The sequence below is a fragment of the Schistocerca serialis genome, chromosome 3 (genome assembly GCF_023864345.2).
Source record: "Schistocerca serialis cubense isolate TAMUIC-IGC-003099 chromosome 3, iqSchSeri2.2, whole genome shotgun sequence".
NCBI lineage: Eukaryota > Metazoa > Arthropoda > Insecta > Orthoptera > Acrididae > Schistocerca > Schistocerca serialis.
Genome location: NC_064640.1, coordinates 914,856,092 through 914,928,180, shown reverse-complemented (window position 1 = coordinate 914,928,180; position 72,089 = coordinate 914,856,092). Strand labels below are relative to the sequence as shown.

Here is a 72,089-nt window from a genome sequence, read left to right as displayed (position 1 = left end):
ACGTTGGACAGGTTTTCAGATGAATCACCCGAGTACAAATGACAGCTCCGCCAATGCAGTACCCTTTTATACCCTGTGTATGTGATATTACTGCCATGTGCATATCACTATCCCTTGACTTTTGTCACCTCAATGTAGTAACCTAATAGTAATACAGTTTCCTTATGGAAAAGTTACTGAATAAGTCTAATAATAAACTATGCCTGCTCAAATTCTCAGTTCATTCATCATGCATATTCTACCAGATAGTAGCATTTCTGTCACAAAATGTCCTACATCATTATTTTTAGAGACTCTGATTTCATATTGAGTATATTTTTGCTTGTCAATTTATTATATATTTTCATCCCCAAGCACGTATCAACTTCAGTTGGTGTATGAGAAGCGTAGTATCCACCACTTTTATTAACACAATGTTTTACAAAGATATACAGATAGTCAAGTCTAATATAAACTGAATAGAAAGTCCAAAAACATGGAATTTCAGGTACAACAAATGGGCGGGTCAAACTTGTAGACTCACTCAGAGTTGAAAGAGAACAACTCTGCTGATCCCTATGAAGGCTCGCATGATACAAGTAATGGATCTTGACTATTGAGGGTGAGGGCTGCAGGTAATGATGGCAACACTTACGAGACATATCCACTGTGGAGGGCATCAGGAATGAATTCAGCTGCTGTGTGGTGTGGCAGATGTGTTGGGCCACACCATCCTTCCTCCTGTCAGGGAATAGGTTCTGCTGTCTTATTGTTATTTGTGGTTGGATTATCCTGTTAATGTGGTGGCAGCTGGGAAGCAAAGCTGTGTAGGAACAGCTGTGTGCCACCAGTGGCATAATGGCCCTTTGGGTTAGCTTGTGCCTATGCTTCAGTTAATGTACTCCTTGTATGAGGCTCATCTACATTGGATTGTTGGGACTGTTTGAAGAATCACCATCTAATGAGCTGTTGATGAACTCCATATCTCCCATCATTGGTGGATGAGGTTGGAAATTGCCCACATTGTAGTGGGCCCAATGCAGGAGCAACACAATGATCACCAGCAGTGGGTGAAATCTACTGCCAATCGTTTTGGGGGCCTATAGCATGTTGTCCTTATGTGCTGGTAGTTGCCTTGTTAACCTGAAGAAGTCAGGGCAAGTGTTGATAGGCAATGGTTCCCAGTTGCATTTCTATGTCTTAAGAGCCCAAAAGCTCCTTGAGGACTGGTACCATGATGACTTATGGATGCTGCAGCAGAGTTGGGATACCCACTGGCATTATGGAGTAGTGGCTCCTTGGTAGCGGTTGCAGGGTGTACCACTGCTGTGGGCACACATATATCTTCTGCATGCTCCACCAAGGGCACAGCTATATCAGTACTGTTTCCTTGGAAGTTTGATATAAGCTCTCTCTCATTTCTGATTTGAATGTGCACACTATATGCTTTGCTTCCCTGTTTAATTGTGGGTGGAAAGGTGTTGATATGATGTGGGAAGCATGGGCACAGAATCCTGTAGGTATTATGAAAGTGAACTCTGGCCCATACTAGGTGACTACTGTCTGGGGCAAATCCTCAGTTCTTAGGATTTTTGTGATGGCCTATACTTTCCCTTCCATTGTGGATTACATATTCAAAATGTAAGGATAATTAGAAAGTGCACCAACCACTTCTAAGGGATCAGCAACGGCCTACATAGTCACCTCTGTTGTGGTGCATCACATGTTCAAAACATAAAGGTAATTAGGAAGTGCATTGATCACATTCAATGAACCAATGAAATCTACTTTAATGCAATACTGTTGTGGTGCTGACTATGCATCAAAAGTGTGAAGTTAGACTAGCTGCTGCTTGATACTGTGTTCTTGGATGAAGACCATATGTCTTCAATCTTTGAGCCTATTCCTGGTCAGTATACAATACACTGAAATGCCAGAGAAACTGCTATAGGCATGCATATTCAAATACAGAGATATGTAAACAGGCAGAATATGGCACTGAGGTCGGCAATGCCTGTTTAAGACAACAAGTGTCTGGTGCAGTTGTTAGATCCGTTACTGCTGCTACAATGGAAAGATATCAAGATTTAAGTGAAATTGAATGTTGTGTTATAGTCAGAGCACGAGCAATGGGACACAGCATCTCCGAGGTGGCAATGAAGTGGAGACTTTCCTGTACAACCATTCCACCAGTGTACTGTGAATAGCAGGAATCAGGTAAAACATCAAGTCGCTGTGGCTAGAAAAAGATCCTGCAAGAATGGGACCAATGATGACTGAAGCGAATCCTTCAACGTGACAGAAGTGCAACTCTTCCACAAATGGTTGCAGATTTCAATGCCGAGCCATCAACAAGTGTCAGCATGCAAACCATTCAATGAAACATCACAGATATGGGCTTTTGGAGCCAAAGACCCTGTTGTGTACCCTTGATGACTGCATGACAGAAAGCTTTACACGTTGCATGGGCCTGTCAAAACCGACATTGGACTGTTGCTTGGTAAGATGAATCTCATTTCAAATCGTATCAAGTGGATGGATATGTATAGGTATGGAGCCAGCCTCTTGAATCCATAGATCCTGCATGTCAGCAGGGAACTGTTGAAGCTGGTGGAGGGTCTGTAATGGTGTGGTGCATGTGCAGTTGGAGTGATATGGGACCCTTGATACACCTAGATATGACTCTGACAGGTGACACATATGTAAGCATCCTGCCTGATCACCTGCATCCATTCATATCCATTTTGCTTTCCTACGGACTTCGGCAATTCCAGCAGGACAATGCAAAATCCCACTCGTCCAGAATAGCTACAGAGTGGCTCCGGGAACACTCTTCTGAGTTTAAACACTTCTACTGGCCACCAAACTCCTCAGACATGAACATTACTAGGCATGTCTGGGATTCCTTGTAACGTGCTGTGCAGAAGAGCTCTCTACTCCCTCATACTCTTACGGATTTATGGACGGCCCTGCAGGATTCATAGTGTCAGTTCCCTTCAGCACTACTTCAGAAATTAGTTGAGTCCATACCACATTGTGCTATGGCACTTCTGCACACTCGCGGGGGCCCTACATGACATTAGGCAGGCGTACCAGTTTCTTTGCCTCTTCAGTGTATGGCGTGTGAGGAGTCCATGCCCCAGTGGATCCAGCATAGCATAGCATCTTGGTCGTTAGGGCAGGGGGAATGACTATCCAGCAGTCAATTAAATAACAGTGTTTTGTGGATTACTACTGACCAGTGGCAAGGAGGCCAGTAGGTGCTTGGGCCAACCATTTTGTACCAATTGGTCACCTGCTGGAGTATATTATCTTGCTGGGTGGAATATGGTACACGAAGTGCCATCAGTTGAAGCCTATCAAAAACATGTTGCATTTACATGTCCACCTGGAAACAGAAAACTATGTTTTTAGTAAATGCTGGGTCTGGGTGCACAAGGAGCTGCAATAATACACTACTGGCCATTAAAACTGCTACACCAAGAAGAAATGCAGATGATAAACAGGTATTCATTGGACAAACATATTATACGAGAACTGACATGTGATTACATTTTCACGCAATTTGGGTGCATAGATCCTGAGAAATCAGTACCCACAACAACCACCTCTGGCCGTAATAACGGCCTTGATACGCCTGGACATTGAGTCAAACAGAGCTTGGATGGCGTGCACAGGTACAGCTGCCCCATGCAGCTTAAACACGATACCACAGTTCATCAAGAGTAGTAACTGGCGCATTATGACGAGCCAGTTTCTCGGCCACCATTGATCAGACGCTTTCAATTGGTGAGAGATCTGGAGAATGTGCTGGCCAGGGCAGCAGTCGAACATTTTCTGTATCCAGAAAGGCCCGTACAGGACCTGCAACAAGCGGTCGTACATTTTCCTGCTGAAATATAGGTTTTCACAGGGATCAAATGAAAGGTAGAGCCACGGGTTGTAACACATCTGAAATGTAACGTCCACTGGTCAAAGTTCAGTCAATGCGAACAAGAGGTGACCGAGACGTAACCAATGGCACCCCATAACATCATGCTGGGTGATACGCCAGTATGGCGATGACGAATACACGCTTCCAATGTGCGTTCACCGCGATGACGCCAAACACGGATGCGACCATCATGATGCTGTAAACAGAACCTGGATTCATCCCAAAAAATGACGTTTTGCCATTCGTGCACCCAGGTTCGTCGATGAGTACACCATCGCATGCACTCCTGTCTGTGATGCAGCGTCAAGGGTTACCGCAGCCACGGTCTTCGGGCTGATAGTCCATGCTGCTGCAAACGTCATCGAACTGTTCGTGCAGATGGTTGTTGTCTTGCAAACTTCCTCATCCGTTGAGTCAGGGATCGAGACGTAGCTGCACGATCCGTTACAGCCATGTGGATAAGATGCCTGTCATCTCGACTGCTAGTGATATGAGGCCGTTGGGATGCAGCACGGCGTTCCGTATTACCCTCCTGAACCCACCGATTCCATATTCTGCCAACAGTCATTGGACCTCGACCAACGCGAGCAGCAATGTCGCGATACGATAAACCGCAATCGTGATAGGCTGCAATCCGACCTTTATCAAAGTCGGAAATGTGGTGGTACGCATTTCTCCTCCTTACATGAGGCATCGCAAGATGGAATTTGTTTCCATACAGAAACACATGGAATTTCTTTATGGCATACACAATAGCTCAGTTATACTTTTGTGTTTGGAAATAATTATTTTGTAGCAGTGTTAGCATCTGAAGGTGAATGCAACAGGTTGTTCAGACCAGTCAGGATCTCTGTGAGTTAATACAGCTCAACACCACATTTTGTGGCATCAGTCACCAGTATGTGCTGTTACCCAGGTGTAGAAGTAGCTAGGTATGGCAACAATTTTAATAGGATTTTTAGTTACTTCATCACTGTTGCAGAAACAACGAAACAAACATGCCAAATTTAAACAGATACAAAATCCCCAAGATTGACGATCCTTTACAGAAGCTCGAAATTTAGAGCGGAGTTCAATGCAAGACGCCTATGACAGTTTCCACCACGAATCTTTGTCTCTAAACCTGGCAGAAAATCCAAAGTGATTCTGGTCGTATGTGAAGTATGTTACCGGCAAGAAACAATCAATGCGTTCTCTGTGCGAGAACAATGGAGATACTATCGAAGACAGTGCTGGCAAAGGAGATTTAATAAACGCAGCCTTCCGAAATGCCTTCACAAAAGAAGACGAAGTAAATATTCCAGAATTGGAATCGAGAACAGCTGCCGACATGAGTTACGCAGAAGTAAATATCCTCGGAGTAGTGAAGCAACTCAAATCACTTAATAAAAGCAAGTCTTCTGGTCCAGACTGTATACCAATTAGATTCGTTTCGGAGTATGCTGATGCATTAGCTCCATACTTAATAATCATATACAACCGTTCGCTCGACGAAAGATCCGTACCCAAAGACCGGAAAGTTGCACAGGTCACACTAATATTCATGAAAGGTAGTAGAAGTAATCCACTAAACTACAGGCCCATATCGTTAACGTCGATATGCATCAGGATTTTAGAACATATATTGTGTTCGAACATTATGAATTACCCCGAAGGAAATGGTCTATTGACACATAGTCAACATGGGTTTAGAAAACATCGTTCCTGTGAAACACAACTAACGTCGATATGCATCAGGATTTTAGAACATATATTGTGTTCGAACATTATGAATTACCCCGAAGGAAATGGTCTATTGACACATAGTCAACATGGGTTTAGAAAACATCGTTCCTGTGAAACACAACTAGGTCTTTATTCACATTAACTGCTGAGTGCTATTGACAAGGGATATCAGATTCCGTATTCCTGGGTTTCCGGAAGGCTTTTGACACTGTACCACACAAGCGGTTCACAGTGAAATTGCATGCTTATGGAATATCGTCTCAGTTATGTGAGTGGATTTGCGATTTCCTGTCAGAGAGGTCACAGTTCGTAGTAATTGACCGAAAGTCATCGAGTAAAACAGAAGTGATTTCAGGCGTTCCCCAAGGTAGTGTTATAGGCCCTTTGCTCTTCCTTATCTATATAAACGATTTGGGAGACAATCTGAGCAGCTGTCTTCGGTTGTTTGCAGATGACTCTGTCGTTTATCGACAAATACAGCCATCAGAAGATCAAAACAAACTGCAAAAAGATTTAGAAAAAATATCTGAATGGTGGCAGTTGACGCTAAATAACGAAAAGTGTGAGGTCATTCACATGAGTGCTAAAAGGAACCTCTAAACTTGTTTGCCTACCATGCAGCAGTCCTGGGTTCGATTCCTGGCTGGGTTGGACATTTTCTCCGCTCATGGACCAGATGTTGTATTGGCTTCATCATCCTTTCATCATCATCACCAACACTCTAGTCACCCAATGTGGCGTCACCCGAAATAAGACTTGCAACCCGGTAGCTGAACTTCCGCAGATGGGGCCCCCCAGCCAACAATGCCATACAATCATTTCATTTTCTTTCTACTTCTGTCTGGAAGAAATGTGATTTTTGCAAACTGCATTTGAGACCTTGAAAGCTTCATCCATTTTTATTCAAATTGAATTGACTATTGAATAAATAAATTAATAAAACGCTGGGAGATTGGGCAAAAATGTGACTCTAAGTACTAATGTGGCTCACTTTCTTTCTTAATGGTTGGTCATAGTCGACTATCATTCACACCCCACAATATTTCCAAGTGCAACACACAAATATGCAAGTGACATCTAAGTGTGGAAGAACTGCAAACTTGTATAAATGAAATCATTATAAAAGAATGAAAGATACATATAAATCCCAGAGGATTAAGAAAGTAGGCCAAACCAAAATTTTAAGTTTTAAATGAAATCAAGTTTATTGACACCAAGCCAAAAACGCTATGAATGGTGATATACACTGAAGTGCAGTAAATGAAGACCTTAAGTGCAGTTAAAGTTATATTAAATGTGTAAACTGTACAAGCAGATTCTCAAAACTTTGTAGACTGTGACAAACGTGTCCAAAATCTAAGTCCTGATCATTAGTCTTAAAAGTTCCATTTTCTACAGTCCTCTAAAATCAGTTGCTTCAAACTGCTGGAAAACTTGTAAGTTCAAAGCTCCTGTAGTGAAACAGAGAGACTAACAAAGGACTAACTAAAAGACAGTGTGAAATAGCTGTCACTGAAGTGCTTTGGATTACTCTAGATTGACGCAGTTCTCGAGGTGTCCATATATTGTTTTGTTCTGAGATATAGTTTTGTTATTAAAGGTTATAGCATGCAAAACTGTGTCTTCCATTGGATTACCTATGCTACTAGTGACATCCTTATAGTAATGACCTACTCAGAACACATCATGATGAATGTGTCGAATGGAGATGGCTTTAAAAAAGATGATGGCAACAGCAGCACTTCACAACCAACCAGCAGCAATGCGACACATACTCTGCAGGAGCAACAGCCTCAGCAAATGGCTCCACAAGTTAAGGATGTGCAAAACCTCAAGGCCAGAATTCTGGTTCCTGCATGTGGAAAGCATTTTCTGCCAACACAAGATACAGGATGAAATGTTACAAATTCCATTGTGTCATCACACACTTAAATGAAGCGTAGACAATAACTGCAGAGGACACTTTACATTCACATAGCTATGCAGTGCTTAAAACCTGACTAATCAAACGCTTTGCACAGGCACTGCAAATTAATGGTGGACGATGGATTAGGAAACATTTTCGTCACCCAACTCCTGCATGATCTGCACTCACTAGTGGGACCAGACCTACTTTCTGCACAGTTCCTCCACATAATGTGGTTCAACAGGCTTCCAGAGAACATCATACTTATCCTCACAGTGGATAAAAATGTTTCACAACAAGTGCTGGCAGACAAAGCTGAAAAATTGGTGGCTAGCATAAAAGTATAGTGTAGTAGTATTCTTCTGTCTTTAGCCCCAGCCTAAGCATTCTGTCAGCTGACACAAACACTGGCCTTGACACAAGTGCGCTGGTGGAAGCACCAGCCTCCATACCCAATCATCTGGCCCCAGAAGTTAATGTACTTGAAGCACAGGTAGCAGCGCCACACAGAGCATGGCAGTAAGGAGAGCTAAGCGAAGTCAGACAGTGGGACAATGATAAACTAGTTAGCAGAGAGTGCCAGAACAGTGCGGGAGATTGGTACTTCTATCATTGCAGATTTGACAACAGAGCTTGCACCTGCTCAGCCCTGTGCTAGTATCCAAATCCCGCCGACAACCACTAAAGGGTACAGCTAGATGTTGGACTCAACTTTCAAGCAGCCCTTCTTGTGACACGACTACCATGCTGGGTTTTAAGGAGATGCCCATTCACATTTTTGTCTGCAGTGCATGTGCAGGCATGCAGCATGTGAATATATCCATATTAACCTTCACATTGCCGTTTCAGCCCACTGGCATGGCAGTTTCTCCACATACAATGGGATTCCAGAATCATAATGGACTGGAGCAGCAAGTTGACACACATGCATACAAGAAAATCTTCATTTTTCAGCCAGTCCCAGGCACAGGGATGGTATACATGTGTCACAATTACATGACCACCCCACTTGACTACAAAACCTTCAGCTTTGAAGAAATGGGATTTTACAGTGGCCCCTACCAAAGAAGTGGTTTCTCTGAATGCATAGGTTCCTCTGAATGGAATAAGACAGTGCCAAATTTTTTGGGTTTAAAGACCTTAACTAATAGTACCCTGGTAAGAGTAATTAACATTTAAAATAATAGGGTATCTAATCCTAGTTTATTATTTCAATTTCACAGATTCATAAAAAGAGCTATAAATAAATTTTAACATTTCACCTTACAAATTTATATTTTAACCTAAATAGTATAAATAACTGTTTTAACCAATAATATTCACTTGTATCAATCATATGACTGTGGTTGCTGGCACGTATTACGCTGATACCAAATCAGTTGCTAAGTCCAAGATCACTTGATAATTAAATCAAATTACTGCAAAAAGGACATTTAGTTTAATAAAACTTGCATACATTACAAAGAAAAAGTTAATAAACAAGCAAGAATAAAACTTTTGGGAAAAATAATAAAGTGTAAAAAATTAAATATCATACGACATTTCTAGAAATATTCCAGGAAAACCAGTGGCTTCAAGAGTCCACCCCAACACACCTGGGAAGATGACTGCAGCCAAAGCAAACACTGACAGACAAATTAGGTACAGAATCATATGCCCCTTGGACAGCCAATGGGCCTCCCCCTCCATATGGAGCTCAAATAGGATGGTTCGTGGAGATCATTTGGTGATTGCTGGATACCAAATGAGAGAACCATTCCTGACAGGCACCCCATTCTCCATATCATGGACATGAAAAATGAACTGGCTGGAGTGACAGTTTTCAGTGTAATTGACTGTGCATGGAGAGACATATAAATCCCCATGGTCACAGAGGTATACCAAAGATTGCAATAACGATCCCTTTCGGTTTATATGAGTCCTTGTACATGCCACATGGACTAAAAAATGGTGCCAAGATGTGGCAATGTTTCATACATCAAGTCCTCTGAGGTCTAGAGGACGCATATAGTTATATGGACGATATCCTCGTTCTCTCTTATTCCCTGGCACAGCATGCTAAGCACCTAAGACTGCTTTTCAAACAGGCAGGCGTCGAGGTGAACACAGCTAATGAGTTATTGGCGAGGACAGAGACTAGCTGCTAGGATTTGAGTGTTGACAGCAGGCGTCTTGCTCCTAGCTGAATGTGTCAGAGAAATTCTGGAAGTGTCATGACTAAGATCGTTCAAGGATCTTAGACAGTTTTTAGGTATACTCAACAACCACTATCGCCAACCACCCCATAGAGCATCGTTGGTGGCACCACCGACATGACTCCTTAGGCGAAAATACACAGCAGGCACTAGGAACATGCCTTGGAGCGAGGAAGCTATAGCTTCATTTGAGTTGATGAAAGGTTATGCTGCACAAGCCATACTTTGAATCATCTGCACAAAAGAGCGCCAACAGCTATCATGGTGGATGCAACCCAGACGGCAGTGGTGCTGCCCTCCAACATCACACTGATGGAGCATAGCAGCACCTGGTATTCTTTTCCTTGCTGCTAACAGAGAACTAAAGAAACTGGGACGCCATAGATCGCGAGCTATATGCCATCTGTGCGGTGGTGAAGCACTTCCATGAGTATGTGGAAGGCAAATGGACCATTCTCCCATCACCCTATTGTTTAAAAAGGGTCACATAATGGTTCACCTCAACAGATTAGACAAGTGGAGTTCACTTCCTAGTTTACAACTCTCAACAGATTAGACAAGTGGAGTTCACTTCCTAGTTTACAACTGATGAGTAGATTCAAGAATTTCATTGCTGACTGCTTATCCAGAAGTTCTGCCAATATCAGAGCGGTACAATGGGACCACATCACACATGCACAGGTGCTGGACAAAGAGAGAGATGCACTGTGGTAGCAACAGAATACAAGTGTACAATTACAGAGAGTCAAAGCAGCACAGACAAATGTAACTCTGTGATGTGATGTGGCACAGGGTAACACGTGCATTTAATTCCTACGTGACTTCTGGTTCAAATGGCTCTGAGCACATGGGACTTAACATCTATGGTCATCAGTCCCCTAGAACTTAGAACTACTTAAACCTAACTATCCTAAGGACATCACACAACACCCAGCCATCACGAGGCAGAGAAAATCCCTGACCCCGCTGGGAATCGAACCCGGGAACCCGGGCGTGGGAAGCGAGAACGCTACCGCACGACCATGAGATGCCGACTGACTTCTGGAGAATCATTTCTCAGCCCTCCGTAACCTCTCACACCCAGGAGTAAAGGCTATGACGAAACTGGTAAAGAGTACAGAGTTGTGGCCTGGAAATGATAGAGATTGCTGCACGTGGACAAAGCAGTGTGACAGGTGTCAGCAAAGCAAGATTGGCCACCTTCTCCTTGGCCAACAAGGCTCATTCATCATACCTTCAGCCAGATTTGGGCACATCCATGTAGACCTCATAGGTCCCCTTCCTCACTCCATTGGCTTCCATTATCTGGTAACCTTAGTGGATTGCTTGTCCTATTGGCCAGAGGCCAGTCCAGTGACAGACATCATGACAGTTACAGTGGCAAAGACTATCTTAGGGAGTTGGATCATAAGGTTTGGCACACGACACTCCATCATAACTGACAAGGGCTAGCAGTTCATGGCATCCTTACTTCAGGAAACCCTACATTAGGAATGGTAATACAAAGTGATATCTCCTTGTATAAAAATATATTTAGTTAAAACACCAGACAGTTTGCACCAAACATTTATCTTCTCATCTGCATTAATCCTATGTCGATTCCTTGTGTAAAGTGAAAATGGCTTGTCTGTTGTAACAACACATGTTCCATAATTACGGTTAGGTATAACTCCAATTGCAAAAGTGCGATAAGAAATAATGTCCCTCTCATTGTAGGCTTCCAATCCTTCAAGAGCTTTGTCAGAACCTCTCACAACAGCAATTGTTAACCATGCATTGCCACTAACAACTTCTGTTGTAGTACAAGAAAATTGAATCTTGCAACCAACAAAAGTAATAGGTCCTTGCAGTAACTCCTGTTGACCAGTCTCATTTGGTGTAATGGAAAATGTATCCACTGTCTTGTACACTGGAAGTGTGCTCCTCCTCCTGTATCTTCTACGATGGTACGGCATGGCTGTGTACTTCGTGCGGCTGCCTCGAGTCGAATGAAAATGCTGCTGCCTCTCGACACAGTTATCAAGCACCATGACGTCAGAACTTCCGGCCCCCACTCCCGCGCACAGCGCCAGCGCGCCTTATCAGTGTTGCGCAATCTTGATTTTCCAGCAACACGGGCCTAGTAATACTAGGGCCCGTGTTGCCCGGCAGCCTCGCTCAGCGGCTAAGTCCGCTTCAAGGTTACACGACTTACACAGCAGCATGAGGCATATTCACACAGCCATTTTTGTAGGCTTGTACGGCATAGCTGTGTGCTTCGTGCGGCTGCCACGAAGCACACTTTCATGGCTGTGTGAATTCCTCTTATGCTGCTGTGTAAGACGTGTGACCTTGAAGCGGACTTAGCCGCTGAGCGAGGCTGCCGGGCAACACGGGCCCTAGTATTACTAGGCCCGTGTTGCTGGAAAATCAAGATTGCGCAACACTGATAAGGCGCGCTGGCTCTGTGCACGCGAGTGGGGGCCGGAAGTTCTGACGTCATGGTGCTTGATAACTGTGTCGAGAGGCAGCAGCATGTTCATTCGACTCCTGGCAGCCACACAAAGCACACAACGATGCCGTACCATCGTAGAAGATACAGGAGGAGGAGCACACTTCCAGTGTACAAGACAGTGGATACATTTTCCATTACACCAAATGAGACTGGTCAACAGGAGTTACTACAAGGACCTATTACTTTTGTTGGTTGCAAGATTCAATTTTCTTGTACTACAGCAGAAGTTGTTAGTGGCAATGCATGGTTAACAGTTGCTGTTGTGAGAGGTTCTGACAAAGCTCTTGAAGGATTGGAAGCCTACAATGAGAGGGACATTGTTTCTTATCGCACTTTTGCAATTGGAGTTATACCTAACCGTAATTATGGAACATGTGTTGTTACAACAGACAAGCCTACATATACACACCACTAGCTACCACATAGCCAGCAATGATATGATGGAGAGGTTCAACCACATCTTGAAGGCAGCATTGATGTGTGCCAACACTACATGGTCAGATGCACTGCCCATTGTCCTATTGGGCCTGCAATCAGCAATCACAGAGGACATGCAACATTCACCAGCACAGCTCATGTATGGCAATGATTTACGCCTACTGGCAGAACTAATTACCAACAAGCCTTCCCACCTCTCCCCAACAGTCTCTGTCATCGAGTTTGGTCGACACCTATGAGAAAAGATGACCCCAATTCACCTATCCATGCCACAGTTACATGTACACAGGAACATCTTTATACACAAAGATCTCCACAGCAGACCTTTTGTCTGACTATGGGACAATGTGATCTGTCCACTGCTCACGCTGCCATACAGTGGCCCATATAAGGCTCTTCAGCATGGACCACACACCTTTAAAATTCAGTATGATGGACGAGATGAAATGGTTTCTGCTCCAGACCACCCATCACACTGCCAGTCAGACAGTGCAGTGCAAAGGAACACACGAGGCTGGGTGCCCCCAGTGGGAACACCCCCCCCCCCCCCCCTGGGTCTGAAGAGTACAAGGTCTGACATACTGTAAAACACCAGTTCTCCAATATACCTGGGCTCCTGCTTTTTTTTTTAAAAAAAGTTGGCTGATGTAGCGATACAGATCTACTAATAAAGGACTAACTGCTATGCGAAATAGCTGTAGCTCAAGTGCTCTAGACTGGTGCAATTCTCAAGGTGTTCGTGCATTATTTTGTTCTGAAATATAGTGTTGTTAATAAAGGTTATAGTGTGTAAAAACCGTGTCCTCCATTTTATTACTAATGCTACTAGTGACATCCCCATACTCCTATCATGAAAGTTAGTGTCTTAACAGTCACCAGACTTCGCCGAAATTGTGCTAATCGGAACAAAAGGTAAAGTATTTCACATATACGCGACTGACTTGCTGAAAATACAGTAAGTCCAAACACAAGTTAAAGTACAATATTAAAGTGCCCGTGCTGTCAAGAAATGTATTTGCAATTGAAATGTGTTGTGCGTTCGAGTCGCAATATGGCAAAGTTTTCATTGTCGTCATTCCATTCCACAGCTGAATTTTGTCCATGTTAGCTATTGGGAATACATTTCATGAAAAAGTTCAAGAATTTTGCATGTACGACCAAACCCAATGCCAAGAATTAGTCACTGGAAAATCCATACCACGAACTGACACAGATTCTCCCTGACCGCCCGCATCTCGTGGTCGTGCGGTAGTGTTCTCGCTTCCCACGCCCGGGTTCCCGGGTTCGATTCCCGGCGGGGTCAGGGATTTTCTCTGCCTCGTGATGGCTGGGTGTTGTGTGATGTCCTTAGGTTAGTTAGGTTTAAGTAGTTCTAAGTTCTAGGGGACTGATGACCATAGATGTTAAGTCCCATAGTGCTCAGAGCCATTTGAGCCATTTTTTCTCCCTGACCTGTCGACCAAACTCTGGTAGCCTCTAGTCTTCCAGTTAACCGCCAGTCTAAATACCACTAAATCGCTTATAAAACTACACATGTTACATATCAGAGGAAGACCAAAGGGTTCTCGCTTTCATATTCTGGTTCCTATACTGTGTATCCGTGGTGATTTCTAAGTTCTTGAACGATTTGCGCATCCAGTAGTAACTAAACAGGCTGTAGTTCTAGTTGTGCAATGGTCACAGATCTGAGACGTTCCGTGGCGTTATATCATATCTTCAGCCATCATCTGATGTACCGTTTGTGTAAATATATCAACGCATTAAATAGTTTTTAATTTTTAAATATTTTCGCGGAATACTCATTTACACAAACATCGCAACTTCTGTAATACACTGAAGCACCAAAGAAACTGGTACAGGCATGCATATTGAAATACATAGGTATGTAAACAGGCAGAATACGGCGCTGCTATCGGCAACGCCTATATAATGAAACAAGTGTTAGATCGGTTACTGCTGCTACAATGGCTGGGTACCAAGATTTGAGTGAGTTTGAACATAGCATTATAGCCGGCACACAAGCGATGGGACACAGCATCTCCGAGATAGCCATGAAGTGAGGATTTCCCGTACGACCATTTCACGAGTGTGCTGTGAATATCAGGAATTCGGTAAAACATCGGCCGGAAAAAGATCCTGCAAGAACGGGACCAACGACGACTGAAGAGAATCGTTCATCGTGACAGAAGTGCAACCGTTCCGCATACTGCTGCAGATTTCAATGCTGGGCCATCAACAATTATCAGCGTGCGAACCATTCCACAAAACGTCATCGATATGGACTTTCGCAGCCGAAGACCCACTCGTGCACCCTTAATGAGTGCATGATACGAAGCTTTACGCCTCGCCTCGGCCCGTCAGCAACGACATTGGGCTGTTGATGACTGGAAACATGTCGCCTGGTCGGACGAGTCTCGTTTCAGTTTGTATCGAGAGGATGGACGTGCACGGGTATGGAGACAACCTCATGAATCCACGAAACCTGAATGTCAACAGGGAACTGTTCAAGCTGGTGAAGGCTCTCTAATGGTGTGGAACATGTGCAGTTGAAGTGATATGGGACACCCGATATGTCTATACATGACTCTGACAGGAGACACGTACGTAAGCATCCTATCTCATCACCGCATCCATTCCTGCCCATTGTGCGTTCCGACGGACTTGGGCAATTCCAGCAGGACAATGCGACAACCCACGCGTCCAAAACTGCTACAGAGTGGCTCCGGGAACACTCTTTTGAGTTTAAACACTTCCGCTGGCCACCAAACTCCCCATACAAGACCACTATTGAGCATATCTAGGATGCCTTGCAAGGTGCTGTTCAGAAGAGATCTCCACCCCTTCGTACTCCTACGAATTTATGGGCAGCCCTGCCGGATTCATGGTGTCAGTTGCCACCAGCACTACTTCAGACGTTAGTCGAGTGCATGCCACATCGTGTTGCAGCACTTCTGCGTGCTCGCAGGGGCCCTACACGATATTAGGCGGTGTATCAATTTCTCTGGCTCTTCAGTGTAGTTCTAGTAACGCTACATTGATCTGTTTCGGGCAATGAATCCCTCTCAATGTCGAGAACATTTTGGTATTATCTGGTATTTCTCTGAATTTCGTGAACATAATATTTCGCTATTTTTCTTTGCATCCACTCACTCTGTCACTGGCATCCTTGCTCACAAAGTAAGCGTGGTTTCCGAGTTTTTCTCCTTTTCGAGCCACATTAAAATAATAGTACTAGACTCTTATATGTGTGACATATGCGGGAGTGTTTCGCGCCAGTAAAACGCCTGGCTGCGTTGACGTTTCTGACTACGAATTAATATCACATGACCATACCTATCCGGTCTCACGGAATACCTGGCTGCGCATGTTCTTCCTATCAGCTAACAAGAGAAAATGACCATTGCACTCCCGTCAGATTTAGTGGTAAGACGGCCAGTGGATAGACCGTCAAAAACTGGACGCAGATCAAGCGTGAAAACTGGAAGGTGTACTGAGCTGTGAATAAAAGCACAATAGAAACAGTGAACGGACCAAGTGTAACAAGTGCAATATCGAGAACAAATGAACAGTCGTGGAGTCGTCGTGGTTAAGTGGTCACGTTGTTAAACTGTTCCCGGGTTCGATTCCCGGCGGGGTCAGGGATTTTCTCTGCCTCGTGATGACTGGGTGTTGCGTGATGTCCTTAGGTTAGTTAGGTTTAAGTAGTTCTAAGTTCTAGGGGACTGATGACCATAGATGTTAAGTCCCATCGTGCTCAGAGCCATTTGGACCATTTGGATTTTGTTAAACTGTAGTCCGGACGAGCGATCTCGTGCCATTTATTTATTTATTTCACAGCGTTATGAATAGTCTGTCCGGTCATTGAAATGTTTGTTCTCTTTCTGTAGCCTTGGCAGTTGTCATACTATACACTGGTTACAGAATATGAGTCTGGTGGTAAGAATACGTTACCGTCACAGGCAAATGTGATGAATAATGAGAGCAGGCGAGATACCACAATGACGTCTCACAGAAATGAAAACAACGAACAATTGGGTGTGAACTATGTTACAACAAAGGAATTCAAGAGTCAAAACTTCCAAAACAGAATGCCACTTCAAAAACGTTAAAAACATATGTTTTGACAGAGCACAGAGAAACTATGTGATTGTGAAACTGTTGCGATCATTTGTTGCAGCTTATGTGACAAACTATTACGTTTTCATTATTTCCTTAGGAGTAATCACATTCACAGTTTTACTAACACCTAAATCAGGCAAGGAGGCATATCTCACTCACTTACCAGGCTTACAAATTAGGTACGTCGATAAGAGATTCCTATCATACGACACACGTACTGTCACTAATGCCGTGTATGACACACCATACACGTTTTCCGGTTAAGGATTCAGTTGACTTGTCGCCTTGTCATCAAACTTTGCGGTTCCCATTCGAAAGCCACTTCCTTTCGGCTGCTAATAGAGTAGATACGCCTTAATAGGTCCCTACCTTCACCTCGCTGTTGCAAACGGACGTTACACGTTACACCACGACACAGACACAAATTTGAATGCAGCGAACAGTGGAAAAAAAAAATTTTGCACGAGGAAAGTTTGAACACGGCTCGCTACTTTGGCAGTCCAACACTGTATGACACAACTACAACGGCGTTGGCGTTACTATTTCAGATTGCTTTATATTGTACTTCTTGGACCGTTCACTGTTTCTATTTAGATTTTTTTTTTTTTTTTTTTTTTTTTACAATTCAGTACACCTTTTTTCTGTTTTCACGCTTGATCTGTGTTCAGTTTCTGATGGGCTGTCCACTGAGCCCTCTTACCACAAAATCTCAGGGGGGATGCGATGCGCAGTTTCCCTTGTAAGCTGTGTGCTACGCTTACCTACTCTCATATCGCTTGCCTACTCTCATTTCGTTTGCTTTCTTTGTTATTTTTCCGTTTCTTTTTTAAATTTGCACTTTCAGGCGTAATAAATCTTAATAGTTTTAACTTCGCCAGGAAGAAAGTGTTGAGTAAACTACCTTTAATAGTGATACAGACGCCTTAACAGAAAAGTATTCATGAAACTTAAAGGTTTTGTACTTGGATTAGACAAACAATTATAAAACATTAAAATAAGTTATGTGCATAAAGTGAAAATTACATTCAAAATATCTGTATAAATGTATTCCAAGTAATCTGCAATATTCTGCCTCGGCGAATGCGGGTTGGTTCCCCTTATTCCGCCCAGTTGCAATATGTCGGCGACTGCTGCGCAACACTTTCTCCGCGTAAGCGTACACCATAAATACTCTACCACGCAAACATTGAGGTTACACTCGTCTGGTGTGAGACGTTCCCGGGGAGGGGTCCGCTGGGGCCGAACCGCGCAATAACCCTGGGTCCGGTGTGGAGCGGCGGTGGGGTGAGTGGACTGCTGTAGCCTTTTGTGGGGTTGTGAACCACTGAGGGCTACGGCGGGGACGAAGCCTCTCCGTCGTTTCTAGGTCCCCAGTTCCATATAATACAATACAATCTGCAGTATTCTACCAGCGTATGTTAAGATCTTTTTGCATCAGTGTTGCAGGAAAAGCTGAAAGACTATAACACATTTCCCAGTATTGAATGCACAATGATAATTAAATTGACAACATGCGCTACAACAAATGGCGACTAATGTTTAGTCTCGAGCCCATTTCTACAACACTGACGCCACATGTGTTTTAAAAATAGCAGTAACACGCTTTCTTTCTGTCAGGCGAAACTTCTTAGCACACCTGAAATGGCGCGGGATTAGCCGAGCGGTCTAAGGCGCTATAGTCATGGGCTGTGCGGCTGGTCCCGGCGGAGGTTCGAGTCCTCCCTCGGGCATGGGTGTGTGTGTTTGTCCTTAGGATAATTTAGGTTAAGTAGTGTGTAAGCTTAGGGACCGATGACCTTAGCAGTTAAGTCCTTAAGTCACATAAGATTTCACACACATTTGAACATTTTGAACAACTGAAACGTAATTAGCACAATATTTTTGCCTTTAGTAACAGTCAGCCATTTTAGTATACTTGCTACTTCGTTGAGTGCATGTGCAAAACAGAGGGATCAAAATGAGGAAAAGCACACCCATTTATACCTTCGAATATACAGTCATATTCCACTTCAGAGTAGAGTCGAGCGTCAGCTATTCACCGGTCGCCGAGTGCAGCATTTCTGATCCGAAATGTCAGCGCATCCAGGCGTTTTACTGGCGTGAGACACCCTCCGACGTGTACCTGCCTACCTGAGCGCCCAAATGGTTCAAATGGCTCTGAGCACTATGGGACTCAACTCCTGAGGTCATTAGTCCCCTAGAACTTAGAACTAGTTAAACCTAACTAACCTAAGGACATTACAAACATCCATGCCCGAGGCAGGATTCGAACCTGCGACCGTAGCGGTTCTTGCGGTTCCAGACTGCAGCGCCTTTAACCGCACGGCCACTTCGGCCGGCTGAGCGGCCACATGTCCTGCTTTTGACAGTTGTGAGTTATAACTTTCGGCTGCACTGGCCTTCGTCTCAGCTCTCTAGTGTCTCACCTTGCTGCTGCGATCAATGGCATTGAGCGTAATCTTACAACCGTCATTTTCCAATTAGTGAAGAAAATCCTGAGGTTTTCTACGTGTTCCTGCCGTGTGGCACCTGGTAAGATTAAATCATCAAGATAATTTGTTCTGTAAATAATTTCTTGAGTCAGTTGCTCTATGTTTTGTTGAAAAATCGTGGCTGCGTTCTCAACGCCGAATGGTAGCGCTTACAACAGTATAAGCCGAACGCCGTGTTTATTACCATTATCGTTTGAGAGACAGAATCAAAAGAAGTGTGCAAATAAGCATCAGCCAGCTGAGTGGTAAAAAAAAAAAAAAAAAAAAAAAAGTGGTCAGCGCGACATACTGTCAATCCTAAGGGCCCGGGTTCGATTCCCGGCTGGGTCGGAGATTTTCTCCGCTCAGGGACTGGCTGTTGTGTTGTCCTAATCTTCATCATTTCATCCCCATCGACGCGCAAGTCGCCGAAGTGGCGTCAAATCGAAAGACTTGCACCAGGCGAGCAGTCTACCCGACGGGAGGCCTTCATCACAGGCTATTATTATTTATTAGCATCACCCAAGTCCAACTTGCAGAATAAATCAACATCGGCTAGTTTCACCAGTAATTTTTCAGCGTGGGGAATGGGGTAGAAATCTGTCACTGATTAGGCGTAAATTATGGACTTAAAATCCCCGTATAGCAAAAGCACTTTTGTCGGTCTGCGAATGATAACCAGGAGCTTTGCCCACTGTCCGGATGAGGAGAGTTCAACATCATTTTGGATTTGGAGTATATCTGAGTCATTTACTGCCGATTTTGACTATTTTTCGACCGTGACTGTCTAAAGAAATATGTAAAGGTACTTTTTTTAAATTACCGCTACCAGTCACAAACTTTGTCAACTATTGTATAACTTATTTATTTAGCGACATGTTTCGAGGGAATACCTCATCTTCAGGCTAAATGGCATTACAAAAACAACTTCACAATAAGGTCATACTGATGTTACATAGTCTTTTCGTAAATGCTGTGGTCATCTTTGCTCTTCTGGCGTGGCAGTCTCGTTGTGATGCGCTGATGTGTTTGCATTTCCGTGGCTTTCTTGGTCACTGTTCACAAATTGTCACTAACATAGCAGTAACTTGGAAACACGATCACAAAGAGTCTGTAGTTTCCAAGTTACTGCTGTGTTAGTGACAATTCGTGAACAGTGAGCAAGAGAGCCACGGAAATGGAAACACACCACCGCATCACAATGAGACTGCCACGCCAGAAGAACAAAGATGACCACAGCATTTACGAAAAGACTATGTAACATCAGTATGACCTTATTGTGAAGTTGCTTTTGTAATGCCATTTAGCCTGAAGATGAGGTATTCCCTCGAAACATGTCGCTAAATAAATAAGTAATACAATAGTTGAAAAAGTTTGTGAGTGGTAGCGGTAATTTAAAAAAAACTTTTACACATTTACTGCCGGCTTTAGCAGAAACAGAACAGGACGAGTGTGATGAATGACCGACGATTGCGTTGTGATGTGGGCCTCATAATCTTGAGCACAACCTGAACCTGGTGAAAATAATGTCTGTAACTAGCGTCTGTGATTGTCCAAACCCTGGAATGGATATTCTTTGAGCAGAAAAAAAGCATCACGAAAATAATATTCAAACAGATTTGTAATAGGCTACACTACCTGTGATGTAATTTTATTTATAATACAGCACATCCATTTTCATACAGAGGAGCTGCCGACAGATATTTATTTACGCTAATACTTCGAGAAAAGTGACGTGGAATTATCGAAAACTAGATTTGTAGCGCGCATAGCAACTGCCTTGTAGTACCTTCAGTGAATTCGCGTTAGCTAACGACGACAAATCAAAATCGGAATCCATGATCAGATAATGCAACGCAGTAAATCCATTAATGAAAAAAAGTGCGACATCGCTACAGAAAGTTTGCAACATTGCCGTGCAGATCGATGCACTGGCACCGGAGACAACAATTCGGGCGTGAATCCAGCTGAATTAGACATTGTTGGAGTTCCTATTTTATAAAGCGTTAGTTCCTTATCGGAGGTGTTTGTGAAGCGACGTTTGACTGTACGTGATTCGCTTTTTTTTCTTGACTGTTAACTAGAAAGTGATTTAAAGTGTGTTTATCTGGCGTGTATATGTGTAGTTTTGTAGACTCGTTTAATAATGTCGCAAACAACATACTCAAGTGGCTCGGAAAAAAGGAAAAAAGACATGCAATTCAAAAAGAAAATACCAGCGGACTAACTAAACTAACTTCATTTTTTACAGTTGAAGACACTAACAGGAAGAATGATTCATCGACCATATCATCTCAAGATACCTCTAAATCTCAAAGCTTAGAAACGGGGCCCATGTTATAGAGGATAACAATTGTGTTTCGAATTCATCAGTTCCAGTTATGAAACTATATATCTCACGACCCTGAAGTACTGTGATTAAATTATAACGGAAGAAGTACGTGATATTTGGATTCACAAAAGGCCAGTGCTGTTTCAAAATAAAAATAGTAACTTCTCCGAAAGCTCTACGCGTTTTTCTGATGTAAGCGGTAAAACAAAAACCAGGAACTTAGCTAGGAGTGTTTCCACTCGCAAACTGACGAATGGTGAGTGTGTGGAAAGAAAGTGGCTTTTTTATTCACCATTGAAGAAATCCGTGTATTGTTATTGTTGTCGTCTACTTAATAATACTCTGGACAATAATTTGAGTTCTTCCAGTTGATGTAAAGATTGTGAGCATATAAATAACTTATTAAGGGAGCTTGGGCACGAGCATGAGAAGGGAATCAATGATTAACTATGTCGAAAGCAGCAAAATTACTACACGAGAGGATAATGGATTGCTTTCACAATTTAATGCTCAGGTCAGCTATTGATAAACGTACAAAAAAGAACTGGTGCAGCTGTGAAATTTTTGGCTTCAAAGAAACCTTGGTTTCATGGAGACAATGACATTTCGGGTTCTCAAAATAACGGAAATTATTTGGGATTCTTAGAAATGATAAGATAATTTGACGGTTTTCTTGCTGATCATACACAAAACTATGGAAATCGTGGCAAGGAAATACAAATACATCATATTTGTCTGTGAATATTTGCAGTCAGTTTTTTAATGTAATGGGACAGGAAGTCTTAACGACGATTGTCAACGAACTAAAAGCAACCGAATGCTATTCAATAAGCTTGGATTCCCCAACGGAGCCCTCCCATGTTGGCTAGCTTACTTTCATCGCTCGGTACATAAAAGAAGTCAGCCTGTTGAGAGACTTCTTGCGATTTTTGATTATATGGGAGCATAGGGCTCAAAATATAGCAGATACTGTTTTTAATTTATTATATAGCCTTCACATTTCAATAAAGGTCGTCGTCGTGGACAGAGCTATGAAAATGCAGCAAATCTATTAGAAGTATACTGGTCTTCCGGCAAGGATAAAACAAAAAAGTGAATTTGCTCTTTTGTCCCTTATGTCGCACATTCACTGAATCTGGTAGATCTTCAGGCGGTTGGATGTGTTTCATAAACAGTAGCGTACTTGCCGTTTGTTCAAAAATTGTTCACGTTTCTTTTCGGGTTCGAGCAATCGACAGAAAATTTGACACAATTTTTAAGTGCAAATAAATTTCTGAAGTCCGTTCACTAAAACCAGATAGTTTGCATACGTTCATGTTCTTAACGCGTTGCATAATGGCTACAATCATATTTTTGGATCTTTAAAGTCTATTACTAGAAACGCCGATCAACCAGGGGAAACAAGAACTGAAGCTCAAAGCCGTGCCAAAAAAATGGAATAAACTGAAGACCATTCTCCTACTGGATATACAGAATGACCTTTCGAGAATTATCAACAAGACAAGCATAAATTTACAGAATTGTACTGTCACAACAAACGTTGCAACAAAACGTTTTGCATCTTTTGCCGATTTTATCAGTAGTGCACGCAGCACAATTGATCAGTACGAATCGTCAACAAAAGAGAAAAATCCAAGTGCTGACTATAAAGATAGTTCCCAAAGGATAAGAATTCGCAGCACACGTCTCACTTTCTTTGAAGAATCATCAGAGACAGCGCAGTTGAGTGGCAAAGAAAAATTTCATGTAGGAACTTTTCTGCCTATAATCGACACACTGGATGTTCATTTAAAACAACGTTTGGAATCATACGAGGAAGTTAACAAACTTTTTAGTTTCTCTCGGTTAAAACGAATCGACTCTGTCCAGTTGAGAAATAATGGCAAAGAATTTGCAGAGGTCTATTACAAAAACATTAACGATAATGAACTGATATCAGAATGTTTTCATTTAAGGCAATATTTGAAAAATATTCCATATGAATCTCCGGAATTTAGTAGTTCAGCCTTACGTTCTCTAATAAAGGCAGATAAAAAGAAGAAACTTTCCCGACAGTAGAAATTGCTATCAGGATATTTCTTTAGATAATGGTAACCAACTGAAGTGTAGAACGTTCATTTTCACAACTAATGAGAATAAAATATTAATTACGAAGACTGTGTTGCAGGAACGACTTACTAATTTGTCAATCATGTGGATAGAAAGTGACAAACTTCAACAACTGGACGTTGAGGACGTAATTGAAGATTTTGCATTTCGGAAATCTTTTAAAGAAACCATTAATTTTAATGTAAGTCCTATTCGCGGAACTAAACACTTTTATTTGATTTTTATGATACTAAGCAATAAAGTCACTAAACAAATATACATCATTCTGATGCTCTCATTCAGTTTTTAAAGTCTCCAGATGCTGTGTGCCCAGGGACACCATACTATGTGTGTCCAGGGATCCCTGCACGGCCTCAGATGGCATTGTTTATGAGGCAACAGTACTTTTGGTTCACACAGCTGTCGCCTATACAGCTCACCAATGTTCAACAATGGAACTCTTGCTGTAACTTCGCTACGGTTTCGTTGGCGAGCTGATGTTGAAGCAAATATGCTATTTGACTGAAGGTATCTGATTTTTGCCAGCTGAGGTATGACTTGAGACTTTTGAGGTAGAATGCTTTAAAGTATTTAACAGAAAACTAATGGCAATGGAAATCAGATCTCACATACATCAAAAAATTTCATCTGATCTCAACTTCCTGTCAGAAAACGTCTCAGGTGAAATCTCTATGTGTCATCTTGAGAAATGTGCAGATGATTTTAGTGTGAAATATACCAGAGATTAATATGGCATAGTTAGTTAAAATAGTACCTGCTTTCAAGTTCCATGTGAAAGTGGAGATTAAGATAATGTTTCCCATTTGGATATTTTGGAGGTTTTTCAAAGTATGCGTTAAGAGGTGCTTACACAAACGTCGAAACTGCTTTGCCAGGGACTGCAGGTGGGTGAAAGGAGACTGTTAAATCTAACATCTTGTCTATAGGATACGACACGGCTGCTAAACTTGACTTCTGTAACTTAACCAACGAATTTTCTGCGCTTGAAACAAAGAAATGCAAAGTAGAATTGTAATACAAACATTATTCTTGAAAGGGATATTTTCTCAACTGTCGATTAAGGCACTTTTCTTCCACTTCTAGTTAGGAGTGAATGAACTATTTTTAATTTATAAAGAACAAATAAAATCATTATCACCTTCCTTTCAAGAATTAGGCTGTTGCTTGCTCCGAATTCACAAACAAAATCATTCTCATCTTGTTTGAGGACTTCCAATATCCTTTTTCCCAATTGTCCTGTAGTTCAGGATCTTCTGGGAAATTCTATGAACAGGCATTCTCACAAGGTGTTGAGTCCTACCTTCACGATACTTTTGAATTTTTTCATTTATGTGGAAAGTATTTAACTATGTTCCAAAAATTTCTTCATTTTTTGTGCAGCCCTTTTTCTTCTTTAGGACTCTCATCTCTGTGGTCCGAATTTTATTTTTTTTGTTTCTTTTTTTAGTATCCCACTTTTTTCTTCCAAATTCCACAACATAACACAGGAACTGCTATCACTTCGTAGAATTTCATGATGACCACATTTTGCACTTCATGGCCAAATGTTCTGCTGATGATATCAGAGATAGGTTCGAACTTGTGTGTTTTATTTTCAATATCAGAATCAAAATCAAAACTTATAGCAGAGCCTAAATAAGAAACCTGAGAAACTTGTTCTAAAACTGAATTATCTAACACAGCTTTTGATCTTCTTGGATATTTTCCTCATAAATCATTATTTTAAATTTATTACAAGGGATTTTAAAGATGTATTTTTTGCTTATTTCGTTTGGCTAGTTTACTAATCTCTGGAGGTCATCTTCATACTTTCAAATAATAACGATATTATCTGCAAACAGAAGCATGTTCAGGATTTCCTCATTCATTATCTTAAATCCTTAGTTTACTTTATGCTTCCATTTACAAAGAATGAAGTCAGTGTAAATATTAAAAACGGTAGATGATAACCCACACCCTTGACTTACACCTCGGTTAATGATTATTTCTGATAATTAACTCCTACCTCTGTTTATAAAAATGTGTGTACTTTGTGAAGACTTCACTACTTCTATTAGGTGATATGGATATCCAGATTCAGACGTAATGTTCCATAGGCTTTCAGGGTTCACACAGTCAAAAGCCTACTCAGAGTTGGTAAGGTCTTATGACTTTCTAGATAAAACTCTGTTTCTTTTCTGTTATGTTTTAAATTAAAAACACATTTCTGTGCATGGACGACTTGATTTAAATTAATTTTGTTCTCCAGCAATAACAGCTTCTGGGATGTTCTTCGAGCAGTTATTGATTAGCTTTGAGTATAGTTTGTAATCATTATTTAGAAAAATAATGTCAGAATATATTTTACAGGCATTGTGTTTCCCTTTCTTGAAAAGACAGATTACTTCTGCTGTATAGAAAGGGTCTGGGATCTTGCATTTTCTCCAACATTCATTTTTTAAGTGTAAAAATCTTTTATCTAGGGATAATCATCCATTTTTAATTATTCAAAATTAACTATAAAAATCTTTTTATTCATTTATTAACTGTAAAAATCTTTTATCTACTGATAACCCTCCATTATTTAGTGATAACTCTCCATTTTTAATTAGTTCTTCATTTATTCCATCCATTAACGTGTCTTTTCTGTTCTCCATGCCTTTCAAAGCTCCTTGCAGCTCTGCCACGGTAATTACATTTGCTGTTTGGTTATACGTACAAGGGCATTTATTTAGAAAACGTCAGTTACATCTTATTAACTGTATTATTTGTTATTTTTCGACATAATCACCCCTGTTATCCAAACATTTGTTAAGTCGGTGCACAAGCTTTTGTATCCCACAGTCATAGATGGTTGCTGCCTGTTGTCGGAACCACGTTCCAACTTCATCTTTGATCTCTTTATCATCGTGAAATGATTTTCCACCAAGATGTGACTTCAGGTAACGGAAGACATGGAAGTCGGTGGCCGCAAGGTCCGGGCTGTATGGCGGATGGTCCAATACGTCCCATTTGAATTGTTTGAATAGTGCTTTGGTTATGAGCGCTGTGTGAGGCCGAGCGTTGTCATGAAGCAAGTGGACTCCACTTGTCAGCATTCCCCTGCGTTTGTTTCGAATTGCCCTTCGAAGACGTTTTAAAGTCTGGCAATATGCAGCAGCATTAATTGTCATTCCAGGAGGCATAAATTCCAATGGAAGAATGCCTTGTCTGTCCCAAAAAACAGAAACCATGATTTTCTTCGCTGAAATCGACGTTTTGCATTTCTTGGCTTTTGATGAATTCGAATGGCGCCATTACATTGATTGTTGCTTGGATTCAGGTGTATGGTGATAAACCCAGGTCTTGTCACCTGTCACAATGTGATCAAGGAACTCATCACCTGCTTCAGCATAGCGTGTGAGGAAGTCGAGCGCAAAGCCCACCCTTTTCTTTTTGTGTTCTTCCGTTAACAGTTTTGGAACCCAGCGCGCACACAATTTCCTGTACCCTAACTTGACAGTCACAACGTCATAAACAGTTGTCATTGACATGTCCGGTATGATCTGATGCAATTCTTTCAATGTGAGACATCTATTCACACGAATTGCTACCTCCGTTCTCCGAAGAAGGGCATCAAAACTCACAGATGGCGGACCTGTTCTTCGTTCGTCATGAACATCGATCCTACCTTCAGAGAAATGACGACACCATTTCGTTACATTTTGTCGATTCTTAATGTTCCCATAAACAAAAACAATCTCTTTGTGAATATCCACTGGTCGCTGACCTTTTGCGTGAAGAAAACGTATGACGGAGCCCACTTCGCATTTGGCGGGATTCTGAATCGGCGCAGCCATTTTAGACACGACCTACTCCAACCAGAAGTAACGTTCAACTGCCGAGCGACCGCGAGGAGAATGCTAACGGTTCAAGGTTAACATCAGTGTTGCCAACTTGCTCGCCAAAACTCTTATGTTCCTCTGGCGTACGGTGTATCTTTACTTTCCGAAATACCCTCGTACTTTCTCCAGTGTCAAGTTTGGCCTTCTGTATAGTGATTTATCCATTGTTCCTGTTCTTCGTGTCTCTCCAAGCTTGTTATAGCTCCTTCATAGTTATTCTATCTACTGTCTGAGTGTACATACTTTCTTCAGTGTCATCTTTGGCCTTGTTTGTGTACCATAAGTCTGTATAGTGATTTATCAATTGTTCATTTGGTCTAATATTCAGTGAGGTAGTGTCTTTTTATCGGGCTTTCATGACTTTGTGTGCACATTGATGTATACCATGTACGTTATTCTCTAAGATGCTTATTAACAAGTCCCACAATTCCTGGTGAGCTTTGCATGCTAATTGTTTCACAGTGTTCCTTTTTATTTTGTAAGTTTGCAGCTCTCTGATGTTTCTGTCTGTAGAAATTACAGATAAGCTACTTTTTTATATTTAATGGCTTCTTTAATTTCTGTGTTTCCAATTCTGAACCTTTTTTTTTCATTTGTTTTCTTCCTTTTACCAAGTGCTTTTGAGAATGCTTTGAGGGCGCAGGTCTTAATTTTATTCCATTCGAGATTGACTTCTTTATTGACTGGTTGTGAAGCTACCTTTTCTTAGCTAATAAGGTTTCCTAATTTTTTATTACTACAGGAGATGTACTTTTCATAACTCATGTAGTGGCTTCTTTTGGGGTTTCGTTCTTTTCTTCCATTTTGATAGTAGCTGTGTCTTACTGCATAAAACAAAGTGGTCACCACCTATGTCGCTTCCTCCATAAACACATACATTTTGCATAATATTCTTCATTTTATCATTACATTTCATATAATCAGTCACAGATCATGATCCTTCTGCACTCCATGTAAACTTAAGAATGTTTTCTTTCTGTAAAATGTATTATTAACTTTAAAATAATTAAAAAAGGTGAACTGGCCTATCTCCTGCCCATTATTATTAAGAGTTTTTTGTCCAAATAATCTTGTTATAGGTATAGGTGGGTTTACAACACTTGCATTAAAATCACCAGCGATGACAACATGATCTATCTTGTAACTCTTCAGGTTTTCCCGGCGAGATCTTGACATGTGGAATAATCGGGTCTACTGCTGGATGTTTGTGTCACTCTGGCACAATATTTCGGCCACGCAACTCGTTGCCTTCTTCAGGTGCTACCTGAGACTGCCGTATTGGAGGATCTTGTCCAGCGACACAAACATCTATCTTGCTAACTTTGTTCGATCCTTTCTTAAGTTCATCATAAAAAAGTATCAGTATCATCCTTTTTCTTCCTCTGGGCCATATACACTTATAACTGTTAGATGACCTCTTGGAATTTGAAATCTGGCCATCATTATCCTTTCATTCATGAAGCTGTATTCACGAATCTTACCTCTCCATCTATCACTGAATAAAATTGCTACACCAGCACTAGCTCGTTTTTTCTTGTGGGATGCCACTGTCAGCTATCCAGCAGTTCGTCAAATTTTTTATTCCGTTTAGTATTTCTTAGTTTCTGTTCATATTGCAATATCCACTTCCCTCTCTTTGAGTACTTGGTTTAACTTGCTCTGTTTTTTGATCAGTCCTAGATCATTCCACATTGGCAAAACATATAATCCGCAATGGCAAATCGTTAATCCTGTGGGGTTTTTTGGTTATCACCAGTTGATCCAGTTCTGTGTCTGAGGCTGTTTGTGAGTTTGCCAGTAATTTTACAATTCCCTGGCTGGATCACGAGCACTGCACAGGTTAGGTCACGTGATGAGACTGCATCCTCTAGGAATCGCGACATGCCTGATTTTCTGTTAGGGTTACCTTCCTTAGGGAAGCTGTGTTTACCTCGCACCTAGAGTCCTTGCTGCCCTATGTTATGAGACACACTTGGGCTCCTCCGTCGAGACTACTCCATCTTGGGTGATCCAGCCATTAGCTACACTACTGCTGGTACAGCTCTCGTCTTTGTTGAAGCACACAAACGCTCCCGCCCGGCACAGAAGATGCCTTTCGTTGAGGTGGTGTCCCCTGGGAGGAAACAAATAAAATCTCTTCTTTATTATTTTTATTATTTGTGTCTGGATTCTGCTGGATCACGCAGTGCGTTTAGGTCCATTCTCCTGATTTACAATATGACCCTCACTGTATATATGTCTCTCACATTGTATGGTTCATTTCACCTGGTTCATTTTTTTAGATACTTCATTCAAACCAACAGTTTATCTTTCGTAATTTACTAATTAAGGCTTCCATTAGAGTTGCAAATAACATTTTTATTAGTGACTAGTTTTGAACATTTTCGTTCATTTTCAAACCATTACCTACATTAGAAGGTACAATATTATTAACAAAACATGAAATCCAACATTTTGAAACTTTTGTGTGCACTGAGTACAGCAGTGCAACAAATCTTTTATAATATACCTGCATTTTGTAATGTTGCACTGTACATTGGACTAACACATTTGTTTTTACATCTGACCAATACAACAAATGTTATTTGATGGTATTTCGATATCCTGATATATTCGAAATTCGATAGCTCTCCCATTACACACTACTGTATGTTAAGTGCTTGCAGTCTTGTTGCATAGGCTGATATGTTCATTGTATCTACTGGTAGTTATAAAATTCTGGTCAGTTCGAGCTATATAACAATGGTCACATGTTCCAAATTGTAATTTATACACACCAGATGCATTAAATTTTATTCATTTTTTACTATTTTATGTTTTAGTGCTGTTATTTACGTGCTGTTCAAAATGCCACTTTTCACAGTTTAGGGGAAGTGTCCAATAACTTTTCCATAATACAGAAATAACATTTCAATTTAATAAACTTTTTTCTTCTATATATGGTTTTTTAATCTTTTATATTCTTTGAAAACCTGTGTAACTAAGCTACTTTTAAAATCATGGCTACTGCTATTCATCTAATGGAAGCTTATATAGGTGAGCTACAATAGCAAAGAAATATGCCTTTTTATTTTTTTGTGGGTGGTTGGAGTCATCCCTTGTTGTTGTATCTAAGTGAGTTGGTTTACCATAAAGGAAAATTTCAGCTTATTTTCTGTCTTGTTATTGTTAAGTCTAAGAAGTTAATTTCCTTTTGGTCTCTTTCTCTAAAGTGATACTGCTACTTAAAAGTCAAGTGCAAGGCATGCACAACCTTCTCTCTCATCTTTTATTACAATAAATGTATTGCCTACATAGCTTTTCTACATAACTATTTCTGGGTCAACATGGTGGGTTATTCTGAAATACCGCTTTCTCTATATCGCTGATAAATATGTCCGCTAATAACGCAGAAGGGCAATTTCCCATCGCCAAATAATGCCTCCGTTGCTACCCTCTCTCACTAAATTCAAAGTAATTAACACTGAGGCTACATTTCAGTAGTTTAAGAAATTCTCTTACTTCCCCCTACCCCATGGTGCCATTTCATATTAAATTTTTTCATATTATTTTTAAAGTTTCATCTATTGATATAGTAGTATATAGGTTTACTATTTCAAATGACACTAGTAGCATGCCATCAGTGGTCAGCAGATCTTTAGCTTCATTCGCAAATGCTACTCTACCAGGTACATTATAGTTGATAGGAAATCTCATTGAGTTTTTTTATACAAAATGTAGTTAATTCTGCCATTGGAGCCTCTCTCCAAACCATAATAATATGCACATTCTTGCTCTCTTTGTGGAGTTTTCTCGAGGCATTGAGTGGTGGGAGTTTGAGATTCATGCTAATAAGTATTTGTTCCTTATGTAGAAGTAACAAAAATTTCCTTAAGAATGGCTTGAAATGATTTGGTTGGGTCTTTCTCAACCTCTACGGTATCATTCTGTACACAAAAACTGTAGTACTTTTGTACTGTAATCATATTCTGCAAAATAAAATTTATTATATTGATCTGTCAGAAAAACAATCAGGCCTTCGTACAGTGAAACTTTATGATTGGAAGTATGTCATAAAAGATTTACTGCACTGCTATAATATGTGCATACAGATTGTTTGAAAATGTATTATTTCATGTTTTTTAATAACATTATGCCTTTTAATGTAGGTTATGGTTTGAGAATTAACGAAAATGTTCGAAATCAGTCACCAATACAAATATTATTTACAATTATAACATAAACCCTAATTCAAAAATTACAAATAACCAGTATATAGTTGCTGACACTGATACAAACAGTATTGGAATTAATAAAGTTTAACTTTTGACCAATCGGATTCTTGTGTGCTTCTTCCTCTGCTTCTATCTGGACTTTCTCAAGGTCCTTTCTTGTTTGATCCATGGTAGATTCTTTAGTTTTCCAATGTGTGTCCTAAACTTGTGTGTCATCTTCGTTGTTGGGAGTCTCTCAACATGTCTACAAAATTTGAATGTTCGTTTTATAGTGTCTGCTACCACGTTTTACAATTTCTCTGTTGCTTTAAATGATTTCAATGTCTATGAGACCGCCATTTTGTCTAGGCCAAAAATGTTCCTTGTAATTCTTTGATCTATCTTCAGGATGTCTCCCAGGTCGCCCTTTCTGTTGAGAATTAATTCGGTTCTGTACAGAACATTAGCATTGATCACCATTTTCTAATGTCTTAGGTGTGCATGTGTGGATACACATTCTTTGTTGCAGATGTCATGCATTCTACCACATGCTCTCTTGAGATTTTGTAATTGAACTGTCACAACTTCATTTACTACCCTCGTTTGTTCTATGATCTCACTGGTATACATGAAGTGTCTGGCTCTTGATTTTCCGTACTTTGTGTTTAATTTTTGAATGATAAATTTAGTACAGATCAATTCAGTTTTTTTTAAGGTGTTTGGAGAGCAGCCTTTTCATCGCAGTGTTGGAGGACTGCTGCTGCAGATACAGTACGATGTGCCAGAGTCATATGCTAAATATGATGGTCTTCCCTCTCGGTAGTGCCACGTGGTCTTCTTGCGACTGTACATTTTCATGACCACCGCTACCAGCAGTTATGTACAGTGGTTACATTCCTGCCAAGTCTTTCTGCAGTACAGAAGAAGGAACACCCAGCTTCTTGTAGCCCTATTACAAGACGTCGTTGAAACCCAGCGAGGTGTTGATAACGGCGTCTTTGTCGCCTTACAGGCATTCTTGACTAACATCAACTCACCACATCCAATTTCAAAGGTAACTAACTCTCACGACGGTTACAGTGTGCACTTAAAGCAAAACTGATTTGCATCCTCAAAGAGACGCTACTAGCGCCACTCTTTTGCAACTGATGCGACAATAGAACAGACATCATCTTTTAGATGTAGAAACACGTCTACCATCTTTACTGTACTAAATAAATGTCATGTGACTAGGGCCTCCCGTCGAGTAGACTGTTTGCCGGATGCAAGTCTTTCGATTTGACGCCACTTCGGTGACTTGCTCGTCGATGGGGATGAAATGATGATGATGGGGACAGCACAACACCCAGTCTCTGAGCGGAGAAAATCTCCGACCCAGCTGGGAATCGAACCTGGGCCCTTGGGCCTGACATTCTGTCGCGCTGACCACTCAGCTACCGGGGGCGGACTTAACTGTACTGGACAAAGATGAATGAGCACACTGCATGAGTTGCGAACAAGATCCTTGACTCAGTGTTCGATTGTATCTGTGGTTGACTCGCTAGTCCAACGAGTTAAAATTTCATAGAGTGGCTATAGGTCCGCCATGTTTGAAGCAAATTGAAGTTCTGTCCGCCATGTTTTCTTTAGTCAAGGCATTCGTCTGCTGTGTCCCACACCCTTGTAACTGCGTATGACTTACTTGAAATAGCCCCTACTAGCTTTATTTTTTCTAAAACAAGCAATAGACAGCAGTGATTTCAGTGTACACTGACAGCAAAAAGGGATGTTTTTGTCGAAATATGGCTAAACTTTTCGATGTAGATAGCACTACAAGACAACTCAAATAAGTCTGTCCATCCACTATAACGTTACTTGTTGCCCACAAATTAATGCAATTAGAGCAGGTACCACCAGAATATTACGGTGAAACTCCTAAACACGCTGTGGTTAACTATTAGAAACAGTAACGGGTGCAGAAATGCGATATTTTGTCGCTATTTCAAAGTAAACAGTCAAAGCCTCAAAAACCAGTACACTGTGAACGAGAATATTATTTGAAATATGTTTTAAAGTAGTTAACACAAGCATAGTAATTCAATAATAATAATAATCTACAAGAAAGGTAAAATAATTTATTTACATTTAAGTTTTACGTTTTAACTGACATTCGTATTTTTTTCGGTCTTTTCACTGACCTTTAAATAAAATAAGTTTCGTGTATAGTTGTCTCACAACTTTACCTCTCTGCTCAGATGATTCTGATCTGCATAAGTGATTTATTCGACATACAAAAAAATGTTTGAGCAGCAGTTTTATCAGTTTAACATAATGGGTTTCTTCACCAAATTCGGTTTCTGTAAAAAGATGTTCATTGTTTATAAATAAGGAGCCTCTCACCAATTGCAACAGTTCTGTCTGGAACCTCAACAAAACGTTTTTCTGACATTTCAGGATTATGTCCTCATTATTTCTGAAAACCTCAGCAACATTACAAAGATTAACATCATTAGCTGGATTGATTAAACTGGTTTTCACATCTTTCACTGCAATCAGTCCAGTTCTTTTAGCCTCAATACAAGCAAAAATACCTTCTAAGCAGTCAGTACAGTTAATTTTGTTTGTCACCTGTCTCATTATACACAGCCTCTTATTTTTTCCCCATCCCAAACAAGGTCCTTCTTAATAGCCATCTCATCAAACATCAATGTTGCAAAAATTTGGGTTGTGCTGTTCTCAACTTCAGAGGCAATTTTAGTGAAACCCTCCTCAGTAAAACCTGGATGGCCACCCACTGACATTGCCCAACGGCGAAGCGTTTTTGGGTGGCGTAATTTCACAAATTTTCGTAAGTAGCTGAATGCCTTGGCAGAATAAAAGTGTAGGGTCAGGGCAAATTTCCTTATTTGCTGAGAATAATGGCATACTTTAGCAATGCACTGAAGTTCCAATAGCTCCTTCAACAAACCAACTACATGTTCACTGTTTAACATATCAGAAACTGAACTACATAGCCTTCTTCTCAAACCAGCAACTAAAGTCTGTAACTGTACTATTCTTCTTTTGTGTCATACACTAAGTTGCTTCATTTGATTTATCCGCTTCTTTAGTCGCACATTCTCTACTTGTACTCAGTTATATTGTGTTTTCAACTTCTTAGGGCTTGGTAGACAGTAATTGTGGTCAGCAGAAACAGATGTGGGTCCGACAGGCACTGAAAGAATGCAGTTACATCATAAGTTTAAAACAGAGTTACACCATAAGATTATAATAAAGTATGTAATTCAAAGTAATAAGAACACCGAGTAAAATTAAATTATTGATTTACTTTGTGCTAATGATGTCACTGTAACAGCACTATCTTCCAAATTGTCGAAAGATCGCTTTCTGGGTTGTGGTCGTAATATTTTATATTGCTTTTGTAAATGTGATGGAAAGTTAGAGATAGTAGGTACTGCTTTTGACAAAAGGCGCCTCTGGACATTTGTGTGGTACATATATTTCTCTTTAAAATGAGCTGAACAGAGGTAACTGGCTGTAGTAGGAAACCAGTTTTCTCACTTCATATTTATAATCCATCTTTTTGTAATTTCCTTATCTTTTAAAGGAAATCTGTAATCAACGATAAATAAATTACTTTCCTGCATTTGTCTTAAGCATAATTACAGTTCCAATGCAAATGACTCTTTAATAAACATTAAAAAACGTGTGTCGTATTTCGGTATTAATATACTTACTTATAATATGAAATATTTGTTGTTTTATCGCTGCGATTTGTGCAGTTGAACGATGAACACACTGCAGGCATGTTTACTTTATATTTTGTAACAAAAAAGTCAACTAGAAAAGTTAAATATTGCAGTAATATCACAACAGCTGACACACTTCCAACACAAACAACAGTAACGCTTTCCTAATGTTTTGACTAAGGAGAACATGGCGGTCGAGTTAGCGTTGGTTGCCGCTAGGAGCGCTGTAACTAGTATCTCAGCCACTCTATGAAATTTTAACTCGTTGCGCTAGTTACTCAGTTGTGCATCGCTGGGGCGTTCTTGTTTGAGGCATAATGGCGAGCAGTTGAGTTTTTCAGAAAAAGAGATCAGTTATTGTGCATCTGGGGGAAACTATCTGGAATACTTTATTATGGAGATGAAATCTCATTTATAATACTTTCTTGTTCTTTATACTGATGGAGAAGATTTTGGAGAAGTTTTAAAGGTATGTTTGTAGTTTGTAATGAGAAAATTTTGTAATTGTTAGACTCCTCCTATGTTGTGCAATATTTTTGTCAATAATCAGAGTTTGGTTTCTCAAGAACAATTTTCATTAGTGTAAAACACAACTCTATGATTCACAGTAAAGTTGTGATGATTTTGTCGTGTGTACATTGCACCTTGCGACACACGAAGTCACAGATCATTTCTGACAAGCAAAAGAAATTTAGGGTACATTATTCATCTTTAGCTGCTTCATCTACTGATTTGTATTTGCTTTCAAGAACGTCAGTATAACAATCACGAAGAATAGCTTGCTGATCAAGAAATAAGTCATTTTTATTTCAGGGCAGATCTCACGTTGCATTCTTGAGCAAACAGTGCACAGTCAGGATTGTCAGGTGTCATACTAGCAATCATATTAATTTTCAGTGAACAGTATTGGTAAGCTTACACAAGTATGTATGTATTTATGTGTGTATGTGTGGGTTATAGTGCTTCTCACTAGCTGTTCCAGCATTCCTCTCTCATTCCCTATCGAGCAGACTTGGCTGGAGCAACTCTCTAAAGCTTCCCAGCATTCTTCTCCCATTCTCGCTGCTGTTACACCGTACCTGTCACTTGGGTTAAAGTACAAGTAAAAAAAATCTATAGCCACAACGCATAAATATGCCTATTTGTTTATTTTCGATAGCCAGTTTCGACATACTTTGGTGTCATCTTCTGGTATGTAACATAGTGCGTGTACATAGAATATATCTCCTACGATGATTTAAGATGTAATATTTGGGAAAAAATGTTTTTTGTGTGACATTACAAGAATAAAGTGATTCTACATTTACACACCATTAAAATTTTTTGTTACGAAACGTGTTTATTGTCAGTTAGAACCTCATGCCAAGTTGTCAGATTAGTGCATAAAATGTAGCACATTATACATTATTTTATGCACAAATATGACAACTTGGCATCAGGTTCCATCTCACAATGGAAGCGTTATGTAACAAAATTTTTTGAAGATATGTAAATTAACAGTTTCCGTTTCTGATTCTTCTAATGAATGTCACACAAAAATTTTCATGTCAAATATTACGTCATAAATCATGACAGGAGATATTTTCCGTGTTTGTGCACCTAGTTACAAACCAAGAGATGTTAGCAAAGTCTGTCGAAACCAGCTGTTGAAAATAAAAACGTATTTACGCGTTCTTGGCTACGGAAAGTGTTTTACAAATCGATCTTTCCCATTTCTTAACATGAAAAAATTATTTAAAGTACAAGCTTTTTCATGTTCCCATCATTTTAACTCGGGATCCTCATGTCTTACGCAGCATGGCGAGCTCTGTGGCCCCATCTCCCGACGTTGGCAATAGTCACGGTGACACAGCTCTTAGCCGCCGTGGGTGGATTACTCGATCACAAACTTTGCGACTGCAGACTTCTCCCTAGCTTGGTAAATGTTTGCTTAAATAAAGATTAACAGTTACTATCTTACTCCGTGCAGTTATTTTAAACGTAGTTCTTGTTGAGTTAAAATTAGGGCAAGGGGTGTGACTGCAGCGCCATCCTCCACATCACGTGAGATAGTTCAGTCAGTAGTATGCATGTGACACATCTGTGCTCGGAACTGTCACAGGGTGCGACACTATGCCTAGTTAGATGAACTAGAGTTAGAAGAAGCAGTATGCAAGAATTCTATCAGCAAGCATACACCTCTGAGTTAGAGCCTTTTGCTCCCAGTGTGGTGTTAAAGATATAAAGTGGAAACACCAAATTTAGAGTAAAGCAGTGACAGTATTGCGCTGACTGACTAGTACCTGGGGAAAACATGTAACAGGGATAGACCTGTACAAACATCCTTCGTCTCCGACCTCATACTGTCGCTGTTCGAGAACTCAGATCCTGATGACATATAGCGTGTTCCAGTATGGCCTGGTCGCCATGTTCGTTCGCCATCTTGTAGTCCAGATCACCTATCTTCTATTCTGATGTCATAGTAGGACTGCACCACTCTGGGCCAGTATTCCAGCTCTGAGCCAGAAATCCAGAGTATTATAACTAGCCTGACAGGTCTGAGCTGGATTCAATGGACCATTTTGAATTTCCCATCAATTTATACTTAGGACAACATCCCCATTTCTACATGAAACGCACTACTGCAACTGGTCTGTTTTCTGAATTTCCCACCAAAATTTTATCTCACTGCATTTTATACATTTTTATACATTGTCAGAACAGGTGGGGGCGTGGGTTGCGTTAAGGGATGGTATGGTGTGGGGTGGTGAAAACCCATAACATCATAGATGACATCATTCTCTCCCTGTTACACTTTTACCAGCTTCGTTACACCCTCAAACGATTTCTGCAAGAAATCCATTTTCATATCCAATATTTGTAGGACCATGTTTTATTCGTTAATGTCTCTGTAAGCTCTTGAATAAAAATCTGGACAGTTACACTATTTCACTTGAGACCATCTTGTATATAGTACCAGTAAAAAACGAGGTTGTGTCTGTGGAAGCACTTACTGGCTTCTGCAGGCGATGGTTGGCAGATGCATGTACAGGTTTTCGTTGTTTATGGAAATGTTGCTTTAAATAATTATAAAATGTAAACGTGAAATTTCTGAAGCAAAGAAATTACAATGAATGAAAATGTTATTTTGTCATAGCTTAACATGCCAACCGCCACCTTGTTGCAGAACACAACCTACATAACTATTAATGAAGTTCCTACATAACTTAACCTTCATCATTGTCACAAAAAATAGATTTGCCTCGCTACCACAGTTAAGTAAGTAAGAGACTCAGGTAGACGAAGATGTAGTGAATACCCAACAGTCTTTCCTTAGGAAACCAACTGTTTCGAAAAAAGTATAAAGTAGGAGGAAAGTTCTGTTGCTAAGAAGTAGGCATGGAAGAGGTGTGGGCCAGATTTTGCAGGAAAAATCAGGTGACAGGTACCAGTTCAGAAACTTTTTTTAAGCCCAGTGCATTCCTTAACCAAGTGGTAGAGGAAGTACAGTCCTTGTGCAAGGGCTTTGCAAAGCAAGATAATGTTTTTGTAGCGGGTGGGGCAAGAAATAGAACTGATAGATATCATGGCTACAATATTGAAAGTGACCTGGTAAAAATAGCTTCTGCAATGAAAGATACAAATGTTGGGTAGGTGCCTGCTTTCACACAGTATGATAAGCTCCAGTTGAACAGCTCTGTAAGGAGGATCAGTATGGAGTTGGATCAGGCTTTGGGCAGTTGCTGGGTCAGATATGGGTTTGGTTCCTGTTGATGCTGTTGGTAGTTGGGATTCCAAGAAGCACGAACTAGATCTCAGTAGAAAGGGAAGGCTAAATTGGATGGGCCGATAGTAAAATCCTTAAGAGGGAGACGCTGAAACTTATGGAAGTACCTCGTTTCCAGGCTAAGATCAGTGTCCAGTGATACAACATTGAAAGGAATCAAGCATAACGAGAAGCTCAGACAGGCAGGTACTAAAGATGTCAAAATATCACAAGACCCTTATAAAAGTACAGTGAAAAATAATGTTCGTATATTGCATCAGAATATCAGACGATTAAAAAATAAACCAGATGACCATCTCGTTTGTTTGGAAGATTTAGAAACAGAAAATGTAGTAGATATACTATGTCTGTCTGAACATCATATAGTCACAGATACGCAAAAGGTGCATAGAAGTGGATATAGGCTTTAAGAACATGTAAGTAGAGACAATATGGAAAAAGGAGGAGTTGTCACATAGGTTAAAAGTTATCACAGTGTGATAAACTTAGAAATTAAAAAAAATTGTGTGGAGCAACATACAGAAGCATGTGCATGTGAGCTTACACTAAATAATGGTAATTTTATAATTCTAATTATGTGTAGGTCCCAATTGGGAAATTTTTAATTACTTCTGAAAAACTTGGATTCCTTGTTATGCTATCTGCCAGACAGAGAGAAGCAAATTATTGTGGGCGAATCTCCAGGCTGGAAGCTGTGGCTGCAGGGGACGTCAAGCTTCCGGCCGTACCCCGCTGTCTGGCCTGCACTCTGGCGGAAACGTCCCCTGGGAAACTCAATTTTAAAATCTTCGTCCTCCAGGTTTCTCTTCTCGCCTCTTCGAATCTGCATGGCCTGCATTTGCAGGTAAGACACTGATCTGTTAGCTTTCTTGACCCTGCTCTCGTCGATGGTGTAAAATGATTTTGTTGTAAACACACCAGGATATATACTAATTCTCTTCAGCACTGCAATTCTGCCATTATTTCCGTTACTGTAACTTAAAACTGCATCATAGGCACCTTTTGAGCATCTAATCCAAATTAGATTATTGAGGCTTTCATTTGCATTTTGTATCTTTCCTTGAAGACACTTCCTCAATGATCAGGGTTTGCAAGAAACCTCAATGTGGGCTTAATTGCATTCATAACAGGTTCTGGTAATGAGTGTTTATGTGAATATGTCTCATTTCTGTTGTTGAACTTACACCAATCGTCTTTCAGAGACAGATTGTGCAATGGTGTTTGGTAAGTGGACAGTTTGTGGAAAAAAATTGCCCACACAGCACACCTCATTTCCTCTAAATTATGTGTATTTTTCCTAATAGCTCTCCCATAAAATAACTGAAGAGAATCAGTTTCTTTCAGAGTAAGCCTGCTTTTCCCTCCTAGTGGTTTTCCATCCTCAAGTACTTCACCTTCCTTCTCTTTCAAAAAGCGGCGAAGCCTACCACCAAGCTTCTTTTGAATGTGGATTTTTATCTGTTACAGTGTTGGATGAAGAGAAGTCTCCATCACCAAGGTATTTCTTGCCACAGTTTCTCACTGTTTTCATTGTTGGACATTTTCCTTGTTACACACTGGTGGCAGTATTTAGACATAATTTCTACATCTGAAACTTTACCTGAGTCAATACCAATAACAGATGCAACTCCATACAGAGATGTGTGATCCCTTTTCATCCATGTCGCATCTACAGACACACACAGATTTACTGTCATGAATATCTACCTCAGGATCTATTTCTTCTTGATTTATTTCCATCAGTTCCAACACTGTTTTCTTCATCGAAACTTTTGCCGTATCGCATACAGCATCAGACATGTCCAGAAAACCACACAATAAATTACCTCCTTCCCTACCCTGTCCAAGGCATCTCAGAGCATATGCTAACCTAAAATTGCTTTCCTTGGTACCAGTGTCAGTTTCTTTGGAGGAGGTAAATGAAAATTCACAGCCACACGGATTACAAATTAATTTAAAATCGCAAGCTATTCCCACTCTTCTTTCTACAACAACAATCATGCATTCCATATATTTACAGCTAACACATGAACATGAAATCTTTATAGCCTGGCAGACAAGCTCTAAATCAGTAAGTCTGAATCCTGTGGAATCCATATCAACATCCTTCACGCACATGTACAATTCTCCTGTCCCAAGTTTCGATGCTGAAGCTGAGAGCTTACGTTCTTCATTTCGAGCTGCTTCCTCTTTTTTTTGTTGGTAAACCGATTTCCATGAAACCTTCATTTCCTAAACGGAGTTTTTCCACGACCCATTATGCATAAATCTTGACTTCTACGTCAAGGTCTGCAAATTAAACCTTCCACATACTAATATCTGTTAGTGCTGTCAAAACATTAATAAACCACATACAAGTTTTTCAGGCAAAGATATAGATGTCAGCCAGAGATATAGATGTCAGCCAAACATATCAAAATAAAATAGCTTTCACACTGACAAAAATTCCGTTGAAGCAAGCTGTTTCCTAAATGCCAGAAAAGATGAGAGTGTCTGCCCGTGTAGAGTTAATCAGTTTAACAATTTAATAGCATTTATAAAGCTGCTATCACGATAAAAATCACACACAACATAGATTAAACTGTGTAGACTAAGAAAACAATATTTTTGAAAAATCTATTGTTCAGTCGAAAATCCATTACATTCTCCCTTACAGCAGAAAGGAGGCACAATGTTGTCTCTGCAGCACTTCAAACACAGTGTGACATAAATGTCACACAGGGCATTAAATGGATAAATGAAAAATTTCAAACAATATGCATCTTAAATCTGGGGCTAAACAAAGGGATCCCAGAGGTCCCACCTCGTAGTATGTGTTGCAATAAAGTCACCTCGTGAGTTAAGGCCAATTCACACCGGTCGTCACGGAACGGCACCATCACAGAAAGGTGTATTCACGCGGTCCGTCACGGCACGCAAGTCAGTTCAACTCATGTGGTCTCAACTCGTATGGCTGCCCTCAACTGTTCTTTTCGCGGGAATTGCGATCTTCGCAAGATGGTTTTCAACTGTTTCTGGACGGAAAGTGCATATACACAACGTGGTAGATCATGAACGTGAATGCAGAAAATGACATTTATTGGACTCAAACGGTGTACAGCTTGCATCGATAGTGTGTATATTAGAGAAAAAGACAAAAGTGCAAAATAACACAAAAGGCGCGTGGGTCCGAAAAATCTCATTAAGCGGTGCAGGAGGGGAATTTCATACACTATACAAAGAGCTTGAGGAAGAGGAATCTTCATTTTATATTTTATGTAGTTGGAGCATGAGTTGTTACGTCAAATTGCACCCATAATTACTGAATGAAACACAGTGTAATGATGTGCCATCACATCGCATGAAAAATTAGTTTGTTTAAGGTTAAATTTAGTTTGCTGGTCCAGTACAAGTTTTGGGGCAATAGTTATATATCCCTCAATATCCTTCCCTTAAAGATTTATGTTTCCTTAACGTCTTGTACTTGGCTCTTAATAGTTCAGGTGCCTTATTTGTACTAGGGTTAGCAATTGAGACCCCAAATATTGACCACTGACGCTAGCTAAACTGTTTCACACACAATCCAGGGAGCTACTTGACAATTCATAAGCCTGCCACACATATATATTTCAACAAACAACTTGCACTGTCAAAATGATTCAGTCTACTTCTTTATGAAACGGTACAAATGCCTGACAACAAACAAATAAATTCCACCTACTACTGGTAATCGATCTGATTCTACACAGTACTTTTTTCGCTTCAAGTTGGAGTCATATTGCAATTATTTGATTGTAAGATAATCACAGTCGGCTCTCAGCGGTGGCAGCGTGCGGACGGCCCTGCGCGCCGGCCAGTGCTCCGCTGCAGGCGTTGTTTACTTCCGCGTCGTAGCTTTACGGCTTGTGTCCGTCCACCGTGAACAACATGTCGAGCGCTTAGGCTGGTATTACACTATCAAATTTCTTTGTCCAATATCTTTGTCCAATATCTTTGTCAAAGATATTTGATAGTGTAATAGGGACTTTGTCAAATGTCGTCCAATATTTGATCAAATCTAGGGCCTCGCTGTATATTTGGTCAAAGAAACCGCTTGTCTTCTGTTCACTGCAATGTGACATGTTACCACATGGAGCGCTAGCATCGCTGCAGCGTTCTGTAGTCTGTAGTGTTTTTATAACCATTGCCGGTAAATACAATTGGTGTGTGCCGACAACTACAAAATTAATAGAGATGTCTGAAGCTGATGAGGCGCTTTACAACGTGAGGCACCCTGAATACAAAAACAGATTAAGAAGATTGGAGACCTAACCTGACCTAACCTAACCTAACCTAACATAACCCTCTCCTGTAGCAAGGAATCGGAGTGTTATAGTGAGCCTGTCTTCTGAAGATGTAGCAGTTCTTAAGTGAATATTGTGCTTTGTGATATGAGGATACACTTCATTAAGCACATACAGAAATGTATGCTCATCCATTCTTCAGTAATTGATGTACGACTTGATGTCTTCCACTTTAAGCTCACGTAACAAGTTTTGTTGAATGCTTTTATCGTGTCGTCGTAAAACCCACGGCTTCACCCAGATTAGATTAGTTTTTTCGTTCCATAGATCCGTGCTGAGGAGATCCTCGTGGATGTGGAACATGTCGATTTTTTTAAGCTGAAATACCAATACTAATAGTATGAATAAATACAATACATCATTTGTCTCTATTAAAAATTTCGCCAATGGAGTAGAAGGAGTTGGCCAGTAGTAAGTCTTTCAGGCTCCTTTTAAACTGATCTTTATTTCTAACTAAATTTTTTATGTTTGCTGGCAAATTATTGAAGATGAGTGTTCCTGAGTAGTGGACCCCTTTTTGAACTAAAGTAAGCGCTTTTAAGTCCTTGTGCAGATCATTTTTGTTCCTGGTATTGTATGTATGAACTGAGTTGTTTGTTGGAAAAAGATATATTATTTACGACAAATTTCATTAAGAAGTAAATATACTGAGAGGCAGTAGTTAGTATACCCAGTTCTTTGAAGAGGTTTCTGCAGGAGGTCCGTGAATTTACTCCACAAATAATATGTATTACACGCTTTTGGACCTTGAAAACTTTTGTTCGACTTCAAGATTTACCCCCAAAATATTATCCCATATGACATTATGGAATGAAAGTATGCAAGCTTTTTCATTTTTATGTTGCCTATGTCTGCTAACACTCGAATTGCAAATACAGATTTGTTAAGGCCTTTCTGCAGTTCTGTGGTGTGCTCCTCCCAACTGAATTTATTATCAAGTTGTAATCCCAGGACTTTTAAGACTGTCAACCTCATATGTATGGTTCCATTTTTCCCCCCACTTCTTTTCCGCATGTGCACACAATGCAATTGGAGTACGTAGAACTGCTGCGGTTAAATAACAAGTTGTTGTCAGCCATCTTGAACTTTGACGAAAAATTTGATGACAGTGTAATACCCCTTCTAGTGCTACGTCAAAGATCTTTGTCAAATATATTGGACGGAATATTGGATCACATCTTTGATCAAATCTTTGACAAAGAAATTTGATAGTGTAATACCAGCCTTACCACCGTGCGACCCTTAAAGTTTCCTTCCCAGCTGAACATGCGCGACCTCGTGCACATGAAGTTGAAACGTTCATACGTGAAGAAGTTCGTTTAGATCCTAACCACGTTATCGGAATCCATTTTTCGATCACGAGTAGTGTCGTTCATATTAAAATGATAAACACCGAGGTGTGTGAAGATGTTATTCGCCGCCATGCCAATGGACTTAAGTTCAAATACTCTGATGGTCACGTCGGAGCTGTAACACTTGAACTCGCAGAGTACGGTCAACGCACGATTAGGGTGTTTGAACTACCTTTTGAAGTGCCGAAGGACGAAGTTATCTCTGCATTACAACCATACGGTAACGTCGTCGGTTACGTAGAGGAAAAATGGCAAACCTTCACAACCTACCATGTCCTTAATGGTGTACGTCAGGTCAAAATTGAACTAAAAAAACATATACCATCATACCTGACCATTGGCGGGGTGCGAGCCATTGTCATGTACGACGGCCAACCCCGAACATGTGCGGGTTGTGGACAAGAAGGCCACGTCAGATCCGCCTGCATGCGACGCTGCCTGATCCAGACGCCGGTCGGTGAGGAAGCGTCCCCAGCGGTGATGACTCAGATCCCTGTCACATACGCCAAGGTTGCCCAGGAAGGTAGCACGTCTACACAGAGTCTTCCTGCTCCGTTGACGACGTCTGATCAGGTAGATGCAACCGCTCCTGAGATTCCTTCTGAGGTGCCCCAGACGCCAGATCCTGACCTGCCGAATCATCGCAGCACTGTGACTGAAAATGCTACTGAGATGGACGTTGATCCGGGAGTGGTACCTACTTCTGCTTTCCTTCAGACTGGTCCGGAGTCAGACGAAAGCCACCCGCAATCAGACTCTGAACGACCTGTTCGAAAACAAGGGTCAACACGAAAGAGAAAGAAACGTAGCCGTACACCCCCTGATGAATCCATTCTGCGGATGGATACCAGGAATGCAGACCCGAAGATGGACGACAAACCGCTCTTTGATGACCAAAAGTCTGATGCGAAAGACCCGCCACAGGCGACCACTGGCAACGAGCACCCCTCCTTACTGGCGCCGTCGCCCCCACAGGTCGACGTTGAAGAGAGCCTATCCGATGAGAGGAAAACTACGTCTCCTCTCCACGTGGATGATGTGCACAGCCGATGCCCTACCGCAGTATCAGTATCCTGGGCGGACGACGTGGAGATCGAAGGGACTGGAGTGGACGCTGCTGATGATGGGGCACCCCCATCGGTTGCGCCGGCGCCCGCAAACTCTCCACAATAGCAGCCTCTTCAGTGGACCGGCAAGATCGACGACCTCTCGCTCCTGAAGAAGAAGCCCCACCTGTGCCTGTGGGACTCCAACACCAGCATTATCGTGTCGCAACGATTAACCTCGCGACCATTCGTGCGCCCCACAAACTGGCGCTGCTCCGCGATATGATTTATGATGTGGACATAGATATTGCGTTTTTTCAGGAAGTGCATGTCGCCGATTTTTCACCACCACATGGCTTCACGGTGCATCTTTCTCCCGCTTCAGACACCGGTAGTGGTGTTGCCATCATCTTATGCGAAGGTCTTCCTGCCGAAGATGTCCTATACCTCCCCAGCGGCAGAGGTATGGCCCTTACTCTCTTTGGTGTACGCATCGTCAACATTTATGCGCCGTCGGGCTCCAGCTACCGTCGTGAACGCAATGCCTTCTTTGCGAATGAAGTTACACCCCTTTTTATGGGACCACACGATGACTGGGTCATGGGTGGAGACTTCAACTGCACCCAGCGACCTCAGGATCGATTGCCGCGTCACTCACCATGCGCAGCTCTGGAAACAGTCGTCACGCGGCTACAATTTGTCGACACGTGGAGACATGTTCACGGTGATCTTTTGGGCTTTACGTACTACACTGCGCACTCCTCTAGCCGACTGGATCGCATCTACATCTCGCGATCCCTAATTCAACACACTCGACAGGCTGAAATCTGGCCTGTTGCTTTCTCAGACCATGAGGCTTACTTCTGTGATGTTGTTGTCACAAGACAGGCAGTATGGCACGGACGTGGTTTATGGAAACTGAACACGGCACTTCTTAATTCACATGACTGTCGACTTCTAATAGAAGACACTTGGATCACATATAATAGACGCCGACCCACGTATCCGTCTACCATGTCCTGGTGGATCCAATGTGCAAAACCTGCTCTTCGAAAAACTTTAATCCGGTATGGCAAAGATGTTGTCGCTTGGAGGAAGAGCACTATGGACTTTTACTACAGGATCCTACGAGAATGCTCCACGATGCCAGCCTCCCCTGAGCGCCATACAAGGATGAACCAAGCTAAGGCCCAAATCTCCAATCTCATACGACGGCATTTGGAAGGAGCGATAGTACGATCTCGTACTGCTGATCGCATGCCTCATGAACATCCGTCGATGTACCATATCATCCAAGAACGACAAAATCGACGCCGAAAATTGATTCACGTCCTAACGGATCAAGAAGGGCGTCGCTACGTAACCCAATCTGCAATAGGGAATGTGCTTCACGCCCACTACTGGCAGCTCTACGCCGCAATTCCACATTCCCCAGAGTTGATCGAGGAAGTCTCACAGCTCAACTTCGGTGGTATCCCAGGAGATGCGGCGATTTACTTGATGTCAGAGGTGACTGATGAGGAAGTCCGTGATGCGATCCGGGCAGGAACCATCAATCGCTCCCCAGGACCCGACGGTCTTCCCCTCGAATTTTATCGCACCTTTCGTGATTTGTTAGAGTCCACCTTCACCTCCATCTGTCGGGAACTGATGTCTCCGGAAGTACCTATGCCGGACGCTTTCATGGAAGGAATTATTATTCCTGTACATAAACCGCACGGTGGCAACAATATCAGTGATTATCGGCCCCTCGCCCTCCTTAACAGTGATATGAAAATCTTCACTCGCCTTTTGGTAGCACGACTTAAAAACGTTGCCCGATACGTTGTGTCGCCAGACCAAGCATCTTTGGGAGGAAATAATAATATTCGCACGGCTTTATGCCGCTACAGGGATATGATCGCCGTTACCCAGGCACAACGCCTCTCTGGGGCACTTGCGTCTTTGGACTTTAGTCAAGCTTTTGATAGGGTTGACCATTCGTTCCTTACGGCCGTTCTCCACCATATGGGTTTCCCAGTCGCCGTTATCACGGTAGTGATGCGCCTTCTGCGGGGTGCCTCATTTAGGATTATGTACAATGGCAGACTCACTCCACCGATAATAATAGGTCGATCCATAGGTCAAGGTTGGCCTCTATCAGCAATTTTGTACGCCTTTTCCTTGGAATCCTTGCTATGTGGACTAAGACAACGTTTGGTAGGGTTGTCCATAGATCGCTACCGATTCTGTTGCACGGCCTATGCTGACGATGTAGTCATCTGTTTATGTAATGCCGACGAGGTTCGAGCTGTTTTGACGTGGGTAGCGACTTATGGTGAGGCGTCGGGTAGCTCTTTAAACGTACGCAAGTCACAAGTTATGTTCATTGGCACGGGACTTCTCGTGGAGTGCGTTGCACCACTCACCACCGTTGATACCATTCGTTGTTTGGGAATAGATTTTTCATCTGATCTCCGGCGTTCAGCCACCATCAACTGCCGACGCCTCCTTTTAATGATCAGAGCAGGTCTTATGGACCATCGCCTTCAATCCCTAGATATTCTCCAACGAGCTCGATATGTCAATACATATATCGCATCCCGAGTTACCCATGTAGCACAAGTTCTACCTTTCCCGCTTACTGTGGCACGTCGCATGTTGGCAGCGATGGCATCTTTCGTCAGCTCTGAGATGTTGTTCAAAGTTAACTATGCAACCCTTACTCTTCCCCGTGAACAAGGAGGGATAGGTCTGTTTCACGTGCCGGATAGAGCTCGCGCCCTATTTGTCAGCTCCCAGATGACGGTATGGACCCGTTGCTCAACGAGCCTCACTGGTCTCCTCCTGTCGGCATACTCGCCGGTCTCACTGTCAGCCCCAGTGATGATCTCGGATGTTCCGGCCCAGTTCCATTATATATGGTACTTCTTTCTGGAACTCAGTTATCTACGCCTCACCTTACCAAGACAGCTTTTACTCAAGACAAAGGCAGTATACAATGTCCTCCAATTAGGTCGTCCACCTAACCCGATTGAACAAAAGTTCCCCCAGGTTGACTGGCGTCATGTATGGCGCGCGGTGTTCGCCTGTTACCTTGACACGAATGTACAATCTGTCTGGTACCTAACTGTCAATGATAAGCAAAGCAACCAATTTCGCCTTCATCGTATCCACCTCGCCCAATCACCTCTATGCTCCACGTGTGGAGTGCCAGACACTGATGAACATCGGTTTGTTTGCGGACCGGCGGCGGAGGTTTGGCACTTGGTTAGACGTATTGTGGCTTTTCTAACGCGGGACATTCTGGATCGGATTATTCCCCTTTCATTATTATTTCCGGAACGTGACTATTTTCCTCGGACAAAGACCAATGCTGTGAATCGGATTCACGGACATGCCATTCACTACATATTTGGACAAACTGTAGACTCTGTACTCGAGTTTTGGACATACCTCAATGACCGTCATTATGTCGTTGTCTGTCACCCAAAATACAGACAATTTTTGTTGAACTTCCTTGGGAGTGCTTTCCACGAGCCGCCTCGCAGCTGGAATGTGTTAAGCCAAGAAAGAAGAAGGTTTCCTGTTTGAACCAATGAACATTTCTGAACAATTGAACGGAACACATCAATTTCGAGAAGACATGACTCAACATATTACCAGTGGGGCGCAGAAGGCCTCTGATCACTTACACAACAAAAAAAAAAAAAAAAAAAAAAAAAATTAAGAAAAAGGAAGATTTTGTTTTGTTTGTAAGGATAGCCCTAACCTTGATTTCCCATATTTCCCCTGGTATATAGGCAGCTCTCAGGGGTAGGTTTAGTCAGGAGCCAACGCCTGAAGTGGCCTAGATTTTTTTTGTTATAGGATGAAAAGTGGCAGTGGCACTTGTTTTTTTTTAGTTCCATTTAAAAAAAAAAAAAAAAAAAAAAAAAAGATGGTAGAGCACTTGCCTGCGAAAGGCAAAGGTCCCGATCCCGAGTTCGAGTCTCGGTCGGGCACACAGTTTTAATCTGCCAGGAAGTTTGATACAGTATGGTTTTATTTCTGTGATTTGACTTTAGATTTCCTATCAGTCCAATGCGAAGAACTCTCTGGAGGTGAACAATACACTTGGTTTTCATTGTTTGGTTATTCCCAAGTAACTGAAAAGTCCTGGCAAGAAATATCCTGGAAATGTAGACTAATGTTTTAAAATGCGATAATTTAATATAAAAGTAGTGTAACTTCATGTAGTTAATTAAATCTTCAGTAAAATCTGTGGAACACATGTTACAGTGGTTAAATTATGAGTACTTAAAGGTTTACATACTTGTTAAAGCAAAGTTCCCTATCAATGTCCAGGCTATTTAGAGCATTATATTAATCATTGTGTTGTCGTGTTAACCTGTAAATTGCTGTTATTTGCCACACTGAATGTCACTTGGTAGGTACAATTTAAAAACAAAGTAGATGTGTAAACTACGATGGGCCTGACAATCTTAAATTCCATTCTTTTCCTTCGTAATTTAACGAACCTTTCACTTTGTTGACATGACAGCTGGTTTGTTTATATCGTCCCTGCATACATCTATGGAACACCAAAGGAAATAAGGCAAGTTTGTTGCAAACCTGAACATTTAAAATCTGCATTTGACTTGAAAATGCAACGAATACAAATCGGTGCCTGTAAACTATCAATCATTGTTTTGGAGTTCTGGCTTTATCAATTATCGACACACACACAATGAAAGTGAATAGAAATGGATTATGAAAGCACGCTTTTCACAGCACATACTTCTCTTCTCGGTTATTCGTTGTATAAACAAAAAGGAATTACAGTACTGAGGCCAAAAGCTTCATATTTTGGTGTCGTATTACTGCATCGAAAATGCATTTAAGACCAGAAAAACGATTGAAGTTGTGTTCCTTATGTTGTGTTGTTCACTAAATCAGTGTAACATTTACTATATAAAATAAATATCGCGTGCACACGACAGAAATAACGAAGATGAAAGAATTGTAAACACTCGTCTGCTAATGTTTTGGGGGATCCAAGATGGCGGCAGGCCCCGCCCACTGGCTTCAAAACAACGTACAGCGTAAGTCTGTAGCGCCATCTCCCCTTATTCTACCTCCATGCTTGGCGGTGACGTGAGCAACAACGGCTGGATAACGTTAGCCGGCAAAACTTTCTTCCCGACAAACTTTGACTGTGCCGTGATTGACGGGACAGGTCGGGATGGCACGGCACGTCCATTGTTGATGCTGTTTGTAATGCATTGGAGAATGTTTTGAAGGGGCGGGACGTGACGGCAGGTGTGAATTGGCCTTTAGGGGTTAACCCCAAACTTTCTTCCCGACAAACTTTGACTGTGCCGTGATTGACGGGACAGGTCGGGATGGCACGGCACGTCCATTGTTGATGCTGTTTGTAATGCATTGGAGAATGTTTTGAAGGGGCGGGACGTGACGGCAGGTGTGAATTGGCCTTTAGGGGTTAACCCCATCATAGGGTTTCCACGGGGTGTCAAAAACTACACACTCGATAGATCTGCATAGAAAACATGTCACTTGGACCAATGCGTCAGATATTAAGCCACAGAATGTTGCGTGCCTTTCGTCCGTTGCCTCCTAGAGTTTCGACTAGCCGTGAACGATTGGGTCCATGAAGCTATTGTTGCATGTCAGGGGCTAGACACAACACAGATCACTGTACAAACATCTCTGCAAGTGAAAAGTTGCGACTGTTATGATTGTCTTTGAGTGTACTCCGTTAACACGTTGACGTTGTTAGTGACTTGATGAGGAAACAAATATTTTTGTGTTGCTTGAAGAGCTGGTAAGTATCTTGTTTTGTAACTGGTGATTGGAATCTGGATTATATCGTAGTCTTATGTAAGAAAATTGATGAATTAGCGGTATATCTTTGACAGTATGACGGGCTTTGTAAAACGAATACATTCCTTAATTTTACTGTATTTGTAATTGTTTTCGGTGTCGTTAGGAAAAGCATTTTCTTGTTTTTGTGTATGCCGCAGTATTCATCAAAGGATTTGCGTCCTGTACTTTTTTTATACGCAGTATTTTAATAACCTAGATGCTAATGGCGTCGTTCTGCATTGAATATTGGGGACACGTAGTTGTTAAAATTAATCGGTGTATAGTGTTGTAGGTGTTTTAGCAGATGCTACATGATAAGTATGAATACCGCCGCCATAAAGAGTTCCGACGCAGCAAACATCTCGCATGTTTGATTCGGTGTTGCAGTAAGACCACACCCTTGTTTAATGGATGCTGGTATTGCATTGATGTTCGTGCGGTAAGTTTATGGTCGGGCGCTATAGCCCAAGTAAATATTGTAATGAATAAGTTGTAGTGTGTTTACTGAAGTTTATTTTCTTCTTTATTTTAATTTTTAACTGTTTTTCACATTTCGCACCTCTTTACACGGAAGAAACGAAACTGTGTAGTACCAAATTGTCGTGGAATAATTTCATAGCTGTCATCGTTCACCGAATGTGACGGATGTTTAAATTCAGAGCTACCGTATCTGCTGTTGGCATTTTTGTGTGAAAAAAACAGAAGTTCTGTGGTGATGCTTCTTTGATTATTTACAGCAAATCAGCCTGTCAGGTGAGTGTCATGATTATCTCCTAATTTGAATGTACCAATTGGTATAGGTTTCATCACAAAGGTGCAAAAACTGGAGGAAGGCGCGAAATCAGGACAGTTACACTATGCACCTGTGCAGGGTTCCCAAAAATACAATGGGAACCTTACACAGGTGTCTAGTGTTCCTGTCACTTCATCGTGAATACATCCCATCTGAAGCACTGCCAATGCTGCTAAAGGTTGGTACTCATTGGAGTATTGAAAATTGCAACTGTGCTTTGCTTTTATGATACACTCCTAGCAGCTGCAGGCTTTCTGAGAGGACACACGCTGTGGTTATTTCTCACTTACTTTTATTTTAATTTTAGCACTCTTTACTAGACTTGAAGCAAATTCTAAAATTTCTCTTTACATTTTCTACTAGTAAGTCATACTGCAGGACACATCAAATCTAGGTGAGTACTCATTTCTCCACTGAATTTACTGTCAAAAGTATACCACAGTAAATATATCCTTTCTGGACCTAGATTTAAGGCAATGTATAGTTTCATGCTGTTATTTAACTGTGCAACATAGTTATTGTGAAGTTCTGTCCATAACAAGATTGATAATGGTAAAATGGTTTGACTGTAATTATTTTGTTTGTTGATTGCATTGAGGGAATATTAAGTTTAATAACAGTGTAGAAACCACTGGAGTAACTTTGGGAAGAACTGGAGTCAACTTCGCATCTGGCCATCCCTGTTTACTTTAAACCACCTTGTGTAGTTCTTAAAGTAGACCATGGCTGATATCCATCTTCATTCATGCCCAATTCAAGATAGGACTCTATTTTTATGAAGTCATTAAATTCCAATCTCACCGCATCCTCTGCACCCTCAGCGGACTTCTTTCCCAGTGAGCAGCTCTCCACAGGGTAATTTCAGCAATGACTGTTACATGAAATACTACTGTTCTTGAATTCAACACAGAAGCTGAGGTTTTTCAGCATGTGTCTCTACTACTACTACTACTACTACTAATATTATTATTATTATTATTATCACCATTAATGCTGTAAGATGTGATGTGTGTAATTTGTAGTGTGAATTAAGTGTTCTGCTTGAACACAAGCAGTCTGGTGGAAATATAAATCTGAAATTATCCTGTATAACATAGAATCTACTGAGGCAGTAGTTTAGTTGATGACTAATCACCTGTAATTTTAAATACACAGTTCAGAGAAACCGTTTCTGTGTCGGTCATTTAGGAATTCATCTGTATGAAGAGGCAGAATATTCCCAGTGCTGTAATTACTTTAATCTTTTCTGGTTGGCCCACACTATTTTCTGAATGCTAGTGATTTGATTTAAGGCACAACTGGGTGTAGGAGAGTGGTTTTAAAAATTGTGCATATGAGGTAGTGTTTCAAGAAGATTCTTTATTTTCTGATTAGGTAACTGGCTGGATAATCATGAGGCCAACTGCAGAAAACAAAATATCGTTCAAGTAATCATGTTTTCTAGCTATTTTGTCTTTATATTGGCTAAAGTGACTTCTAAATTATTTTGTGGAAATTTATATTTTGATATTTGATGTGGTAGTTTGAAGTCTGAGAATTTCACATTTAAATTCACTGTAATAAGATGGTAATGTATGTTCCATTTTCATGAAGTCTATGTCACTGTCAGTTTACCTGTAAACTAGAGCACCTGGTGTTGTTAATTACTTCTGATGTCTTACACAGGAATACATGTTATTCACACTGTCCCAAATTGTAAAACACTTGCACTATAACTTCATGCAGTGCCACAAGGCTATTGCTTTATGCATGACTTCTTAAGAAAAATGATCTGTTCTCAATTTCTTAGGTTTTGAATATGAGGCAGAAAAGTAGCAAAAGGATTGTCCTCTCATGGTCATCTGCATAGTGTATGTTGTTAAATCTTCTATGGTTGGTGCCATAACTGTTCCGGCACTCTGTTACTCTAAAATTAGAAACAAAATTGTGCAATCCATTACTGAAGTGTCAGTAATTCTTTAGTGTTTGTAATAGCCCAATGAGACATTTTTGTTCATGTGTGTTCCGTTTTCTTATCGTCCACATTTAATTTATCTATGGTTACCATGAAACATTTAAGGAATATGCTAGTAATGATTCTGTTAAAAGGGCTTCCTTCTCCCATCCTTCTCAGTTGAGTTTTCCTTCTGTGTCATTAGTTTTTCCACTTTGCTGAATGGCAGTAATACATTACACTCTTGCCTACGTCCCTTGTCTTGTCGCACATCATCCATGCATCAGTGTGTTGATACTTGTGTCCTTCTGCAAGTAGCTCAGTAAATTGTTCTTGTAGTTTGAATACATGGCACACTAATCCCAGTAAGCATGATAATTTAGTTTAAAGTTAAAGTACTACTATTGTTTTTGTACCCTACTATATACGCTTCCCACAGGCATTTGCATTCCTGAGGAGAATAGGTGTGCACATTCACTGTACATTTTGTACAGTTGGACCAAAGCTGATTTTAATTTCTCTTGGATTTCACTTTTACATTTTGCCTTAGAACTGCAATTTTCACTAACACTAGTGCGTATTGTATGAGGTGTAAATGCTGTATTCTCGTTGTAAGAACCCTTTAGAAGAAATAAAGGAAGGTTATGAAACCCATGCATAATACAGGGCTGAAGTCTAGATCAGGGCCACTGGCAGTCACAATGCTATTTATCTACTGCTCAAAAGTTGGCAGTGCTTCAGTTTCACGTAGCAAGTGGGACGATAGTTTAACGTAACCATTGAGAGGAGAGAAAAATCTTTGAATTTCTAGTGCCTGCATAAAAACCATTCTCTTCTTCTCTGTTGTCACAAATATTTGGCTATTTTTTCCAAGTATTTGTGAGGTTGTGGTTAGGTTGGAATGTGACAGCTTGGTTGCAAGTTGGCAAAATCAACACATGCGGAAGCTGAAAAACTAGTTGTGGTGGCAGATTGCAGTAGTTTAGACCAGGCCCCATGTTAGGTTCGAATACGACAGTTCTTCTTGAAAAAATTATATTAAAAACCTTTATTGTTCCATACATTTGTTTCTTTTAATTGTCACAAATTACGGGGTTGTGGGTAGGTTGGGACGTAATAGCGCAGCTTAAATTAATAATCATGGTTGTCAAATATTTGCTTGTTTCTTCTGAATATGTTAATGATTTTGGAGGTTGTGATATGTTGATATGAGAATGTGACTATTTCTCTAAAACATGCCAGCTGTTCTTTGATGTTGCATAGACTCAGTAGCTGAGATACCATATTTACTTCCTACCATGAGTGCTGAGAACATTGCTGTATGGAACACCACTGACCCTGATCTAGACTTTTATTGAATACTGGATTTGCAGGTACTGGTGATTGTCACAGAAATACTCTACTTCTGATATTTGGTGTGCTGTAGCCTATTGAAGAAGACATAATGTGTACACTTGATGAGATTTCAACTTGGCTTAGAAGGCTTGATGGTATTATTTGCTAACTTTTTCCCGCTTTAGTCCGTACTGTTTAGAACTTATTTAATTCATGTGTTCAGAACTGAGTAGTTGCCATTGTATGTGGCATTGCCTGTTCTCTTTATTTGAAATGAGATGTAGTTCTCAGGAATGCATTAAATGTTGGCTGGAGCATCATCCAGAGAAAACATTAACAAGAAAGGACAATGCAACATGGACTTAGTGGATCAGTTTTAAAATAATACCAAACAGAGATCAGACAGTACAGCTTAATGGATCATATGACTGAAATTGAGAATACACTTTATACTCAGAACTTCAGAGAGTATTCTCAGGTTCGCACGAAAATAGCAAGTCAGAGAACATACTTCACCTGAGAATGTTCTTAGCATGAATAAAAGGGTGGGGGAAGTTGCTTGAAACAGAGAAAATTCCCAGATTTTGCATGAATAAAACCAGAGAACTTCCTCAAAAGTGGAGAACATTCTCTGTTTTTGAAGTGAACTCTGTAGCATACTTCAAGCTGATTAAGCAGTGTTGTGGTTAAGTGTTACCAAGTGGGCAGAATTTATGGTTCTCAAAAGGGAAAGGGGGGAGAAGATAAAGATATATATGTAGCATGAAGAAACTCTGAAGAAAGAAACTGTAAAAGCTAATATGGAGTTAACCTTGAAAACATTATTTGGCTGGTGAAGCACTTTCTTCCTGAAAATCTCAAGAGGTGGTGGTGCCCTTTCCAAAGAATCTAAAATGAAAACATTTTTGTGTTATTATGTGAACTCAGGCTTTGACAGTTGTAGGAGAAGACTACAGCAGACATTTTTATATGTTCTGCAGCAGATTAACAGAAAGGCACTGTTGTGGATCCTATTGCCAAGAAACAGAAACAAACTAGAAACAACAAATGTTAAGTGGCAGTCTAGATATCAATTTCCATGTTCAATGGGCCCCATCGATTGCGTGCATATATTCATAATGAAACATTCTGCACATGGACATAAAATATATTATTCGAAAGGGCTTTTCTTCTGTAAATGTGCAGGTGATATGTGATTATAGTGAAATGTTGAATAGTGTTAATGCTTCATTGTGTGGCTGTGTGCATGATGCTGGGATATGGAGAAACTCATACGTATACCATACATTATGTAAAAAAAGTGCAGTGCTTAAATTTTAGGAGATGAAGTATAGGACATTACACCTTGGTTAGTGACACTGTTCCAGAATCCCAATGCACCTGATGAGGTGGTGTCCAACAGATGTCACTATAAGGAACAGGTGGTAATTGAACGGTGCTTTGGACAGGTGAAAAAGCCATTTCCCAGTTCCGCAAAACAAAATGTGTGCCCAAACAAAACCCCACAGTGTGACAATATCCTGTTTTGTTTCGCACAATGAAGCAAAACAAGCGGGATGAGGATTTTGAGGCAGCTAGTGGCAGTGACCACAATGTTCCAGTATTCAGAGATGAGGACATAGCAAACGTGTGTACATGGTACAGACAGAAGGCAACTAAAGTGTATGGAAGTTATGTTTGTTCCAAGCATTGTGTAAACAAATGTGATTGGCATTTTTTTAAAAAAAATAAGTAAAGTACTTTTTATTTCTTCAGGTATAGCAAAATTCCATTTTGGTGAAAATAAGAAAAAAAAAAAACTAGTTGTCTGTTGACAAATAAGAAAATGCAGTTTAGTGCTTTTCTTCCTCCTCATTAAATTTATTTTATCAAAAATTGTTTAACCTGCAATGTTTCAAACTGGAACAGAATATGCCAGATACTACAGTAAATAAGTGCACAAACTGTGTAATCCTTAACCTTTTAAACCTGTCAAAAATTGCTCTTTTTGTTCCACTTTACCAAAAATTGTTTCAAGGATGTGGTTAGGCATTTGCTAGATATTACAGTAAATAGGTGCAGATATTTCAAAATTTTAAACATGGCTGCAACAGCAACTGTTGAAATTCTTCACGATAAAGGATGACAGCCAAAAACAGTTGCAGGATAAAAATTTATTAAAATTTCTTGACCAAGGTTTCAGTACATATAAATATACCTTCATCAGAAGTAAAAAATCCTGAACAGGAAGACACTTTCATTGGAAAAGCCATAGCATCGGAAGTGACAAACAAAAGCTTATGTAACAGTGAAATTACCAAAGTAATACAGGCACAAAATCTTTAGTTACTTACTAAAATTACATCATGTAATGGAGATTAATAAAACAATTGTGCCAAAGGCGTCGTCAATAATTGAGACATCTTCTCCATTATTATGACAGAAAGTTTGAATTAACACAACTTTTAATAATTTTTGATGCGCTTATGTATGTATTCATGGATTTTAATATGCGCGAGTGTCTGGCACATACAAGTGCCCTCTCTCGGCGAAACCATCTGCCCTAGTGCTTTCACACTCTTGTCTCGATAGTTCATAGGCGAGGTAATGGTGCTAAACTGTTCGCTTTGGCGCTGTGCCCATAGTCATGTTGTACTAATGGAGATGATGTCTCAATTATTGACGACGCCTTTGGCACAATTGTTTTATTAATCTCCATTACATGATGTAATTTTAGTAAGTAACTAAAGATTTTGTGCCTGTATTACTTTGGTATTTTCACTGTTACATAAGCTTTTGTTTCTCACTTCCGATGCTATGGCTTTTCTAATGAAAGTGTCTTCCTGTTCAGGATTTTTTACTTCTGATGAAGGTATATTTATATGTACCGAAACCTTGGTCAAGAAATTTTAATAAATATTTATCCTGCAACTGTTTTTGGCTGTCATCCTTTATCGCGAGGTGCAGATATTTTTAATCTTTTAACATTTTGAACTGGAATATGTTACTCTTATTTTTTCACTTTAACAGAAATTTTTACTGAATATTTTCTTTAAGGGCATATGGAAATAAGTAAGTGAAGAATATAACGAACATTTTATTTAAAAAATAATTTTTAATTAAAAAAAATGTGTTTTACTCTGACATTACACAGTTCAAGCTATTGCTTTTCTTAAGTTTGTTGTATCAATTTCTGCTGCTACCTCCTCAGGATATGTAACTGGTATAGTAATGCTAGTCTCATAATTCAGCATTAGACAAATTCATAGTCTCATCTGTCCCCATGCTTAATCTGCATCATTTCAGTGCTCTCTCAGGCCCCAACATGGGTGAGCATGAGGGTATTATTTCTAGACACAATAGATCTTGTAGAGCCTTCTATTACAATTTGCAGTTGTTACAAAATTGCTTGTGGCTCAAATTATGTACAGCCAGAATCTGTGAGCTCCGAACTAGCCTCTGGAAAGACATGCTAACAGAGGGGATTGCAACCTCTGTTAGCCATAGCATCGGAAGTGAGAAACAAAAGCTTATGTAACAGTGAAATTACCAAAGTAATACAGGCACAAAATCTTTAGTTACTTACTAAAATTACATCATGTAATGGAGATTAATAAAACAATTGTGCCAAAGGCTAAGAAAACAGTAATATTAGTGTGTTTCATGGCTCCATTTTTAAAGTGAGTATAAGTAGCAAGCAGGTTTATGCAGATATGTGGGAGGGAGGTTTGTTAAATTTTATGCATGGTACACTGTGCTAGTTTCACATAAGTGGGCTAATATCAGACAAATTTTACCAAACATTGTTTCATTTTCACTAGTTAAAAATAAATAGTGTATTTTGCTAATTGACAATTTCCAAGCATTAAGCACATAATAAAAAATGGGGAGAAGGGGACTGAAAAATAGTTAAACTTCATGAATTTTTTCCTTGTGGACTGTATATTTATATGGAAGGAGGACATACACTCACAGTGTTTAGCACTCAATTTTATCGTTACATGACTAATGGCAGTGATTGCAATTAAATGGATTTGGTCCCTTTACTTTCCATACCAACCAATTAAATAGACGAAGACTTGTAAGGACAAGCCTTCGTCAAAACTGCAGGTTTCTGTGGAGGGTGGTTTTCTCCAATTTTAACTTCTCACTTAAAACATTTTCAGTAGCTTTGTATAAGACTAGTTCACCTGTGTTATTGAAGCACTGGCCATGTTTTGGGTAATACTCCCTTTTAGAAAGTGCTTGAATTTATTAGTGTCACATTATTGAAATGGTCATAGATATTTTTGTATTTGATTCATTTTCTGTATTTCTTTGTTGACACACGAGATTCCATCAAGTCATGCAGATGTGATGTTTACTATGGTTTTTGTTTTTATGTGTGAAGTTTGCTAGTGTTCTGTTAGGGCAGAGGTTGCATCCAATGCTGAAGTTTTACCATCATCATTTGGTTCTCCAGCTACAACAAAATCTTTAGCTGACTATTCAAAGAAGTCACTTTTGCCTACATTACTAAGGCTTCAGATTTCATAATCCATCTACTTCTGAGTTGGTTGAGTCACTCGGCAAGAAGCTAAATATACTAGACATACCACGACAGTGATTCTCAGGAAGAATCCTCATTTTGTGTTTCGTTACAGACTTCAACCTACGATTTTTTTAAATTCCAAGTGTTGCATTCTTCCCTTTCATCTGCTGTCAAGTTTTTTGTATTATTATTCAGCACCTGATTTGTTATATTTGTGTTTACTTAAAGTTTTAAATCTATTTTGTAAAGGGGCACTTGATTTCATAGGCTTTTTGCTTCATTGTGAAAGTTCTTTTCCTTGAAACAGATTTCCATCCACATTCTCTAACTGGAGAGCTTTAATATTTTCTTGTAACAGTGAAGTGCCTTTCGCAAAGTTCATTTATTCCTGGGCGTCTCAGTGTTAAGCAGGAGCAAGAATTCTGTTCAGCCAAATTAGTTAAGACGTGTATTTTCTATTTGTGTCAGCATTTTTGTCTGGTAGATTATTTTCCAACACTTAGGTGCAAGAAAAATGACTGAATTTGTTGCAGTAGTTGCACAGACTCCCATTATGCACTATTATCTGCTACGGTCGCAGGTTCGAATCCTGCCTCGAGCATGGATGTATGTGATGTCCTTAGGTTAGTTAGGTTTAACTAGTTCTAAGTTCTAGGGGACTAATGACCTCAGAAGTTGAGTCCCATAGTGCTCAGAGCCATTTTTTATTTTGCACTGTTATGTTACATTTAACACATTTTATGTCAAGTAACAAGACTTTTTCCTCAGACTGAAACACACTACCTCTCTACCTGCTGCTATCGTGATAAAGGAGGCTGCACTACATGGCGATTTTAGATGGAAAAATTTAGTGCAACAGTTAGGTTTGTGTAACTGGTGAATGCATTTCCTAAAGGTAAAAATTAAATACCATAGCAATGCTATCTTTGTGCAGTTTATACCAAATTTGATAGTTTTGATCACAATAACAACTTTTGATGACCAGTTCTATCTGTTAATCTGCTAGATTGAACCCACCTGTAACATCTGTAATGTCAGCTTGTATTGCTAACTGAAATTGTCATGTAAAAGAGTGAAGAAGTTGACACAAGAGCCATCTATACTGAAACAATAAGAAAACTGTTTGTGGAAATGAGATTTTCTTAGGCATGGTAATGAACAGAAACACTGCTTGTGAATAATACAACTCTAAACAGCATACATGTTTCATAATTGATGGCATGTCTCAAGAAACTGTGATATCCATTGGTACAATGAATTACGAACACCTATCATTGATTATTAATTATGGTTGATTTAGGTCTGCTAAGCAGATCAAAATTAGTCGCCATTAATAAAAAAAGATCCAGATGGTGTTTCATGTGATGGAACAGGTGTCTGGAAAAAATAAATGATAGGGATCGCAGACCTGTATGTGAGCCAACTCTAGTGAATTCTCAAAGTTTGAAACCACTTACTTTGTAATTGGGTGGAGTAAACACTGTTAAGTACATGGAGTCAAGAGTTTGGATATGTTTCTCTTCATACTGGTTGCTTGCAAGTCTGCAAAACAACAGTGATTACTGTAGGATTATGGCCAACAATTTGCTATCTGATCATATCCCATACATTTTTTATAACCTACATCTAAGATGAACCTGCATTGGTACTCATAATTTTTCAAAGAAATGGCACACATTGTTTGCCATTTCAACAGCTGAACTACGGCATTCTGATCTGTGTGACAGGGCAGGCAATACCTTGGGATGTAATAACTCAGTGACGTAGTATTTCAGATTGTCCTCAACTAACAGGAGTTGAGATTACCTGTTGTATCAGTTAGTGCCGTGTATCATTACTTGTTTGTCCACTTCACTGTCTATGCCGTGTGCCAGATATCATTTGGAGCAGTTGTAGTGGGACTCCGTCACAAAAACGGTACATTTTGCCACTTATCATGTCAGCCTATGGCATTCACATGGTCATTGCAGTCTGATGCATTTGTGGATTTGGACATGAAAGCTTATAATAGAACATGCATACCTTTAGCAGGTGTCATTGAACTGTCTACATGTGTCTGTATGTGGTGTTGTGAAGCATTTTTAAGTCAGTACCAAGCTGAAGCTGGACATTCTGCCACACATTTGTGTGATCATGATTGTTGTTCTGTTGTCACTTCAAATGGTCCCTTACCCACATATCACCTCATACAACTGTCCTGTATACAACGAAACTGATCAGTAGCATGGTAGCACACACTGTGTGAGCTAAAATTTCACAATATGACAAAGCCATTTCCAGGAGACCATTTGTTGTGCCCTGTTCAAACTATGCCTCCTCTGTTGTCAGTGAGGCATAATGCCACTTGCTTTGACGTTTTCACTTTGGAGCTTGTGACTACCTGAGCTTGCCGTAACACTGGCATTCTCACTATACTGCTAGGTTTATAAATACACATTCTCTCTGCCTAGTTTGGGCAGCCATTTCATTTTTCAAAGAAGAACATGCTGTGTAAATGGTCAACATTTTTTCTAGGGTGTGGCTGCTGTTATTGATATAACTGCCCACAGAAATTTAATTTAATTTTAAATGACAAAATTGATGAAAATGGAAGAATGATACAGTAAACTGATAACTTAAAATGGTATGTAAGGAAATACAGAGAAAAGTGGGCTCAAGCTCCATTTTTGCCCGTGGAAAAGTGATGTTATTAAGAAATAATAGAGAGAAGATTGTGGGGAAGAGGCAAGAAAATCTCACATGTATTTATAAACAATATTTGCAAATACAAATTCAATATTTTAGCAGTCCAAGGACGATTTGTCAACAGAGTAATTTTGTTTCATATTGATAAGATACGGAATACTCAAAAGGAGGAAAAAAATGTAATTCTGAATAAGATATTAGACTAACTGCTCCTTTTACTGCCAGCCAGAGAGATGAAGTGAGGCGGGTAGTGGGATGTTGACGTCAGTGGTTCAGAAGAGTGACAAAGATAAGTGACGGAGTTTGTCATAGTGTAAGCAGATAATTAGTTCAACTTGCAGGATCATATGTATTGGGTAATACAGAGCAATACAAAGTTAGTTGGTAACATTCAAACAACAAAATGTGAAGGAAGAGGGGAGTTTATAGTGGCTGATGAAAAGAATAGCAGCTGTTTGTGACACCAGATGCAAATTGGTTGAAACATACAACAAATAGAGGCAGTAGGGATCATAACAGTTAATGGTTGAATATGAGAGGTGAATGAACAAACTCGTGGTACTAATAGTGTGCATTGAAAATGGGACAGCAACGTCTCTAGATTTGTGGAAAATCATTTTAATTGCACCAGAGGCAACAAAGGCAGAAAATGATTGTTATTGAAAGAATGGACTAATGATTTGGCTGCAGGACAGCAGAATGGGAACCTGGAAAATCCAAAACCTCTTCTGGAAAAGTTTGTCATTTCAAAGATCACTAAGGTCATATGATTATTTTATTTATTTATTTTATTTTTTCTTTGTAGTTTCACTTGTGGCAGTGCCTTATGTGTTTGAAAGGATCAAATTGCACAGTTAGGTTCTTCGTTTCTTACTCGGCACATCATGGACAAAAAGTTTGTACAGGGACAAAATCATCATCAAAGATGTATACAGCAATATATTTGTTTGTAGGGCCATCTTCCACAGTAGCTGTTATAAACGATTATTATTGGTTTTTCCATCTTGAGCTTACTGCAGATCTCGAGTATTATTTACAAGATGTGTGTCACTTTTTATTTATAAAGCATCTTCTGTGGTCATTCTGGAAGTGTGGATACTTAATCACATCTCCAAGTATGAACATCCTAAGCCCAAAAATGGCCCTATTGAGTCATGATGTTAGACAGAAATTTTACTACACTATTTTTCTCCTTTATAAAAATCACATATCTAGCACTGCTACTTGAGCAGCAATAGCTGTCTTCAGAATATTGTACATCATGTAAAGAACTAATTCACCCATGAAAAAATTGCAAATTACGCTAAGATATTTTTGCTGAGGGAACAACAGCACAATTAAAATTGTAACTGTAGTTATGACATCTGTGCAGCGAAAGTATACTATTTACAAATGTGTCACATGTATTGTCTTCGCTATTAAGTTGGGAGCATTGTCATCTAAGTTACTTGTAGCTGATTGTAGACATGGTCATCAGTAAAAGTATGAGTGATTTCGCATAGGATAATGATTGGTAAACAGCTGTGTTAATGATTTCTGAATTTGTTGCTTTCATAATTGGTGTCAGTAATTAATTTATTGACTAATTCTGTATTCAGATTGAGACTTAAATATAATGAGCTGGCTCTGAACCCTATGAAGGGTGTTGAATGTAGGTGCTCATTTTCTCCTGTGTGAATAATGATAAAGAACAGAATGTCATGTAGAGAATTGAAAAGAAAAGGAGAAAAAAAAACTGATGAGTCCTGAAATTCTGAAAATAGTAATATATGCTCGTCTTGTATACAAATTTAAGAATTTTTTTTCATAATTTTTGGCCCCCCTAATACTATTTAGAACCTCAAATCATAATGTGTATTGTCACAGCAATAATAATTATTTGAAGCTGCCCATTTTTCTCTACAGGAGATGGAAATCTAAATAAGAGAGATTAGTTTCCTACTGATGTTGAAGGATGTAGTTCATGGTTTCCCAAAGCTTTCCCATAACAGCTAATTTATTATAGTTACAATCAGCGTGGTCCTCAATCCAGTGAGTACTGCTGAACGTAAGTACTCATTTTCTTGTATATTAACAATGATAAAGAACAGAATATCGTATAATGAACTGAAAACCTGAAAGTCCTGAGATTCTGTAGGTATTAATGCAAATTCATCTTCTATACAAATTATGAATATTGTTTATAATTTGTTGGCTCTGTAGTTCTATTTAGTTGTGCAAACAAGTGTGTGTTATTGAAGCCATAATTATTATTTGAAGCTGTCCATTTCTTTCTACAGGAGAGGGAAGCTTAAATCAGATGGATTTGTTTCACACTGATGCTAAAGGCAGAAGTTCCTTGTTTCCAGATGATCGTCCCAATGAGCTAAAATATTAATACTTGGAGCCATCAATAAGATGTCTGTACATTTTGGTGTTTATAGATTAAAAAGAGTATTTCCTTATAAAGTTGGTGTACAGTTTACTTCATGTTTTAGCTTCATGTTTATACAGGGTGTTACAAAAAGGTACGGCCAAACTTTCAGGAAACATTCCTCACACACAAATAAAGAAAAGATGTTACGTGGACGTGTGTCCGGAAATGCTTAATTTCCATGTTAGAGCTCATTTTAGTTTCGTCAGTATGTTCTTCCACCTATGCTCAATGGAGCACGTTATCATGATTTCATACGGGATACTCTACCTGTGCTGCTAGAACATGTGCCTTTACAAGTACGACATAACATGTGGTTCATGCATGATTGAGCTCCTGCACGTTTCAGTCGAAGTGTTCGTACGCTTCTCAGCAACAGAATCAGTGACCGATGGATTGGTAGAGGCGGACCAATTTCATGGCCTCCACGCTCTCCTGACCTCAAACTTCTTAACTTTCATTTATGGGGACATTTGAAAGCTCTTGTCTACGCAACCCCGGTACCAAATGTAGAGATTCTTCATGCTCGTATTGTGGACGGCTGTGATACAATACACCATTCTCCAGGGCTGCATCAGCGCATCATGGATTCCATGCGACGGAGGGTGGATGCATGTATCCTCGCTAACGGAGGACATTTTGAACATTTCCTCTAACAAAGTGTTTGAAGTCATGCAGGTACGTTCTGTTGCTGTGTGTTTCCATTCCATGATTAATGTGATTTGAAGAGAAGTAATAAAATGAGCTCTTAACATGGATAGTAAGCGTTTCCGGACACATGTCCACATAACATATTTTCTTTCTTTGTGTGTGAGGAATGTCTCCAGGAAGTTCGGCCGTGCCTTTTTGTAACACCCTGTATATTCTGCAAACAACTCCTTTTTCCTTCATTGTTAGCAGAGGTTGAAGATGAAACAAACATGGTTGCACATTCGCTCTTGGCAATTGTTCTCCTATTTTGAAACCATCTTTTCTTACGCTGCGTTGGGGTCACTTCACCTCACTTTCACAAAACTCAAAAGAGAATTAGTACTGTTGTATCATGTGTTCTGCACTTAGCAAAGTGATTTTTTATGAATTTGTTTTGCTGTGTAATCTGAGTGTGTTGTCAACCTCTTGGCAAACTGGGGACTGATACGTATTGCAGTCTTGTGTGACAATAAACTCCAGTTACACTTTACTGCTCACTGTGAGGTACAGCAATATCACATTGTGTATCATAAGAATGGTAACACCTCCAAAGATGGACATCCGCATGCTGGTGTTAATTAATGAGCAATTGTGGTAATTAATGAGCAAGCTCTCTTACTTACATTTGATTCATATTAGTGGCAGTATATATCAAGGAATGAATTTTATGACTGAAAGTACATTCATTCCATATCCAATGCTTAGACAGAGCGAGGTGGCGCAGTGGTTAGCACAGTGGACTCGCATTCGGGAGGACGACGGTTCAATCCCGCGTCCGGCCGTCCTGATTTAGGTTTTCCGTGATTTCCCTAGATCGCTTCAGGCAAATGCCAGGATGGTTCCCTAGAAAGGGCACGGCCAATTTCCATCCCTAATCCAAGCTCGTGCTCCGTCTCTAATGACCTCGTTGTCGGCAGGACGTTAAACAGTAATCTCCTCCTCCTCCTCCAATGCTTCACAATGAATGCCAATACTGTAGGCATACCATCGTGGCAGGCAAGGGCCAAGCAATTTGCAACACGTGTATGTGCGTGTGAAGTTGCACTTCACCACCTTTTTATGTAAACATTATATGCAAACATTCAGTATGAAGTTGCAGTGACATTCAGATAGCTGGCACATATAATTTATTTATTGATGCAAGTGTAGAATAACAATGTGGTACCAACCTCATATGGAAAAGGCAGTAAGGTATATGTTGCCTGCAAACAATGTAAAATGCCAGCTGCATTTTTTGTGCAGACTGGAGCTACGTGCATACATTTGCTTCCCAAAGTCCATCTACTTAATCACTTTCAATAAGAAACAAATACCCACTCACAACAAATAGCAGTCCAAAGTAAATTGGTCTGAAGCCTTCTAATTATGCCATGCTGGTTGTGTCTGATTGGTCCATCATCCCAGCAAAGCAAAGCCAAGCCTAGTGATAGTTTTGGGACATATGCCAACCCTATCTGTGATTTGAGCAGACCTCAAAAAAGTTTGACCCCTGAATACATTTTTAATTTGGTGTTGTATGTACACCATAACTGTTTGGCAATAGTCATAGATGGGGCTCAGTGCAAGTAACCTCCTGGCTGATATGTAATTTTTTGCCCAACATTGTTTTACCCGGTGAGCTTCATGGATTTGATGCAGAGTCACAGGTGATCATGAGGACACTGAAACATTTTGTGCTGCAATATTTCTTATCTGCTGTGATCCAAATGGTCTTTGACCTATGTGAGATACACTTATAACAGATAAATGAAGTCCAGGAAACCCTTCTCTATCTACAAAAGTTGAGGAGGATGATGGCATTTTGTTTGGTACCAGGGTACATGGGCATTTTGGTAAAGCAAGTGTTAAATGTGGCAACAAAGGAAATTGTTTTTAAATGTCCCATGGCCCAATGTTTAGTGCTTCTACAAACTATCTGTTTTGCCCTTAAGGTACAGTAGTGCTTGTGAAAAGAAAATAGAGGGTAACATAGGACAATAAGCTGCTGTTGGTTAACTCAGCTGCTTGTGTATAGCATACCTATTTTTGGATTCTTAGATAAGATTTAGCAAATTTTAAGTGTGTAATGTAGATTTTGTTTGCTTTTCCCAATGTAGAATATGGAGTTGGCCAATGTATGGTCAAAACTGACTATGAGTGTAATCATTATGTGACTGTGTGTAAGGTGAAAGAGAAGTGTATACATCAGTCACTCTCCATGGGTAATGAAATGATTAGTTGCACACTATATAACAGCAGTAGCATTGTAGAAGTGTGGGACAGTCTAGTGCAACAACCATTATGAGTAGCACTGTGATAATAGTAGAGGTGTGTGAGCTCTTGGAATGTATTGCTAGGGATTCTGTGTACTAACATCATGTACTAAAAATGGCACAACCTAGGTGATGCTGATGACTAGGAAGGAGAAAAGATGAAAAATATAGTCAACATGGTCACTAAAATCCATTATTTGAAGATATTGCTGTGGCAGAGCTTCAGTCAGGAGTGGGCATATTTGTCTTTACAAACCCATGTATACACTATTCCACTGAAATATTAGTAGAAAAGTGAGTTTTTCTCACATCACAGATGTAGGAAATATTCAGTATAAGTATCAAACCAAATGAATCATCAGATTTAACACAAATTTCTGAATAGTAACGACATTGTCAACATTTGGATATTTGGAGTTCATACTAATTGACAGCTGTTAAATACAGATCTCTCAAGCAAAGTTTACTTTTACGAGTCACTATTTATTTCCATGACCTGTTTCAGAGGTTCAAACCTTCATCATCAGTGGATTTATATGACATGGATCTGTGCAGTTATGACTTTCAGGTAACCTGTGTCACTGTCTAGCAGACTGAAAACTTATTTCAGTAAATGACTCTGTTATGTGGAGGTTACATTACATGCACTATGGCACTGTTGTAAGCAGTGAAGGGAGAAAAGATGGCATCTAAAATCTAATAAGTACAAAGAACATAAGACAAAACAAAAAAAAAAACACTGTTTTGGAGCAAATCTCAAAGCCTTGTGTAGACTTTCAGTTGCATATGTGAACATAAATGTAAGTGTTTCCAGTGGTTACAGATTCTTTTCTGCAAAGTTTACATGACTTCACCCTTCGTACACATTTAAGTAGTCATGGTGACATGTTATGAACATTAAGTGTAATAATTATGTTGGCAGCAGTAGCAGAATTTATATATAAATAATAATTTATTTGTTGTTACTGTGTTAAGATTACATCAATCACAAGCTATATCTAAGTAATAATTGAATTGACTCATGGATAACACAACAACAAAAAAAAAAAAAAAAGTTTTTTTCAGATACAGAGAGAAAATGTGGTGGACCGAACTAATTTGAACTTGCTGAATCTGAAAATGCAGTTAGATTTTCGCTATCACCCTCCAATTTTTTGTTACAGAGGTATTTAAATGCCTATATCTAAAAACAGAGATCAGGGTGGTCTACACTAAATTTAGACAATATATAACATACTTACTCTAGTGTCTTGGGCCTAATGTACATTTTTTCAAGATGTTGACTTTCGTCAGGGCGCTGATGACCATGATGTCGAGTGCCCCCTCAAAATCATCATCATCATCATCATCATTTTTACAAGAAAAATTGCAACATTCATTTGCTCAATGATGATGTTGATGGGGGAGGGTTGAGTCTTTTTGATGACAACTTCCTTCTGTGGGATATATCTCTTTCATGCTTCAAAAACCAACAGTAGTATGGAAGAAGTCTAAATGAGAATGAAGGAAGTGCATTTTTAGTGACATTCTGCATCTAAGATTTTCATAGTACTCTAAAAGAGTACTAATATGTCACTGTTTTCTGCTATTGTATTCCCTAGGAAACCTTCAACGACATCTTTAAAAGAATGTCGGGCTGCAAGTTCTAACTGAATTAATTTTTCATCGAAGTTCTTAATGCATTAACATCCTAATTTGTGGCCCAATAAAAATCCCCTCTTTCAATTTGGCATCACTTAATTCAGGGAACACTTCACGTAGATACATTAAACCATTAGCATTTTTTGTCCATTCCCTCGACAAAATCCTTCATAAGGCTTGAGCTTAATATGCAGTGGGGGAAGGAAAACATTTTGAGACTCCACCAAAGGTACATAGTTCACATTTTCTCTCCCTGGACCCAAGTTCTCTCGTGGTGGCCAATCCACTGTTTATCTGTATAATTTTTATCTGTTGTACTGTTGTCCCAAAGACAAAGGAAACAGCAATTCTTTGTGAAACCACTTTGGAGACCGCTTAGTAAACCAACCACCTTCAGATCACCACGTAATTTCCAATTTTCTTTCTTATACTTAATAGTTTCAAGTATCTCTGACAAATTTACGTAGTTCTTTCCAAGTCACAGAGTATCCCACAGGTACAGATGGAAATGTATTACCATTATGCAATAGTACAGCCTTTAGACTTGTCTTGGAAGCATCAATAAACAAGCGCCACACAGCAGCATCACATGGTATGTTTAATTGTTTCATTACTCCTACATCATCACTACAAGCACAAACATTGCCCACCATATAGTAATATGTCATCAGATCTTTATTACATTGCCTAAAGTGAGTAATTCTTGTTTCTTCATGAAGTAAGTTACATTCCTTAAGACATGAAGCTCCTTGGATAAGTGTAAATCACGAACTAGGTCATTTAAGTCTGCTTGTGTAATTAAATGTGGTCTTTGTCCTGGAAAATGCTCCTTTTCACTTGATTGACATGTGCTTCTTCAGTGTTTCTACAAACACTTCATGATCAGAATGAGGAACTTTTTCCCACACTAGTGGAGGAATTGGAACTGGCAGGTCTTCACCATGGTGAACAGGTCTGATTGCTGAGAGCAGGTTAGGGTACTTAATATTCTTCTTATTCTTTGATGATGAAAAGTCAGTTACATTAGTCAGACAGAAGTATCAAACATCATGATTTTGAGGCACTTGCCAGATCATTGGTATGGCAAATGGTAAGTGCTCTTTTTTTCCTTTCTGCCATTGTGTTAGTTTAGAATTGCACCTAGTGCAAGCTATGAGAGGTGCCCATTCTTTATCCTGATCTGCCAGTTGGCATTTGAAGTATAAATGATAAGACATCTTCAGTAAGTCAGAAATTGGTCATATTTGTTTCCTTGTTGTGAATTCACCACATATATAATAAAATGAATCAGAATGGTTTGTACATCCATATTTTGATTTCTTTATGTTGTATTTTTAATGCTTAAAAAACACTTTTCTGTAGAATGAACTTAGCCAGATCAATTCCTGAAAAAGAAAAGAAAAATTCAAAGACTTGGGATAACATAGAAGGAAGAAGTAAACAAATGTATCTGACTGGAGGGTTTAAATACACAATGTAAAATACACCAATGTTACATATTACATTTAAAAAGTAGTTCACTTTAAAGTTAAGAACAAAAAAGGTCACTGCATTACTCCTGTCAAACACAAAGCACTTAAAAATCGTACAGTAAATTCAGCTATGTTACATAACTTGCAGGTCATAACTTTAAATCCTGACGTGATGGAAACTTTGATTTCACATTTTATGTCTCATTACAATATAGAATTAAGTTCTATATGTGATTTGTCTGTACCAAAACAACTGTTGACTAGTGTAATGATTTAATAAGTATATGCAGATACATATTCCCTCAAGCTGGCGGGGTGTACGAACTGGTGGTTTGTCAGTGATTCTTTTGGGTTTTCTAAGTCAGACTAGCCAACTATTCATTTAGAAACTATCATGGAAATATGCAAATAACTAATAAATTCTTGATAAATATGAAAGGTAGATGTTAGCTGTTTGCATGCATATATGTGTGCATGAGTGTGGTGCACACTCACACTAACTTGTTACTGCGTTTGATATCAATAAGTGATGAAGCATAATAAAATGTT

The 72,089-nt window shown here is 40.0% G+C and overlaps 1 long non-coding RNA gene across 3 annotated transcripts; it reads left to right on the top strand.

Annotated features, from left to right (window-relative positions):
• Positions 1-51,660: 51,660 nt before the first annotated feature.
• On the top strand, positions 51,661-65,520 carry LOC126471172 (uncharacterized). 3 transcript variants are annotated; one of them, XR_007586301.1, is made up of 5 exons: positions 51,661-51,775; positions 52,101-52,255; positions 52,391-52,569; positions 64,978-65,119; positions 65,352-65,520. It is a non-coding gene; the product is annotated as an uncharacterized LOC126471172 (long non-coding RNA). The 3 variants fall into 3 exon arrangements; XR_007586302.1 differs by having other exon boundaries at positions 51,667-51,775; positions 52,109-52,255; XR_007586300.1 differs by lacking the exons at positions 51,661-51,775; positions 52,391-52,569 and having other exon boundaries at positions 51,865-52,255.
• The last annotated feature ends 6,569 nt before the right edge of the window (positions 65,521-72,089 follow it).